The sequence below is a fragment of the Macaca nemestrina genome, chromosome 11, assembly GCF_043159975.1.
Source record: "Macaca nemestrina isolate mMacNem1 chromosome 11, mMacNem.hap1, whole genome shotgun sequence".
NCBI lineage: Eukaryota > Metazoa > Chordata > Mammalia > Primates > Cercopithecidae > Macaca > Macaca nemestrina.
In genome coordinates this window covers 1600890-1672978 of record NC_092135.1, presented here as the reverse complement: position 1 = coordinate 1672978, position 72089 = coordinate 1600890, and the positions used below count along the sequence as shown (strand labels likewise).

General features: G+C 40.8%; 1 long non-coding RNA gene across 1 annotated transcript; it reads right to left on the bottom strand.

The window, feature by feature from the left end:
• Nucleotides 1–23599: 23599 nt before the first annotated feature.
• Nucleotides 23600–48837, bottom strand: LOC139357049 (uncharacterized). The gene is made up of 3 exons (XR_011609643.1): nt 46929–48837; nt 25837–25979; nt 23600–23854 (listed from the first exon to the last, which is right to left on the bottom strand). It is a non-coding gene; the product is annotated as an uncharacterized lncRNA (long non-coding RNA).
• Between the last annotated feature and the right edge of the window lie 23252 nt (nt 48838–72089).

The following is a 72089-nucleotide window of genomic DNA, read 5'->3' as shown; positions in this document are numbered from 1 at the left end:
ATTCACCCACCTAGACCTTACCTACTCACTCACACAGACACCCACTCACCCATCCTCTCATCTACCCATGTAGACACTGATGGACTCTGTCACTTACTAAGCTGCCCCTTCCTCCTTCACCTTCTCACAAAAGGTTACTGACCAGTGACCCTCTGGGATCCATGAGCTTGTGGAGAGGCAGAGGTGAATCAGGCTCAGATGCCAGCTGAGAGGCTCTTCTGGCCCAGTGAGGGACACAGACAGTGGCTGTATCACTGAGTGTACAATGACAGAGAAGAGCAATGTGAGGCAGGAGCAGAGAAGAGAGACATCATCCAGCCTAGGAAGGCAGGAGAGGAGCTTTGAACTCAGAGGCTAGTCTCCAAGTAAGAAAGAAAATCCTGGTAAATGCAGGAGCAGAAGTCTGGAGCTGAGAGGGATGCAGCTTCTCTAGGAAAGTCATGGGGTAGAATAAGGGTGGGGCAGGATGGGTGGCAAGAGATGGTCTGGAGAGACTAGCAGGGGAAGCTCCTACCAACCTGATGATTCTTTAGCCATTAAAGAGAGCTAGGACTCAAGGTGGAGGCAGTGGGAAGTGCTAACATGGCTATAGGTGGGAATGACTCACTGTATATGTGCATTTGAGAAAGGTCTCTTTAGTGAAGCAATGAGGGCTTTGACTTCATCATCTGCTAAAATAAAGTTACAGACTATGGTCTCTCAGATCCTTCCAGTTCTCTAAGTTGAAATGTCTCCAAGGGTACGAGTGGGGAAGGAAGAACAACTGAAGGGTTGTCCTCATTTTGCAGAAGACTGTACTGAGGAAGTATGGGAAGTTAAATGATTCCCTCTGTTCCCACTCCCAATCCCAGAAAGTATCACAGAAGCCAAAGAAAGACTCTTTGCTTCCTGCTCCAAGACAAGCTTGTCTTTGAACCCAGTAAACAAACACCTGGCCTTTGTAGTCTGCACAGGTGTGAACTCTGCCTTAGCCTGGGGCAAAAGCTATGACACAGACAGTCAAATGCCTGCATAGCAGTCTTCACTAGTACCATTGCCCAAGGATGCTGGATATTTTTATGCATAGATAGGATAAACAAAATAGTGGCTATTCACATTTAGTAAGCCAAATTCCCTCACTGAAAGAGGCTCCTGGCAGAAGTGGGCTTTAATTCACTCATTGATCTGGTCCTGTCTGCTAGGCTGGAACACCACTGTGTTGTTGCCTGTTCTTGCCACAGCTTAGACCACTAGAGACTGCAGCGAATCTCTTTCTAGATTAACTTTAGCCAAATCCTCCATTGCAGGAACTTCACTAGATCTGAAGACAGAGGCTTAAATTCCAGATCTGAAGACAGAGACTTAAATTCCAGGCAAAAATGGGATGATTTTCAAGTTGACAAAAGTTTTTCATTCAAAGCCACAACCAGTCCAGCTGCCAGGCCAAGAGGCAGTGGGCTAACCACCCTTCTTAGAGGACTTTCCTCTAACCTCTTCCTGGCCAAGCACAAGGTTTGATGCCCATTCTCCTTTCTCATTCCATAACCATCATGATGATGATGCTCTCCCAGGGTGGACATCTATTCATCATTTAGAAATTTGAGAAAAGTATTAATTACACATAGACCCTCATTCATACACAATTTACACCCACACAAGTCTCATTCCCATTAATGGAAAGTGTGCCAGAGTCTTTCATTCCTCAGCAATTCATTGAATGCCAAATCATGTGGCAAGGTCCCAGGAGAAACACAGCAATAAAACACAGCCACCTTCAAGAGACAGGCCATTGAGATAATAATTAAAATATACTTTGATAAAGCTATAACAGTTGTCAAAGAAAAGATGATAGAGGTTGTGGGGGATGCCTGCCTCAACTTGAGGGTACACAAGGCTTCACTAAGGATTAGTATGTGGACTGGGTTTTTAAAAATGAGGTAGAGAATGGCTAAAGAATACCCTAGGAAATGGAGGAGATTTGTGTAAAGGCTTAGAGGTCTTCAAGGTGTTCTCACACCTGCAATTCATCTCACATGCACAGGTGTAGAGAGAGAGATGGAAAGTGGCGGAAGATGAGATTGGGTTACGAGAGGGGATGTGTGGAAGCCTACAAAGCTACTCCACAGTGAATGGATTGAAGTATAAAGTCTATGGTAGTTCTCTGAAGAGTTTTAACAAATTGAAAGACATAATCAAATTTGCATTTAAAGAAATTCTTGTTACAGAATGGAGACTAAATTGGGAGCAAGCATGACTAAAGAAATATAGATGCAATCTAGCCAAGATATGATGAGGATTTATTAGTAATAAGTACAAAGAATGTATATCGAAGTTGGTAAGGGAGAGGAATTCACAAGGACCAGTTTTCCCATCATATGGGGACAGTGGAGAGTTGCAGAAAGAGTTATCTTTTCCAAGATGCTGGAATGAGCCAACATTCACCAAGACAGGCAAGAGGAGGAACAGGATTTGGGTACAGAATTACAAACTTAGCTTAGGATCAGTTGAGTGTGTGGTATTTCTTGCACACTAATGTAGAGGAGGAGTGTGGAGGGCAGTAGGCTCTATAGGTCTTAGGTTTTAACATTGGAAAGTTCTATTTTTTTGTTATTTAAAGTAAAATTTAATCTTATCGCAAAAGGAATAATTATTGAAGAATATATGCAAAATAGAGAAAAATAATAAAGGACAAATTAAAATTCCAAAATAATTTTCCTAATCACAGATAGACACTATTAATATTTTGGTATTTATTTCTATGCATATGCAAACCACAAATCTTCCTTCAAGCATCTTCAGGTCTATCCACAATCCTCTAATGTTTGACAAGGATGGTTTGATCACTCAGTCCACATGTCATAGGAAACTCAGCATTTTATTTTACAAATAGGCAAAAGCATTGTTAGGTTACATTCAACTTTCACTCCAATCCTCTGCTTCTGCAACATGCTTAATCCCACTCTCTTCCTGCAGTTTCTGTCTTCTTTTTACTTACTAATTCTGTACGTTTCTGTCTTCATTTTTCTTACTTATTCTTATTCATTTTTTAAATTCTCCACAGCATCACTATCCAAAGGCTCTAATATTCAACAAACTTTCTTGAAGCACAGAAAATTACTTAAGGGATCAGGTAATACAGGCAGAAGCCATGGTTTTGTATTAGCCATCCCTGTGATGATATTTCATTAGCAATAGGGAATTTATGTCTTGCTCCTGGTCTGTTCTCTCAGTTGTCCTCAAATCTGGCTCACTGTCATTATCTTGGTTTATTTCTGACTAAATATTATTCTCTTCTGGTCTGTTGCCTGTTCTGGTCCATGATATTCCAGTTTCCGTTGCCTGTTCTTGTCCATGATATTCCAGTTTCTTTATTAGGAAGAGCAATTTATTCCTTTGTCTCCAACCCTAAATAAGGCTTTGCACATAGTGTTAAACACACAAAAAAACCCCACATGTATGCATGGAAACAAACAAACAAAAACATACAAAAGCTTGGCAATTGCTGTTTACTTATATTAGACTTAATTTCTGGGCAACAATGTGAACACATAATTATTTTTCTGTGTATTTTTCCACACTGAATTACATATTCCTTACAATGTAATTTCCAGTAGTTTTATAGCACTCCAGTCTATAACTATGCCAAAGTTAAATTTACTAATAGCTTATTATTAGACATTAGCCTGTTTCCTTTGTTTTTCACTATTCTCAATATTTGAAGACTCTTTCTTGGTAAATCTTTGTCCTGCTTATTCCTGAACTACTTCAAAATGGTCAATAAAGACTACTGAGTATCCTGTCTAGAATAATTTTTGGTGTATCTGTGCCTTTAATTGTTTCTAAACTATTTTATTACTATAAAAATCGTTAATAATGCGAATGATTTTTTTCATAGAAAAACAACTGAATTGTGTCCTGTGTAATGCCATTGGAGTTCTGGCCAATTTAAAAATTCTTTTTAAATTAATTTCAGCTTTCCTGATAGCTTGTAAATGTGAGTCCTTTCCATTCTACTTTGAGTCAGTTGTAATAGCTTATTTATTTCATTAAAGATGAGACAAATACCATCTTTGATATGTATTTATTTTATATTTTTACAAGATTCATGATTTTACTTTTCTTAAAAAAAATTATTTAACATTTCCTAGACATAGATTTGTAGAAGTAAAACTATCTGGATAAATTTTATACATTTTGATATGATTTTTGATATGCGTGACAGATTTTCTTCTCAAAAGATGGTATTGATAAATACTCTCCTCAATAGTATATGATATTATCTGTTTTTACACATTATTAATATAGATTTATTATAATCATTATCATAATTTTAATACTTTAATAAAGTAGAGATGAAATTGTACTGTTGTATTAAGTTACATATTTTCCTTTCAGTAAAGGTGTCTTAAAGAACACTTCATTATCCTACCCTTCTGGTTTCCAGGAGGAAGATTTTTCTGTAAATACTCTTCTTTCCCCCTATTCATTACTCTCCCTGGAAGTAAAAGCAGTTAGTTGGTTGGTAGGTGGCAACATTTAGCTCCGTGTTTCACAATTAGGTGGAGCCAGTGGACCAAACGCTTGGTCTTTTTCTAGCCCATCTTTTCCACTCAGGCCAGGGGGAGTAGTGACTTGGGGAACTGTGATGCCTTCCAGATGTGATCTCCAGTGGGCCTTCTCATGCTCCAGACTGGGTCCAGCATATCTTTTCTAGCTGTGTCTTCTGCCCAGCATATTATAGTAAGCCTGCTGACTCTGTCTTATTTCTCAAGTGATCTAGAACCTGTGTAGGAAATGTGAAGTACCATTTTATTTACTCAGTACTAGTCATTTGTAGATCTTCATGAATGAATTGTCTATGCAGAGCCTTTGCCTGTTTTGGTCTTGAGATGTTCATATTTTTCCTTGTGATTTGCAAGAGATCTTGATATAATAATGATAATAGCCTATAGCTGTCACATGTGTTGACTGTTTTCCATCATTAGTGCAAATACATAAATACATATATGTGTATATGTGTATGTTGTGTATATACACATATAATTACACAATAAATATACATATATACCCATACAACACATATACACATATGTGTCTTTGCTTTTAATTCTTCAGTTATTCATAAAGTCCATGCTTATCCAAAATTTCAAGTTGAAATGAGTTTGTCACGGATTGTATTGGTCGCTGTTTGAATTTCATAGAGAAGCTCCTCAAGTTATTGTGACCTTACTTTTTAGTAGCCTGTGGGTATAAACAGGATGTTAAGAGCTTTGGGTCTGAGGAATGACCGCCCTCATAGAAAGCCCACTACAGAAGCTCCTCCCCTTTGCCTTGCAAGGCTTGGGGCTGGCAGTAACTGGGGTGAGCACTTCCTGAACTTCCTTTGGTTGTGCCTTCTAGAATTCAAGGTGGCTCCACTAGAAGTGGTAAGGGTCAACGACTCCCCCATTTGCCTATCCTTACCTCCAATCCAACACTGCTGGGTGTCAGAGAGTGTTTTGGGAATCATATTGGGATTTTTTTCTTCCATTTACATTCATAGTTTTCTATGAAAACTATTCATGCAGTATTTTGCTGACTGGTCAATATTTCCCTAAATCCAGTCTCATATCATAGCCCTATTGTCTGGAGGAAATTTGGGAATGTAATGACATCCTTTCCTAGTTTTTAGTAATGATACTGATTTTCCCCCTATTTTTATATGTGTTTAGTGAGGCTAATAGCTAAAGACACAGAATAGGTAAATACACATATTGCAGCTATCATCTTTGCTAAAACTTCTTCTATCATAGAGTATAAACTTAGTTGGGAATTGTGAATTTAAATATCTTAGAAATTAACTACCAGGGCAAATATTGACTTTGGTTTTCACAATATGCAGTTGTCCTTCCTTCATCAGACATTCAAGTGGCTGTGGTCATAGCCCCTTGCAGTGTAGTGGAGCCAAAGGCAAGTTCTGGCCAATGAAATGTGAGCATAAGTCACCAGTGCCATTCCTGGGCTAAGGCAGAAAAAGTGGCTCCGGAGAGGTAACTGCCCTCTAGAGTGAACTTTGCATGGAGCAAGCTATAAACTTTTGTTGTGCAAGTCTGACAATCTGGTTGATGTTGGTTACTAGAAAATAGTCTAGCCTATCCTCTTTATCCCATATAAAGAGGTTATTATTGACACTTCTGTATTAGTGTTTCCTGTTTTTCCTTTGCTTTCAAATGAGGGTAAAACAAATAAGAGAATTAGAAACAAAGAGGTGGTCTATACTTGAGAAACTAATATGCAACGACCATTGTACATCACAGGAAGAAACAAGGCAATAGGATTTTTCCAAGAACAGTTTTGGCAACAACCTTTCGCAGAGCTCTGGAACCCAATCCAGACTCCCTTCACGAGGTGAATTCAAAGTGTGCTAAAGCTGTGTTCACGTGATATGATACTGCAACTGCATTAACAATGGTTAAGAGTAGCTAGAAATTGGCAGTCGGAGGACCTAATTTTATCTCGGCATTTGAGGTCTTTGGGGTTTCATTTCAGTTAGTCAGTTTCATGAAATGAGGAGATGATCTCACACCACCAGGAGCCCCTGAGGACAGCTCATTTCACCTTAGCAAAGCCCTTTACTGACTCTTAGGAGGCACTCAGCCTCCGGGATACTCCTTTTCCAAAAGGAATATGTAGCTGTAACACATGCATTTACCTATTCTACATCTAATTTTAGCTATTAGCCTCACCAAACATACATAAAAATAGGGGACAAATCTGTACCATCACCTTTCCCAAAGTCTGCACCATTCCAGAATTTCAGAGCTCACTGCAGACATCGCAATCATAAACCCAGACCAGGAGCCATCATCTGACGTTGGTGCAGGGACGCATGAGGGAGTGAGAAGAGCATTTGTCCAAGAGTCCTGAATAGTGGCTCCACCCCTACTAGTAATCACCTACAGGACTTCGGGAAAATCTTCTTTTTCCCTCCTTGAGCTTAATTTTCTTATTGAAAATCTATCCTAGCCTAAAAACCGTAAGTTTTCTAGATGAACTACTTTGTAATGATGGTTGAATTACTAGTCAACACAAACACCAAAGCTTAACAGCATGCTACTAGTCAGGAGCTCGGCTGCCTATCTGTTTATTTAATTTATATGCACTCAGACCATGCAGTGCAGCCTGAGTAGTGACCTGGAATGCAAATGTACACACAAAGTCAGAGATGGCAGCCCTTTTGTGAAGAGAGGCTGATTGCAGCTGCCCACAGCCAGCCAGCCCCCTCTGTCTGCCTTCTTTCTCTCAGCCCTTTCTTTGCACTCAATATGCTTTGAGCTTCTGTGCTTTACAAGCCTACAGTAATTTATCTTGTGCACAGAAAGAATATAAGATGTGACCTGATTAAATTCAAAATAATTAATGGGAAGCTAACAGAGAAAACCACGATAGTTTAGAGATTTTACGGCCACTGCATCAATAAAACTTCTCCCACATGACCTGCAATTCACTGGTTTCCTTTCCTTCCACTATTTGTTCTGTTTGCAACCATTGTAGGCAGAACAGAGTATTACAGAATCACCGCAATCTGCTCTCTATTTTTAAACTGCAAGGCTGAACATCCTTCTTGCTCTTCTCATTCAATGTGACTGTTCACTCCAATTTCTTTAAATCTGGATGGATTGTTTTATAGTAAGGAATGGCTACAAAATGAATTGATAGGTAACAGAAGGGAGTCTTCAACAGGCTTTTTAGGGTAATGGCATTAAATGGTGGGATGTAGAATTTTCTTGAAAATACCAAAAAGTCATTTTGCAGATTTTCTTCGAAATATTTTTTCAAAATCTTTATCTTAAGAATAAATATTTGAAATAAAGGTTAATCACAGTAAGAGTAACACTGTACCCATCGAGATTGGCATTCTAGAACTTACGCACAGTCACTTGTTCACTGTGACAGAGAAAGACAAACAACATAGGAGAAAGAAGGTTGCAGCGTAGCAAGCTCTCTTGAGATATGCACTCTTGAGAAAACCTGCTTGGCTTTATCCCAGCTCTGTCACCTACTTGCTACAAGCACTGAATCACTTAATTTCTCTATGCTTCAGTTTACACATTTGTAAAAAACATGGTAAATGATAAAAATACGTTCTTCCTGTGGGCTGATATGAGGGTTAAACAAATTGATATATGTAAGTGTGTACATACTTGGCATTCATAGGTGCCATAGGAGTGTCGGCCAGGACAACTTACTTTGAGGAAAGACTCTTCAGAGAGTGTAGTTTGGATCTTGCCCAGTAACTCTGATTGGGAATGATTAGCAAGGGATGTCAGGAATATCTGCAGCCCTTATCAATTCCCATGGCCCAGGGACATACCTTGAGTGCACCTTTCTATTAGAGTTTCAGGAAAGGGAAATAAAAGCCAAATCCACTTGCTGGAATAAGACTCTAATAGCTCAAACTCAGGTGTGAGATCAGGAGGGAGGCTGAGGTCGTGGTGTCCTGAAGAATATGAAGGAGCAATCAAGTGGAGAGGCTGTAACCTGAACTCAGAACCTGGCATGATGTTTCACAGACAAGGAAACCTTAAGATTAAGAACTATTCACTATTTTTCCTTTCTAAACATGAAAATCCCAGCCAGGACCCAGAAGTGTTATGGTGATGTATCTGTACTTCTGTTGGTTTTTGCAGCTAAAGAATCTAGATGTGGGTCAACCGTGCATGCATCCATGAAGCAGCTTCAAACCCACACCATTTTCCCTGTATTACAAGGGACTTTTAGAGGGGGTGCTTGGGGCGCAGGTGCCACCTGCTCTCACCAATGCCATTAATAATATGGTCAAATCCTATGAGAGTCTAGGGAATGCGATCCATGCAGGCCAAGCTGAGAGTGTACACTAATCAGATGAGACCAGTCTGTGATTGGCCCACCATACCTACTTTTTGTATCTTTGTGCCTTGAGTGCACCTTCCTATTAGAGTTTCAGGCAAGGGAAATTAAAGGTGAATCCACTTGCTGTAATAAGACTCTAATAGCTCAAACTTTCATGCTAATTCACTAACAACACCGAAAGTGACAAAAGGATCATAGAGAGCTATGAAGGTAGAGCATACGCTATTCAAGGAGCTGCTTATATTTGCATCTACTGAGAACAAAGCAACTAAGAAAGAGTGAAGTTCTGAGGGACTCCTTTGATTTAGTCATTAGGGCATTGTCCGATTATGAGAGATAGGTATATATTGCTAAGGAGATAGTTCAGACGCAACTGGATTGGCTGGGAGTGAAAAAAATCTCAGTTGTTTCAATATAACACTTACTAGCAAAGAGTGTGGGACAATCCCATCATTTTTCTGATTCTTGACTTTCTCATCTGCAAAACTGGAGATTAATAACCAATGTGAAACTTTCTTTGTATTCTAACATTTCGTAGTACTCAGTATCAAAGTCTTTCTTGAGCCTCAAAATATAAATATAGAATAAGGACATTAGAAAGAATACTCAGAGAGCTGCAGGAAATCAGTGAATAAAGTGCAGATAATGTGACACTTGGAATGATTTACATAACAAGTTAATAGTAAAATTAATTGGGATGGGGTAACTGCACTCAACCAGAAATGAGCAACTGGAAGGGGAATCACATCCATATCCAGTATAAATTCATTGTCAAGAAAGTTTGTGAACTTTATGACTAAATAAACTTGGATTAAAATATTTTATAACAGAAGTGACATCAGCAAGCTGAAAAAATACAAGATTCCAATTCTCACAGACCCATATAAACATTGATTTTTGACAATCAACTGCTGTCAGGAATATCTATATGGGAACCTAGGAATACAATGGAGAGGTTCCAGCATCCTGTTCTCACAAAAATATGATTGCAGATACAGTTAAGAGGGTAAGAAGAACAGTGTCACTTTAACATATTACCCTTCCCCCAAAGCAGCACAGCTCAGTGCCAAGAGAGACCTCATTGGCCCACAATTTATCCCACATGTGAAAGTGAGAGTAATGTGAGATCCTGACTTCCCCAGGCTTGTGAGATACTGCCCAAGAGGCCCACTTCTGCCTCATTCCACCCAAACTACTGAGGGCATCAGCATAACTACACAGTCTAGAGGAGCTAGAAGTAGGGAAAAAGGGTGGGGGCTCACTGAAACTTTCAAGTGGATTTCAAAAACTGGACACAGATACTATTAACTGTCCTGATAACTTTACCAAGAGGCTTGCCCATGACCCCTGTGAGACATGTCCCCTACAGCCCCTGCATAACTGATTGTGTGCCCTTAGCATTCCACAGGTATCCTTGAGATGGTCTGTGAAGGTCTCTGCAGCACAGGTGAGTCCCTGCAGATTATGAACAAGCACTCACAGAAAGACAGCTTGATTTCGGAATATTGGAAGAGGACATACAATCTTAAAAAGAAGAAACAAGAGGTGTGAGACAGGCACATCCATAGAAAAGGCCTGACACGTTCCCCAAATATATAGCTGGGCTGACTAATAAAAGTCTTTCCTAAAATTAGTCAGTAAAGAGTGGAGGAGAAAATTGCTTCTTCAAATGCAAGGACAGTAAGGCAAGACTTCAAAGAACATAAAGTATCAAGAAAACATAACACCATCAAAGGAATAAAATAAAGTTCCAGGGGCTGACTCCAGTGAAATGGCAATTGACAAATTGCCTGATGAAGAATTCAAACTAATCATCTTAAAGAAGCTCAGTGAACTACAAGAAACACAGAGAGAAAACCTAAACAACATTAGTAAAACAATACATGAACAAAAGGAAACATTCAACAAAGAAACAGAAACCATAGAAAAGAACCAAACAGAAATTCTGGAGCTAAATAATATAATGACTAAACTAAAAATTTCAATCGAGAGCTTCAAGAGCAGACTCAATAAAGCAGAATAAAGGATCAGTAGGCTTGAAGACAGGTTATTTGAAATTATTCAGAAGGGAACACCAATTTAAAAAGGAATCAAAAAGAAAAAAACCTATGTGATTTATGGGATACAATCAATAGAAACATTGTGTGCACTATGGAAATCTAAGAAAAAGCAGAGAAAGAGAACAGGGAGGAAGCTTATTTAAAGAAATAATAAAAGAAAATTTCCCAAATCCGGAGAAAGAAATGAACATCCATATCTATGATGCACAAAGGACCTCAATAGGCTCAACATCAAGAGATATTAACCAAAACATATTATATTTAAATTGTCCAAATTTGAAGATAAAAAATTAAAACAGCAAGAAAAAAAAATTGGATTATCACATACACAGGAACTGTCATAAGACTATCAGCAGATTTCACAACAGAAACCTTGCAGACCTGGACACAGTGGTATGATATTCAAAGTGCTATAAAAAAAATACTGCCAAGAAAGAGTATTTTACCTGGCAAAGCTGTCTTTCAGAAATGAAAGAGAAAGAAAGACTATTTCCAAACAACTAAAAGTTGAGGAAGTTTATCACCATTAGACCTGCACCACGAGTAATGCTAAAAGGTGCTCTTCAAGTTGAAAGAGAAGAACCTTGAAGAACACTAAATAGCAACAACACATATGAAATTATAAAACTTACTGATAAAGGTAAGTATATAATTAAATTCAGAATACCTTAACATTGTAATAGTGGTGTGTAAATCATGTTTAATATTAGTATGAAAGAAGACAAAATTATAGAATAATTACTGCTACAATAATACATTGATAAATACACATTACAAAAAGAGGTAAACAGAGATTTGTGTGTGATCAAAGTTAGGTTGACATCAGCTTAAAATAGACTGCTGCAACTATGTTTCATGTAAGCATCATAGTAAGCACACACAAACAAACCTGTAATAGATACACAAAAATTAAAGAGAAAAAAGTTAAACCTAATCATACATAGAAATTAAATGAACTAAAAAAGAGAGCAAGAGAAGGAACAAAAGAAAAACAAACCAGTCTGAAAGCAATTTACAAAATAGCAAAAGTCTTCATCTATCAATAATTTCTTTAAATGTAAATTAATTAAATTATCAAATCAAAAAACATAGTGTGGCTAAATGGATTTATAAAAAGATCCAACTAAATACTACCTACAAGAGACTAGCTTTAAAGACACATATAGGCTGAAAGTGAAGAGACAGAAAAAGATAATGTATGCAAATGATAACCAAAATAGAGCAGGTATGGCTATCCTGTATTAGACAAAATATATGTCAAATCAAAACTGTCAGAAGGGACAGAGAATGTAACTATATAATGATTAGGCAGTAAGTTCTTCAGCAGAAGATAACAATTATAAATATCAATGTACACAACATTGGAGCCACTAGTATACGAAAGGGATAGTAACAAAACTGAAAGGAGTAACACAAAACAATACAATGATAGTAGGGGCTATGGTCTGAGTGTTGGTGTCCTCCGTAAATTAACATGTTATTACTAAATTCTCAATGTGATTGTATTAAGAGGTGGGGCCTTTGAGAAAAGATTAACTCATGAGGGCAGATCGCTCACAGGGTTATTGCCCTTCATGTGAGAGTCCAGTGTTCCCCATTCCTGCCACGGAAGAACACAACAAGAGGCACCATCTATGAAACAGAGAGTGAGCCTTCACCAGACACCAGACTGCTGACACCTTGATCTTGGACTTCCCAGCCTCCAGAATTGTGAGAAATAAATTAATGTTATTTATAAATTACCTGGTCTAAGGTATTTTGTTGTGTCAGTCCTAATGTACCAAGAAAGTAGGAGACTTTAATACCCTACCTTGAACATTACATAGATTATGCAGATCAAAAAATGAATAAAGATATATTTTAACAGTACTATAGACTAAATGGACGTAACAGACATATACAGAACATTTCTTCCAACAGCAACAAAATATACATTCTTCTCAATCACACATGGAACACTCTCTAGGATAGGTCATGTGTTAGGCCACAAAACAAAGTATTAACAAATTTGAGGAAACTGAAATCATAACAAATTTATTTTCTGAACACAATGCTATTAAAATAAAAACCAAGAACGGAAGGAAAATTAGAAAATTTGCAGACATGTAGAAATTAAACAGTGCACTTTTGAATAACCAAGAAAGTCACAGAAGAAATCAAAAGGGAAATTTAAAAATACATCTTTATACAAATGAAATTGAAAAAACAACACATCAAAATTTACAGGATGCAGCAAAATCAGTTTTAAGAAGGAAGTTTATGGCAATAAATGCCTACATGAAGGGAAAAAAAGATCTCAAATAAACAACCTAAATTTACACCTCAAAGTACTTGAGAAAAAAGAATATACCAAGTCCAAAGTTTCCAGAAGGAAGGAAATAATAAAGATTATAGCAGAAATAAATTAAATAGGGAGTTTAAAAATGATAGAAAAGATCATTGAAAGTATTAATGAGTTGTTTTTCTGAAAAGGTAAACAACATTAACAACTGCTTGGCTAGACTAATAAAAAAACACAAGAAGACAAATAAAATTAAAAATGAAAGAGAAGACATTATAACTGTAGTTACAGAGTTACAAAGGAACATGAGACTACTATGAATAATTTTATGCCAACAAGCTGGATATAATAGAGAAAATTGATAAGTTCCTAGAAACATGCAACCTACCAAGACTAAATCTTGAAGAAATAGAAAATATGAACAGAACTACAATGACTAAGGAGATAGAATCAGTAATCAGAAACCTTCCAACAAAGGAAAGCCTTAAAGCAGATGACTTCACTAACGAATTCCACCAAACATTTAAAGAATTAATGCCAGTCCTTCTCAAACTCTCCCAAAATATTGAAGAGGAGAGACCACTTCCAAACTCATTTTACAAGGTCTGCATTACCTTGATAACAAAACCAGACAAAAACACTCGAAGAAAAGAAAATCACAGGCCAATATCCTTGATGAACACAGATGCAAAAATCCTCAACAAAATTGAACAGCATAATAAAAGCATTTTCACCATTATCAAATGAGATTTATCTCTGGGAAAAAAAGGATTCAACATATGCAAATCAATAAATGATTCCCCATTTTAGCAGAATGAAGGAGAAAATTCACAGGATCATCTCAACAGATGTGCAACATCATTTGACAAAATTCAATATCCTTTCATGATAAGAACTCTCAACAAATAAGGTACAGAAGAAATGTTCCTCAACATAATAAAGGCCATATATGTCAAGCCCACAACTAACATTATACTCAATGGTGCTTTTCCTTTAAGATAAAGAAGAAGTCAAGAATTGCCCCCTCTTGTCACTTCTATTAAAAATAGTACCTGAAGTACTAGCAAGAGCAATCAGACAGGAAAAAATAAAATGCATCCAAATCAGAAAAGGAGAAGTAAAACAATCTCTATTTGGATATGACATGATTCTATATGTAGAAAACCCTGAAGGTTGCAAAAAATAAAAAGATGTTAGAACTAATAAATGAGACCAGGAGCGGTGGCTCACGCCTGTAATCCCAGCACTTTGGGAGTCCAAGGCAGGTGAATCACTTGAGGTCAGGAGTTCAAGACAAGCCTGGCTGACATGGTGAAACCCCATCTCTACTAAAAATACAAAAAAAGTTAGCAAAGCATTGTGGTGGGTGCCTGTAATCCCAGCTACTCAGGAGGCTGAGGCAGGAGAATTACTTGGACCTGGGAGACAGAGGTTGCAGCGAGCCAAGTTGCATCACTGCACTCCAGCCTGGGTGACAGAGCGAGACTCCATCTCAAAAAAAAAAAAAAAAAAAAAAGGAACTAATTAATGAATTCAGGAAAGTTACAGGATACAAAATCAAAGTACAAAAATCATTTGCATTTATTTACAACAGTAATGATTTATCTGAAACAAAGGAATCAGGGAAACAATTCCACTTATGATAGCATCAAAATAATAAACTAGGAATAAAATTAAGCAAGAAGGTAAAAGATCTCTACACTGAAAATAATAAAGCATTGATGAAAGAAATTAAAGATGATATACATAAATGGCAAGATATAATGTGTTCATGGACTGGATAAATCAATATTTTAAAAACGGCCATACTACCCAAAGTAATATACAGATTCAACATAATCCTTATCAAAATTCCAATGGTATTCTTTGCAAAAATAGAAAAACAATTATAAAATTCATATTGAATCGCAACAAAAGATCCCAAATAACCAAAGCCATCCTGAAAAGAAAGACGAATTTGGAACCATCACACTGCCTGATTTCAAGTTGTACCACAAAGCTGTAGTAATCAAGACAGCAAGGTACTGGCATAAAAACCAGATGCACAGACCAATGGAACAGAATAGAAAGCTCAGAAATAATCTCAACCATATACAGTCTACTAATTTTCAATGAAGAAACAATGGGGAAAGAATTATCTCTTGAATAAATGGGGTTGGGAAAATTAGATATCTACATGCAAAAGAATAAAATTAGACCCTTATGCCATTTACAAAAAGCAATTCAAAATAGATTAGAGACTTAAATGTAAACCTGAAATAATAAAAATCTTAGAAGAAAACTTAGGAAAAAAGCTCATTGCCATTGTGTTGGCAATGATATTTTGACTAGGATTCTACAAGAACACAGGCAACAAAAGCAAAAATAAACAGATGGGACTACATTAAACTAAAAAGCTTCTGTACAGCAAAAGAAACCAACAAAATGAAAAGGCCCTAAAGATTTGGAGAAAGTATTTGCAAACTGTATATCTGATAAGGGGTTAATATCCCAAATATATAAGAAATGCACACAACTCAATAGCCCCCCCCCAAAAAAAAAATTAATATCCTGATTTAAAAATGGGCAAAGGACCTGAATAGACAGTTTTCTAAAGATATACATGTTGGGAGCAGGCCCCCCAAAATCTGACCATAAACTGGCCCCAAAACTGGCCATAAACAAAATCTCTGCAGCACTGTAACATGTTCATAATGGCCCTAATGCCCATGCTGGAAGGTTGTGGGCTTACCAGAATGAGGGCAATAAACACCTGGCCTGCCCAGGGTGGAAAACCGCTTAAAGGCATTCTTAAGCCACAAACAATAGCATGAGCGATCTGTGCCTTAGGGACATGCTCCTGCTGCAGTTAACTAGCCCAACCTATTTCTTTAATTTGACCCATCCCTTCGTTTCCCATAAGGGATACTTTTAGTTAATGTAATATCTATAGAAACAATGCTAATGACTGACGTGCTAAATACATGGGTAAATCTCTGTTTGGGGCTCTCAGTTCTGAAGGCTGTGAGACCCCTGATTTACCACTTCACACCTCTATATTTCTGCGTGTGTGTTTAATTCCTCTAGCGTCGCTGGGTTAGGGTCTCCCTGACCAAGTTGGTCTCAGCATATACAAATGTCTAATAGATACATAAAAAATGTTCAACATCACCAATCAGTAGGAAAATGCAAATCAAAACCACAATGAGATATTAACATTACTTTTCACACCTGTTACAATGGCATGTGTGAATATATATATAATACACATATAAATGTATATGTAATATACATGTAACATATATTTCTAATAATGTGTGTAGTAATGTAAATTGTTCTGACCATTATGGAAAACAGTATGGATGTTCCTCAAAAGATTAAAAATAGACCTATCATATCCCAGCAACCCCATTTCTGTGCATTTATCCAAAAGCATTGAAATTGAAGAGATATCTGCACGATCATGTTCATCACAGTACTATTCACAATATCCAAAGATTTAAAAATCTAAGCATCCATCTATAGATAAATTGAAAAAGATATGGTATGTATGTACAATGGAATATTAGCCATCCTTTAAAAAGAAGGAAATCCTATTTGCAATACCATGAATGAACCTGGAAGACATTATGCTACATGAAATAAGCCAGACACAGAAAGATAAGCACTGTACAATCTCAAATATATGTGGAATCTAAAATAGTCCAACTCATATAGGCAGAATAGAATGGTGGTTACCAGGGGCTAGGGGAAGGAGATGTGGGTAGATGTTGATGTTGAGAAGCACAAAGTTTCATGTATGCAAGATGAATATGTTCTGGAGATCCAATGCACAGCGTGGTAACTATAGGTAACAATACTGTACTCTCTACTTAACATTTGCTACAAGGGCAGAACCTGAATATTCTCACCATACATACAAAAAAGGTAACTATATAAGGTGTTGGATATACTTATTAGGTTGATTTTGTTGATTATTTAACAATATATTAGCATATGAAATCATCAAGTTGTATGCTGCAAATATAGACGATTTTAAAAATTACGTTTTATTTTTTATTTATTATTTTAAATAAAAGCATAACTAGAAAATCCCTGAGTATTAATTTATTGTCTTTTATAAACTGAGGTGAGGTATAGGCTTGGCCTGGTAAACTCTGAGAGTGGGGAAGACTAAGAGGGTCTGAACCTGAACAGGATCCCACCTCGGGGTGTAACCAGTGATAAGGTCAGAGCTGGCTGCAGCTGCCATGCAGATATCTGACCCTCTAGAGAGCAATGGGAAATCTGAGAGGGGCAGCACGGAGGGACCTCAGGGCCTGCATCAGTGTAATGGGGATCTTGGGCCGGGTGGGAGGGTCACTGATGGGAATGGTGGAAGTATTTATATTCAGAGTTCTGGGAAGGTGCCCCGCCCCCATGAAGGGTCTTTTCCAGCAGTGGTGGGTGCTCCAACCCATGGGTGGCAAGAATATGATCCATTTCAATAAGGCACCACTGAGTGGGAAAGGTCCTCAAATAGGCCGTGAGGCAGGGGTCGGGGTGTCAGGACAGCGACTAAAGGTTAGTGCTGAGTTCAGAAGGAAGAGAAAGGAACCAGCATGTGCTAAGTGTACAGTGCATATCATATTCCTGATATTGCACCCATCTGCCTGCAAACCTTTTCCCAAGGAATCCTCACACAAGCCAGAGAGTATCACTTACAACATAGTTTGCACTTGATGTAACTGGGCTCAGAGAGTTAACACACACCTAGTTCATCACGAAGACTGAGTGAGATCCAAACCCTGCTTGGGCTCTAAAGTCTGTGCCCTTGCACCAGTGCTCCTGAAGTCCCCTCTGCTTGCTGGCCTGCCAGGATGGTTCTGTGACTTTATGAAGGAAGAGCCTACCAAGAGGGACTGGACAATGGGAGTTAGGTAGGCTCCTACCTGCCACCACAGAAATGAGAACACCAACACACAGGCAAATAACCTGCAGGAGCACCAGCCCAGAATTAGCCTTCCCCAGTACAGTATGCTGCAGCTCACATGTGCCTTGTTGGCATAAGGCAGCAGCCAGCTCCTTGGTTCACACCATCTGCCCTGTTCTCTGCTCCTTTTCTTGGTCAACAGCTGGACCTTCAAGTCCTCCAGCTTCTACCAAGTCTTCTCATACAGCTTCTTAGGCTCCTGGACCAAGTCCATGTTTAGTTTCAGGAATAAGAGTAGAACAACCCCATTATCCGGGGTTGGAGGTGGTGACAGATCAATGTGGCTTCCAGTTTATCACATGGGTTCCTGATGGTCTCTGTGGTTTCTGTTTCTTTCCATACTGCCTGCTGCAACCCCAATGACTGCAGGTGCAACATCAGCTGCAGATAAACCTTAATCAGCTTCCACAATGGGATAAGATCAAACCTTCATAATAAGTCCCTTATTTTGTATCACTCCTAGTGGTTTTGCTTCTTGGATTTCATCTGAGAAGTTCTGTTTTCACTGTGCATCTCTGTAGATGACCAGAGGACATCAGGAATAAGAATATTTCATGGTTACTAGAAAGATTATACACACACATACATGTATGCATAATTTATATAAGGGCCTCACTGAATGCCTAGCACAGAGTAGGTCCTCAACAAGAGTAGCTGTCACTAATTGTTTCATTACGAAGCGGGGTCAAGCTCTAGTAGCAATTCCATATGGGCTGAAAGGCTTCATATTTTTTGGAATCTGAATAGGAGATCAAAGACGATCTGCATTGCAATTCCCATGATGAGGAGTTTAATTATGAACAATGGGAAGAAGAATGCATGCGGATTGTTTACAGATAGCTAATGGCCTAATATGCTAAATATAGTTGCAGTTCCCTAACGAAAAGTTCAGTCTCCTCTATGGAAGCAGACTGAAAGCCCTCACTGCTGTGCGATGCGGGTGAGAACAGCTGGAACAAATGTTCTCCTCCTTGCCACTGAATGATAAATCACACCTGTCAATGAATAAAACATTCCGTCTCAGCAATCAAGCAATGGATTTTTAAGAAGCCTTACCATTTATCAGTTAAGCTATCGATTACCTGTGAAAGGTCATTTCATCAGAGGGATAATGAATGGGAGAGCAGAGTTCCAATGTGCAAGGTGAAGTGAGTTTGTAAGTTTGCCTCCAGAAACTTGATAGTATTTAAACTTGCCCCAAAGCATTAAGGAACTTATAATACATGTAACCACCTGCTGTTGGATTTCTGATTACCAATAGCAGGTGTACTAAGCAAAAAACAGACAAATGCTGATTAAAGAAACTGAAGCCAGTTGCCCACCAGCAGCATTACCCAGAACTGTAGGACCCTGACAAAAACAAGACACGACTGTGTGCGTAACAGGAGGCATGATGAGCAGTTTTGAGTTCACACCTGAGGTCCAAACCCTAGGCCGGCCTGGTATCATTTTGTTCAGATTCCTTGTCATTTTCATTTTGTTTTGAGAAACATGATTGTGCTCATTGCATGAGCTGCTCAATTGCTTAAAAAGTGATGTGCCAGTAAATATTTAACGACTAGCTCTCTGAGAAAAAGGAGCTTGTGTGTAGTGTTTGTCCATGTATGGTCTAAATGTAGTGTGGTTTAAATACTCCCACTATGGATGATTTCAAGCTGTCAGTGTAATGCTCTTGCACTCAGAGTTGGGAAGAAAGGCTAGCAATCAGCTCTTATGAGTCAGTATGAGCCAACTCCAGCCCACACAGTGTGAACCGCCATCACACCTTGTCTGTATCGTGCCGGCTTGTGTCCTGGAAGTTGCACCTATCTCCACATTGGAAGATAGATGCCTTGGACGCCTTCCTTTTATGAGCTTCACATTTATACTGTACCTTCTGCCAAGAGACCTTCTGCCAAGTGTCTTCCTCGCAGCAGAAATTTAGAAAACATCAAAAGTAATGAATCGTCTAAGACGGGAAGGTTTGAACTATAAAAACAATGATGTGCAAAATTTACCTAGGTGTTCTGCTCTCAAATAAAGTAATGGTGGTTTTTCCCAGGCCAAAGGAAAAGAAGATTGCTGAACAACCGTTTTTCTCTAGTAAGCATGGAGGGTGCCACATATATGCCTGTTGTTCTGTTTAACAGTGTTCAGCCATTAATTTTGTACTCATGTCATGATGACCTCTCCTAAATTAGCTTAGGCCCAGCTTTCCCACCTCTAGTCTTCACTGGAAATCAACAGCAATCCAGGATTTAGAAATTTTTGACTTTCACCTTTATTGATGTGCTCTAAGTTGGTGTTCTAAATTACCCCCGTCCTAGAGTTGGCATTTTGAGAGAGGAATGAGGTACAAGATGCAGTAACTGAAGAAGTAATGAAGCACAGTAGTCAACAGAGCAGACTGCACAGTCAGAGTTGAGCAAGAACACTGGGCTCACGGTGCATCTGTTCTTGGACAATGACCTCCTCAGTTTTCTCGTCCATGAAATGGAGGTAAGTTAGTAGCTGCATGTAGCAGGTGACATCTGTGCGCTGGCCTGACAGACACTCCCAACTCCTGTTCTCTTTGTTGCAGTTCACCCCACTGTACTCTACCATCTGAGAAAACTAAATGCATGTTTTGCCAAACTTCTTTGCTAAAAAAGGATAACCCTGTAACACAATTGTGGCCATATCGTAGGAGTGAAAGTTTTCTGATCTCTTCTGAGAAATATTTTACTTTGTCTGATGACAGGGACACATGTAACTGGCAACAGCTCCTCCTTTTTGGATGTAAATGTGATGTCTGGGGAAGCAATAGTAGCTGTTGGGTGACCATGGGGTAAGAGGCCCATGGAAAAGGCCATAAGAATCACAGAGACCCATAAAATCACTGCCAGGGAGACTCTATCTCCAGATTTCCTGCGATATAGGATGAACACATTGCCTGACAAATAGAAAGGATGGCAATTTTACATTATCATCAGTCACTATTCGTCTGTCATTACTATTTATTACTGTGCAGGATTCATTCCTTCTGCTTTATCGCTCACAACATGTAGGGCACTGGACTGAGGGCAGCAAGGCTGCTAGATAAAGGCTTACCATTTGATGCCACAGTCCATGCCTTGGAAGAGCTTTCAAGTTTAATAAGGAAACAGATACATGCATGCACAACAATCTGAGGGCATTTAAAGGCAATGATTAACTATATGACCACTTGGTTGAGAGAGGTACTATAGGATTTCTGAAAGAGGTCCATGTAGTTGGAGTGGTCCAGGGAGACTTCATGGGGAGGCTGGTCTTAAGACAGGCCCTGAGGGGCAGTGATGGAGTGGGTTGTAGGCAATGAAAGCACACACTAACTGGGAATCCCCTGTAGAAATGGCCATAGAGCTCTAATAATGTCTGCTTTGGGAGATGCTGTTGGTTCCTGCGTGATCCCTTCAATCACTCCACTCTCCCACCAGCCACTGGGCACCCACCCCCAGCTCCTTTGCCCGTTGGCTGCTAATGGCTCACAGCTGCCCCTTTCTCCAGAGAATCACCCTTAGCTATTAGAAGCTGCCTGATTGGGAGGTTGTGGCCCCTCCCCTATAGACAGCTCACAGCTAATGACTAAGTGATAAAAGTCTGGCTTTTTGCCTAATTGCACTCTACAATACAATTCACACACAAGCACTCCCCATGGGATCAGGCTGAAGTCAGTCTCCAGCTGAGACCACATCTTTGCTTATCTTTGCCCTACCCTGTCTTCCTTCCTTCATCCCCTTTCTACTGAGATCATTTCCTCAATAAATCATGCAAATCTCTGTCTCAGGCTCTGCTTCTAAGGAACTCTGGTCTAGTTCATGATAAAATACTCAAGGAATGTTGAATAAATGACTTATTGAGGCAATAGTGGTTTCACACACTTGTTTGTTTATTCATTTGTTTATTCCTTCTTTCAGTAAACCCATGTTGAGCATCTGGTGTTGGTGCACTACACAGGCATATATGAGGCAAAGCAAAGACATGACCTGTGCCCTCAACAGATATCATCAGATACAGAATACTGTGTATTATGGAGAAACAGGACACGGCTAAATGCACAGGTTTTTGGAAGCACACGGGCCTGCGATGGATATTAGTTTATTGCTATCAATGTTACCCTGAAATAGCTCACTTCTCTAAGCCTCCTTATATCTCTCTGAAATGCAGTAATAAACCATTTAACTGCATGATTAATAGAATTTAAATGAGATAATGGGTAAAACTTTCTCAGCTCATAGTTGAATCTGAAGTGTGCTGAATGTTAGTATTACCACTATAAATGCTAGGATTACAAGTCTTCACCTTGGGACTCAGAGGAAGAATGACCCACGCACAGGAAAGGGACAATGGTGAGAAAAGGTGTGCTTATATTTACATCTGGTTCCACTTTCTAAATTCTCCTTGAAGCTGACACCACTAATGATGTCCTAGATGTTACTGAAATTCAACCTGAATCTCTCTCTATTCCATTGTTACCTACGTGCTAAATTGACCAACACAGAATGTCTTCATATTAAGAAGAAAAAGGAAAGAAGGGAAATGAGAGGGAGCCTAAGAAAAGATAAAAAGAGAGAAAGAAGAGAAAAACATTGTCATCTAACATTGAGTTTATGTCAGACAATTTATCAAAAAATCCCTGTCAGGAATGACCTTTCAGAATTGCCTCTGGAATTACTCCTTTCCAGTGGGAAATGGCAATTCAGCAAGCCCAGTCACAGCTACAGCACATAATAAAATGAGAAACTATCCTAAATAGCTTATTTGCTGTAAAACTACACATTTGGAGCACCCTGTGCTATGTGGTTTCACCTTCATCTTGGGTTCCAAATATCCTGGAAGGGCCCTATTAATAAGGAGACCAAATTATTGGAATCTCTAGCACAGAAATTGGGAGAATTAGTAACTTGGCCTTAACAAGTGCAGTTTTCTCCTCATAACTGCCAAACCAATTTTTAATTTAAATGAATTTTATTCAACAGAAAGTGTTATTTAATAGGGCTTCAAATTGTTATTAATGTGTTGTGTGATGGCTTAGGAAAAACTTCACGATTTGTTTTGTATCAAATATTTACCAAGCACTTCTTTCCTGCCAGCCCCTGTCTTGCAGCAGGCTACTAGCTATGAATATGACCCGATTTCCATCCTTTAGGAACCCACAGTTATGATAGTGATAAGGAACTCAAGTTGTAACTACAACACAGTGTAATAACAGCAATATCTGATAGAAGTTTTTTATGGAACTACACATGAAGGCCTGGTTCAACTGACAAATGTAAATGGTATCAGGAAACTTCTGATAATGACATCCATATGCATTGACACACTCAGGGAGGGCTACAGATCAGAAAAGTCACAGCACCGGTGGGGTCTTCTCTACAGTCCCATGCCCCATATCCTCAGGACAGTGCTCATGACTCTTGTGAGAGTATCTCCTCTCCAGGGGAATCACTCTTTTCCTCCTGGATTTATCAAGTATGTTTTTAATGACATATTTCTCCTTCAGCATGTATCTGTTTCATTATCAATATCTCCTAATTAAATCCCCAGTACCTAGGTCAGCATCTGGCTAGATAGAGACTGCCTTAGTCCATTTATATTGCTATAACAGAATACCTGAAGCTGAGTAATTTATGAGGAAAAGAGGTTTATTTGGCTCATGATTCTGGTGACTGGAAATTCCAAGGCTGAGCAGCTGCATCCAATGAGGGCCTCATGCTGCTTCCGGTCATGGCAGAAAGTAGAAGAGAAGTGGGTGTGTGTGCAAAGACATCACATGGCATGAAAGGAAGCAAGATGGTTTAGGAAGTTAAATTTCCTTCTAAACCAGCTCTCCAGTAATTAATCCAGTCTCGCAAGAGTGAGAACTCAGTCCCACAAGATGGCATTCATCTATTTGTGTGGGATCTGTCCCCATGACTCAGACACCTCTCACCAGGCCCCACCTCCCAACAGTGCTACCTTGGGTATCAAATTTCAACATGAGTTTTGGCAAGCACAAACCACATCCAAACCATAGCAGATGACCAGCAAATCTTTGATGAAGGTGATTGCATTGAAATAGCATTCCTTTGAGTGGTGCTATCCTAGTGGATCCAGTTGCCTTATGGAACTCGAGGATTTAAGCTTTATATTTATGGATATGAATTAGCTGGAACTTATTTCAAAGTGGTGAACTTATTTTACACTGGTGAGGACTTTAAACCAAGTTGTGGGGTCATTACTGATACCCAAATCAACAATTTACTAGGTATGTGAATTGGAGCAAGTTACTTAATCTTTCTGAATCTAAGTGGTCTCACTAGCAAAGTCAGGGAGAATGTAGGTTTCCCATTGGTAAAGTGTTTATGATGATACATACAACAGAATGACGTATGGGAAAGCAGGTGACCCCTGTTAAAGTACCAACTCTCATTGCTTCTCTGTTGCTGTTGTTGAAGTTGAAAGGCTGGTGTTTGAAAGTGGCTTTAGATTCATTGTGCGCAGCACCCAAGGGTTGCTTCAGGACTAATGGGGGAAAGCCTTAGGGAGAAAGATTTCAGCAAAAGAAGTAGGGTTTTAATGGCCAGAGCTGGGTAAGTCTCATGCCCTGCTGGCTCAGGCCAGTACAGCCTACAGAAGACACCCAGTAGTGGGAGGCTACTTGGCCTCTGCCACCTTGGGGTCCGTGAAAATCCACCTTGATTTTTCCACGTCTGAGTATGCCCTCTTTTCTTAGCAGGGGTCGGTGGTGGGGAGGGCAGTGGGCAGCATTTTCTGTTGCCCAAAATATTTTCCCAAGGGGCCAGTTTCCTGAGAGTGTACGTTGGTTTTTGCGAGCTATTGTATTACTTGCAGCAATCACCAAGCACGTTTGCAATCCTTCACGGAATCTGACAAAACAGGGACATCCAGTTTGAGAGTCCCAGAATACTAATTTGTAAACCTGTCAGATTTGTCACAGTGGTGAGGAATGGTGTTAAAATCGCTTTCAACGTCTTAATTAGTGGTAGCTTTTTAGAGAAATGCAATATCTCCAGCTCATTTTTGTTTCTTATTTTTCATTTGTTTTTCAAGAAAAAGATGATTAAAATTTAAATCGTGAGGATCACCAGAAAACAATGTGCAATTTGGAAATGCTGATGCAAATGTGATTGAGGGTAAGGGGGCTTTCAGCTGCTCCAGAATACTAAACAGAAGGCTCATTCCTGTGTCTTGTGTCCTGCACTTACACTTGACTTTCAAGCCTGGGACCGAGAGTCCCTTTGGAGGAACTGTGGAAGCCTGTAGTACAGTAGAGCAGCAAGCAGCTTTGATCTGGTGTGAAAAACTTCATTCTGAGATGCCTGGAAACAGTAGCACTATAATGGTTGCTATTTACTGGGCACTAACTATGCACAAGGCTCTTGGCGTTAGTAGACTACATCTCTTCCGGACTAATTCTACTAACAAACCTATGCGATAAGTATCATTAACATCCAGATGTTACAGACAAAGAAATGGAAGCTATGAGAGGTAATGTGACTCCCCATGATCACACAGCCAGCAGATCTTTCTAATTCTGAAATGTGCACTTGTAATGACTATTTCACCTTACCTTGGAGTAAAGGGTCTGCACATCTTCACCAAGAAACCAGTGATGACAGCTGTGCTCCCTGTATCCTGATGACAGCTGCGCTCCCTGTTTCCTGCACGGTGTGGATAGCCTGTTGCCCACTTACCTCTGCTGCTTGATCCCTTGCCGGGTCCCTGTGCTCCTTGTCCACACGCAGCAGGCAGTGACCTGCAGAGTGTACTCCTTCACACATCCCAGTGTCTGCTGTTACTGTTTTCTCTGCCATCTGATAGTTGCCATTCGCTGCACCTGGTAGATGTTTATTTCCCATCAGAAAGAAGCTCAGAGCCTTCCTGGATTCCCCATATAGATTTGTAGATATCTTTTTAGGACCTCCATAACTCACTCCAACTTAGTCCATTTTAGATATGGTTTTGTTCATTTGTCTAATCTCACAAAATTTGCCACAGAGTTCATTGAGAAGGAAATAAAATCAATTTTCATAGTTGCAGGACCCCTCTCTGAGGCTGGCAGACTGTACCATAGTATATATTTGATGAGGGAGGAGGGGAGGGAAGCCTGAGGGAAACTTTGTCTAAGTTTCTGTCTAGCAGCTGCTTTCTCTGCAGAATAATCTCCAATAAGGGGAAAAACACATGGAGAAAGTAAAACGTTAAAAATGCCAGGAAAGCAGAGACTCTCGTCTCCATGTAGCTTGGTTTAGTTCTTTCCTAGGAATTTAGCATTATGGTTGTGATACCAATCCACGTAGTTGTATATAGTTGTGGTTCTTTGCTCTCATGGCTGTATAATAAAGGAATATATCACCATTTACTTTTTGTAATCCATTCTACTTTAGGTGAATACGTGGGTTTTCTCCAGTTTGCATCGTTATGAGTAATGTGAATAATGCTGCGGTTACCAGTCTTTTACATGTTTTGGGTGCATTGATCTTGGCCGGATACCTAGAGTGGAATTGCTGAGTGTTAGAGCACGTGTCTGCTCAACCTTGGTAGATACTGCCAGTGGTGTTCAAAGGATTGTGCCAGTTTACACTTCCAGCAGCAGAGTATAAGCATTTCAGTTGCTCTGAACTGTGTGAAACATTTTTATTGCCTCTGTGTTTCATTTTGGCTACTCCGGTGGGTGTGTAGAGTTAAATCATTGTTTCAAGTTAGTGAGTGCTGTGTAACAAACGATACCAAAACTTACAGGCTGAAAATCAAAACCATCTTCCTACATTGTGCAATTACGTGGGTCAGCAACCTGATTTCGGTCAGCTAGGGAGTGTCTCTGCTAATCTTTCCGGGGGTCTTTTATGCTGCTTTAGTTATCTAAGGGCTAAATTGGCACTGGATAGTTCACCATGGCCACACTCCCAGGTCTGACATTTGTTATTGATTGCTCACTCTGCCTCCCTGTCCATATGCTCTCTTTTCCTTAAGGAGGCTAACCTGGGCATCTTTGCATGGTGACAGCAACATTCTAAGGGGGCACATGACATCACTTCTTTCACATTCTACTGGCAAAAATAAGTGGCAAGGCCATTCCAGGTTCAAGAGTTTCTAAGGTTTTGTATTTAAATATGTTATATTTGTGGAAATAAATGCTACCTTTTTATGGAAGGAGATGCAAAAACTCCTTGCAAAGGAACACACCTGCAGAGATATAAATTAATATGACCATTTTTGCAAACAATATAACCACTATTATTGTGATATTAATTTGCATTCCCCAGATCATGAATAGATTTTAGCATGTTTCCACAGGTTTATGGCCCTTGCATCTGCTATTCTGTGAGGTGATTAAGTCAGTGAACTCGTTAAAGGTGTTCATGATGTATTTTGGAAAAATACACTTTATTAGATATATCTCTCATACATAATCCCTGCTCTATGTGCTAGTCTTTTCATTCTCCTAACAGTGTCCTCTGCTAAATATATATTCTCAATTTTAATGTCCTCATATTTATCAACTCTTTCTTTAAAAACAGCACTTTTGGGCCGGGCACAGTGGCTCACGCCTGTAATTCCAGCACTTTCGTAGGCCAAGGCAGGCAGATCACAGGGTCAGGAGATCGAGACCATCCTGGCTAAAACGGTGAAACCCATCTCTACTGAAAATACAAAAACAAAATTAGCCGGGCGCGGTGGCGGGCGCCTGTAGTCCCAGCTACTGGGGAGGCCGAGGCAGAAGAATGGCGTGAACCCAGGAGGCAGAGCTTGCAGTGAGCCAAGATGGTGCCACTGCACTCCAGCTTGGGTGACAGAGCAAGACTCCGTCTCAAAAACAAAACAAAACAAAACACAAATAGCACTTTTGGCCAGGCGTGGGGGCTCAAGCCTGTAATCCCAGCACTTTGGGAGGCCAAGGCGGGCAGGTCACCTCAGGTCAGGAGTTCAAGACCAGCCTGGCCAACATGGTGAAACCCCATCTCTACAAAAATACAAAAATTAACCAGACATGGTGGTGGGAGCCTGTAATCCCAGCTGTTCAGGAGGCTGAGGCGGGAGAATCACTTGAACCTGGGAGGCAGAGTTTGCAGTGAGCCAAGATCACACCACTGCCCTCCAGCCTGGGTAACAAAGTGAGACTCCATCTCCAAAAAAAAACAAAAAAGCAGTTTTATTCCCTACTTAAGAAACATTTTCCTACCAGAAATTCATGAAGACAAATTTTATGTTTTATTCTTAAAGTATTGTTTTGCTTTTCATATTTGCATAAACAATCCACCTGAAATTGATTTTTGTGTAAACTTAGAGGTAGGGATCAAAATTCATTACTTTTTCGATATGGTAACCAATTTATTTCATATAATGTACTGAATATAAAAATTTATATACACTACATGAGGGTGCCAACTTTGTCATATAATACATGACTATATTATGTGCCTGTTTCTTGACCCTTTATTTTTTCCATTTTATTTGTCTTTTTATGCACCATCATAAAAAGTGTTATGTATTTTATTTTTATTTAGTCTTGATATCTGATATTGCAGAATAATCTTTCTGGTCATCGAGATTGCCTGTTATTTTTGCACTTTGCATTTTTTTTTAACATTTTAGCATCAGTGAGTCAATTTTTTGAAAAAACTAGCTGGGATTGTGATTGAGATTGCATTGAGTATAACAGTTTGGGGAGAAATAACATCTTTGCAATATGGGATCCTCCTGTCAATGAACATGGTGTATCCCTCCATTTATATTGTTATTCTTTAATTTTTAGTAACTATATGGATAATAGCAACAATACTGTGTAGTCCTCAATGTGAAGGTACTTATTTCATGACATTTACTCTTACTTGATTTTGTAGCTGCATTTTTATTAAGATCTTTGTTGATTCACATGAAGCTGCAAAAAAAAAAAATAATAATACAGAGAGATCCTCCGTACAATTTACCAAGTTCCCTTCGATGATAACATTTTGCAAAAGTATAGTAATATATCAAAACCAGAATACAATCTACTAATCTTATTAATATTTCTCCAGTTTTACTTGTCATCATTTGTTTGGGTGTGTGTATTTAGTTCTGTACAATTTTATCGTAATTATAGGATTTTGTATCCACCACCACAGTCGAGATGCTAAACCATTCCATTGCCTCGAGATTCCTTTGCACGGCTTATTTATCACCAAACACACCTTCGTTATGCTCACCTTGCTGCCTCCCCTAAGCCCTAGCAATAACTTATCTGTTCCTCATTTTTTAAAGGCTGTCACTTCACAAAGCTAAATAAAGGGAATCACACACTATGTAACGTTTTTGATTTAGCATTTTTGTACTCAGAAAAATTTCATGGAGATTCATCCAGTTGTTGGATTTATCAGTAGTCTATTCTTATTGCTGATCAGTATTTAATGGTATACATGTAACACAGTTTGTTTAACCATTGGCCTGTTTAAGAGCATCTTAACTTTCCAGTTCTTGGTGACAACAAATAAAACTGCTATGAACATTCACGTACTGTTTTTGTGTGTGCGTAAGTTTTTATTTCATTTTATTCTCCAGAGAGCTACTGCTGGGTTGTGTGTTAATTGCATGATTTATTTTATAAGATATTGATAAGCCATTTTTTAGTGACTGGACCGTATTACATTCCCAACAAGGATGTATGATGGATTCAGTTTCTCCCCATTCTCACCGATATTTGGCACTGTCACTTTTCTTTTTTTTTTTTTTTTTTTTTTTTTTGAGATGGAGTCTCGCTCCGTTGCCCAGGCTGGAGTGCAGTGGCGCAATCTCGGCTCACTGCAAGCTCCACCTCCCGGGTTCACGCCATTCTCCTGCCTCAGCTTCCGGAGTAACGGGGACTACAGGTGCCTGCCACCATGCGCGGCGAATTGTTTGTATTTTTTAGTAGAGACAGGGATTCACCGTGTTAGCCAGGATGGTCTCGATCTCCTGACATCACGATCCGCCCGCCTCGGCCTCCCACAGTGCTGGGATTACAGGAGTGAGCCACCGCACCTGGCCAGCACGGTCACATTTTTAAAAAGTTACATATTCTGATCAATTTGTAGTGGTGTCTCATTGTGGTTTTAGTTTGAATTGCCTTGGTGGCTGATGGTACTGAACATCATTTTCTGGGCTCATTTGCCAGCTGTAGAACCTCTCTGGTGAAATTTTCGTACATGTATTTTGTTCATTTTCCATGTTTAATCAGTTGAATTCCTTATACAGTCTAGATATTAGTCCTTTGTCAAATGTGTAGTTTGCAAATATATTCAACCAGGCCATAATTTTTCTTTCTATTCTCTTTAGATGAGCTTTTGCAGAACAAAAGTTTTTATTTCTTTTTAATATTAATAATGCCCACCTTACCAAATTTTTCTTTTTTAACCATCTCTAAAAATTGTACTGTTTTATATAGACTAATCTATATGTATGTTTAATGTAAACAACTGATATATCTGGCTTAACTATCATCTTGCTATTTGTTTTTATATTATCTTTTGTATGTTCCTTTTTGTTTATCTTCTTCTAGATTAATCAGCTAGTTTTATTATTCCTTTTTAACTTATTACTTATGCATTGTTTTACTTTTATTTAAGAATTTACCTTAGATATTCTAATTTGCACTCTTTTTTAAAAAAAATTCTTCTAAAAAAAAACAGGACACATGTGCAGAACATGCAGGTTTGTTACATAGGGATGCGTGTGCCATTGTTGTTTGCTGCACCTATTGACCCATCCTCTAAATCCCTCCTCTCACTCTCCCCACCCCCCAACAGGCCCTGGTGTGTGTTGTTCCCCTCCCTGTGTCCATGTGCTCTCAATCCTCAACTCCCACTTATGAGTGAGAACGGGTGGTGTTTGATTTTCTGTTCCTATGTTACTTTGCCAAGGATGATGGCTTCCAGCTTCATCCATGTCCTTGAAAAGGACATTAACTCATTCCTTTTTATGGTTGCATAGTATTCCATGGTGTATATGCACCATATTTTCTTTATCCAGTCTATCATTGATGGGCATTTGAGTTGGTTCCATGTCTTTGCTATTGTAAGTAGTGCTGCAGTAAACATACGTCTGCATGTGCCTTTATAGTAGAATGACTTATATTCCTTTGGGTACATACCCAGTAAAGGGATTGCTGGGTCAAATGGTATTTCTAGTTCTAGATCCTTGAGGAATCACCACATTGTTTTCCACAATGGTTCAAGTAATTTACATTCCCACCAATAGTGTAAAAGCATTCCTCTTTCTCCACAGCCTCACCAGCATCTATTGTTTATTGACTTTTTCATAACTGCCATTCTGACTGGCATGAGATGGTATCTCATTGTGGTTTTGATTTGCATTTCTCTGATGATCAGTGATGCTGAGCTTTTTTTCATATGTTTGTTGGCTGCTAAATGTCTTCTTTTGAGAACTGTCTGTTCATATCATTTGCCCACTTTTTGATGGGGTTGTTTGTTTTTTTCTTGTAAATATGTTCAAGTTCCTTGTAGATTCAGGATATTAGACCTTTGTCAGATGGGTAGATTGCAAAAATTATCTCCCATTCTATAAGTTACCTGTTCACTCTGATGATAGTTTCTTTTGCTGTGCAGAAGCTCTTTAGTTTAATTAGATCCCATTTGTCAATTTTGGCTTTTGCTGCAATTGCTTTTGGCATTTTTGTCATGAAGTCTTTGTCCATGCCTATGTCCTGAATGGTATTGCCTAGGTTTCTCAGACCACAGTGCAATCAAATTAGAACTCAGGATTAAGAAACTCACCCCAAACCACACAAGTTCATGGAAATTGAACAACCTGTTCCTGAATGACTCCTGGGTAAATGGTGAAATTAAGGCAGAAATCAAGAAGTTCTTTGAAACCAATGAGAACAAAGAGACAACATACCAGAATCTCTGGGACACAGCTAAAGCAATGTCAAGAGGGAAATTTACAGCACTCAGTGCCCACATCAGAAATCTAGAAAGGTCTCAAATCGACACCCTAACATCACAATTAAAATAGCTAGAGAGGCAAGAGCAAACCAATCCAAAAGCTAGCAGAAGACAAGAAATAACTGAGATCAGAGAAGAATTGAAGGAGATAGAGACACGAAAAACCCTCCAAAAAAATCAACGAATCCAGGAGCTGGTTTTTTCGGAAAAAAAAATTACAAAATAGATAGACCATTAGCTGGACCAATAAAGAAGAAGAGAAAGGAAAATCAAATGGACACAACAAAAAATGATAAAGGGGATATCATCACTGACATCACAGAAACACAAAGTAATTTGCATTCTTGACTTTTTCTGCATAGAAAAAAATATGGATTTTGTATTTTCTCCAGTAATTCTAAAACCTCAAAACACTCTACTTGCATTTGTCAGGGCCTATTTTTGTGCTATTATTCCCCTGAATTTTAATTCTACATGTATTATAAACTGTATGTCACATTGCTATTATTGTTGGTGCAGAATATGTTCCACCAACATCCATATACATCAATATTTTCTTACATATATACTTCTTTCAATGGCTTTTTTTCCTTGCAATTCTATGTTTCCCTGTGGCGTCATATACTTGTGCTTTAAAAAAATTTTTTTTTCTTTTTTTGATAGAGATCTGTTGGCAAGAAATTATTTCAGTTTTTCACATCATTTTAGAAAAGATTTTCTCATAATGAAACCAATTCATTTTTAGCTATCACTTTACTTCTAGCATGGGTGCAAAATATTGGAATTTAAAAATTAGATTATTTTGAAAAACAAGTTAATCAGTCTAAATGAAAAATTGTGCTTTATTGAGTGAAATGCAAATGTTCCTTCTGCAGATACTTTTAAAAAGACATTATCTTTGGGTGCAGTCTTCTTAAAATAATCACTAACTTTTGAAATAGATATTGATACATCTTCTGCAGACATGTCTTCTAGTTTCTATACTGTCATTAATAACACTTTGGCTCTAATGGTTATTATGTCGGCATTTTGTGCATGCTTGTTAACATTCTCGAAACACTAATTTCTGTGCTGACTTTGTCATCAAACATTTAATGTTTTGAGCTCACTGCTGCTAAAAGTGTTTATTAAAATTTTTTGAAAATATTACCAAACAATATTATTAATAAGTATATTTACAGGATGAAAAGGAAAAGCATCCAGACCACTCTTAGAGCCTCAATGGAAAGGCTCTTCGGTGCCTAATTTTTTTTTTATCATTATTTTTCAGATGCATTCAAGCACAGATCCTACTGACGGGCAACCCGAAGGTTTATGCACCTTGAGGACTGCTGAACACTATGACACAACTAGCTGGTGCATCTAAGAGACTGGCTGGGGCAGCAGCTTTGAATACTTCTCCAGCTACCACAGAGACTGCAAGACATCCATTCAGGCACAACTTATTTTATCAGCAAACCTTCTGCAAGCCATTCCCAAAAAGAGAAATGAGCTGTGGCCTGGAAAGGGTGAGAATAAAGGGGCACAGGTTGCTGCTGGTGGTTTCAGTTTTAATCGTGTTCTGCACTGGAAAACTCTGTTTACTACATCTACTTTTCTTTTCTTTTTTGAGACAGAGTCTCACTCTGTTGCCCAGGCTGAAGTATAGTGGTGCAATATCGGCTCGCTGCAACCTCTGCCTCCTGAGTTCAAGCAATTTCTGCCTCAGCCTTCCAAGTAGCTGAGATTACAGGTACCTGCCACCATGCCTGGCTATTTTGTGTGTGTGTGTGTGTGTGTTTTTAGTAGAGATGGGGTTTTACCATCTTGTCCAAGCTGGTCTTGAACTCCTGAGCATAAGCTTTTTATATATATTACTAGATGAAATCATGGAAGAACAGGAATGACAAGGTTCAGGTCTAACAAACCCAGTCTGAGTTATTTTAATGCAACTATTCATAATAAAAGTTACTAAAATATAACGTCTGTTAAAATATAAATTTTAACCAAATGGAATGCCAAGATAAGAGTTATAAAGATTTGTTGTTAACAAGGACTCATAGAACAGGATCAACAGAATGGGAAAAATACCTGGAGAAAAGGATCCAGGTATCAGTAAAGAGTTCATACCCACCGTGGTCAGGTTATCAGCAAGTACCAGTAGATACCAAGTGGAAGGCAGTCAAAGTCTCCATTTATACCCAAATGTCTGGCATGCAGTTTGCTACATGTAACTACTACGTTAACTGTACAATCATTATCTTTTTATTAAGTTCAGTCATTCTCAGTGATCATTCTAATCCGAGAACCTATTTATCCAGCTACTATTATAAGAAGGCACCTAGATAGGACTGACATCTGGAAAGGTTAACATCAGATGAGGAGCACTGTCTGTGGAGTGTCAAAATTTCAGGGTCTGCCACATTTTCGCAGTAGCAAAGAGAATGAAACAGGACATTAAATGTGTGGTAACAGGTCAGAGTTTTCATTCCTTTAAGAACAGAATACTTGAATAAAACAGAGGATGAGTGTGACGTTGGAAAGCTACATTGACACATGACGAGTCCTCACACGGCAGGTGAAGGATTAGAACACTTATCCTTAGGTGCAGTGAGCCGTCGAAAGCTTGTCAGCAAGAAGCAGAACTGTGGGAGTAAGACTGGAAGAAGATTAGTGTGGTAGAGACATGGAGGCGGAACGGAGGGAAGCCTGAAGGCAGGGCCACATATCAAAGCAGCAACAATTGTCCAAGGATGAGGCAACAAGACTAAGGGACTGTTTTTTCTCTGAAATTTGATTTACTTTGGATGTTTAAATTTTACCATTGACTGGAAGTTTTGTGACAAAATAAAAATTTGCATGGTGGGGCTCACCTGGCATAAACAGGTGGGGCTTCAGAAGTTCTCGTAAGTGTCTGTACCTCTGCCCTCGGACCATCATCCCTTTCAGTGGTGAAGGCTTTGGGTCTGTTACCCTGTGAGGTTTCCCTGTGAGGTTGAAACCTGTATCAAGTGTTGACAGTGCTTGCCGTGTTGGGTGGACTTCCTCCTGAGTGAGTTCTTTCACTTGGAAAAAAAGGAATTTGTTTCATTGGGAATGGTTCAATCTAAAACGAGGATTGAGAGTAAGGCTCCAAGCCTTGGAAAGGAGAAGAAAGGAATATTATATTTTGAACACTAATCTTATGGCAGCTTCAACATCTTATTTAATTCCTCAATATTAGAACAGAGATATTATGACGCCCATCAGCTGTTAAAGAAATTAACATCTGGCTTAAATTATGCAAGGTGGTAAAGCTAGTCATTGGTGGAGGGAAGATTCTAAGCAAGATGTGGTTAGCGATGGAGTTCATGGGGTTTCCATGAACAGCAACAGGAGTAAAGTAATAAAAGAGAATCCTGTAGTCGGGATAGGGATTACACATTTGACTATATAAGGCTTTTCCTTTCACTTAGGTACAACCTAGATCAATTAATTAAATGTTACCAGAATATGTACAGCAAACCAATTTACAGCAAGGCCAAGTTAGATCAAGAATGAAGCAATGTGACATTTAGGGGTGAGGTAGTACCAGTGTCCCTGTATATGTGACCTGTGATCAATTGCTGCTTTTACTGCCCTGATACTTCTCATTATGGTCTGAGGAAATTGTTAGTTTTCCTCTTTCAAAAGAAGTCATGGGACTCAGTATCAGTCTTGTCAAGCATAATGGAGGCCGTTTGATGTTGGACATAATGATGAGGATCAAGGTAAGATGCCACAGGTGGGACCCTGAGTGGGAGCCACTGAGCTTCACCAATGCACAACTCTGCTGAGAGCAGCAGTGCAAGAGGCTCTTCCCCTCTCCCCAGCTTGGTCACACTGCACCCAGATCATCATATAGTCTCTGGTTCCATTAGTGCTAATAGCCCTGCAATGCCTGACTTCAATACTGGTCACACCATCTCTGACCTTTGAAACTTATAGTCAGTCACTGAGTTTCCCAGTTGACACTAATGCTTCCCACAAACCCTGGCTAACTTAAGGTTATCCCAGCCATTCTTTGCTCTTGGCTGTCTCCAGTAGGATGTTCACTGAAGTTACAGTCCTTGGGAACCCACAGTTGGGCATTGGAAAGGTGGGGAAAGAGGGTTAGTTGTTCTGTCCTCCTTCATCTTCAACTAAACAAGAAGGTGCCTATAAAAGGACATAGCTGAAACCCCACAATGTTGGTGAACAGTCTGGAGACCTGGTGGCCTGGAGCCCACACCAGAGAGGAGGACTGGTTGTTAGCATTCTGAGCCCTGGGACTGTTGAGACTCTGAATAATGGGAGGGGAGTTCAGACAGAGCTGAGCCCTGTTAATAATCCATCTCCACGCCAGCGGGAGCACGGCGCTCAGTGATTAGCGAACCTCTACTTCCACAATGCAGCAAATGCAGTTTTAATTGAAGCCATGCTTTTCCTTACAATTCATTCATTGTGTCCTTCAGTGATTAATTAATTAATTATTCTGTAATCCCTCCACACATACTGGGCAATTTTCCAACCTTTTAGTTATAAGGAAAATATAATAAAATTACAATCAGATATCACTACACATCTACCAGAATGACTGGAGTTAAAATACCAACTGTTGGCATAGTTACAAAGTGAAGAATTCATTCACTGCTGGTTAGAATGCAAATTGATAGAGTCACTTTGGAAAACTGTTTGGCACTGTGCACTAGAGCTAAGCATATGCACACCATATGGCACAGAAATTCACCCAACAGACATGGGTACTTACATGTCCTGAAAGATATGTTCAGACATGTTCTTAAAGACATTATGTGGAAGAGACCCCAAAGAGGAAGCAATCCTGATAAGATGGATGAATAAATTATGGTATTTTTATACAATGGAATACTATTCACCAATGAAAATGAACAAAATAAAACTATACTCTAAAATATGGGTGAATTTCATAAGCAACATTTTCTGAAAGCAGACAGACACAAAAGAGTAAATAACTACTTATTCCATTTATACAGGTTTTAAGATTAGGAAAACTAATATGTGGTGTTTGAAGTTGGGACAGTGTTTACCTCTGGGAGGATGGGGGATGTAGCAGGGAGCATGTAGGGGCTTCTGAAGTGTGGTGATTTTATGCTTTCTGTATTTCTTACATGGGTGTATTCTCTTTGTCATAAGTCATTGAAGACTTATGACTTGTGCAATTTTTGTAGATACTGCACTTCAATTTCAAAATGTTTATAAAAAGAAAGAAAATGAAACATTGAATGATGGATAGGAAATGTTGTGCTATTCAAGTGAGATCAATAGTGTTGGGCATGTGGTCTTAGACATCTCAGAAAAGAGGTCTCCTAGGACAGACTTGGGTGTCCTTACCACAGAGATTCAAAGGCCCAGGAAGCTTTTCTTGCCTGAGTCCTAGAGCCTTTCTAAAGGTTGTAAATAGCCTTCATATAGATCCCCCCTCCCCAAAAATGTCTTCTGCATGGTTGCCAACTATTGGAACACAAAGGCCTATGTATGCCTTAAGTATTGATGTGAGTGGGGCAGGGGGCATTCTGCAACACCTACTTATGGAATCATTGGATGTCTTCCTCTTCATTTGTGGTTTTCAGATGTTTGAGATACGTTGTGCCCACGCACACTTTTTTCTTTGGTTGGTTGGTTGGTTGGTTGGGTTTGGTTTGATTTTTTGTATTTATTTATTTATTTATTTAGAGACTGAGTCTCACTCTGTCACACAGTCTGGAGTGTAGTAGCGCGATCTCGGCTCACTGTAATCTCTGCCTCCCGGGTTCAAGTGATTCTCCTGCCTCAGTTATTTGCCCTGTGACTTCAGTTCTCTGATCGGCTCAAGAAAACTCATTAATTTGCAGTTTGTCCAACTTTTTCTTGTGGTGAGGGTACGAGTGATAGGCTTTCCTCTATATCTTAGAGCTGAAACCTTTTGAGGCTTAATGCACTATATATGTATATATATATATGTATTTCTTTTTGAGACGGAGTTTCACTCTTGTTGCCCAGGCTGGAGTGCAATGGCACGATCTCAGCTCACCACAACCTCCGCCTCCCGGGTTCAAGTGATTCTCCTGTCTCAGCCTCCCGAGTAGCTGGGATTACAGGTTTCCACCACCATGCCTGGCTAATTTTGTATTTTTAGTAGAGATGGGGTTTCTCCATGTTGGTCAGGCTGGTATCGAACTCTCAACCTCAGTTGATCCGCCTGCCTTGGTCTCCCGAAGTGTTGGGATTACAGACGTGAGCCACCGTGCCTGATCAATATTTTTTTTTAATAACAGAGCCTGTGATGTTCTTGGTTCATGGTATGACTACTATTTTTGTTTGTATCCTGTCCATTTTAGATATTAGATTCTGAGACTCTTGATCCTTTTCAAGTCTTCTATTTTAGCAGACAGTCAACCTGTTTAAGTTTAGTGTGCAGGTTCTGGAGGATCTCTCATGTTCTGCTGACTTCTCCATTCCGGGCGGGTGAGGTCAGCTGCTGTTGGAGGCCAGGAGAAGGGTGAGGTTGGGGAGGGCCTGGCCTGCCAGGCTCTGCTGGAAATCCTCTTGTGCACTGATCAGCCACTACTGCTACTGAGTATGAGTTTTGCGACCAGTCCCCTCTGGGTTTTCCCTTTACTGATCCCTTGGTTTGAGAGATCAGCTTTCCTTGCTTTTTTTTCCTACCTTTTTTCATCCATGGATGGTGACTGTGGGTTGTAGAACTCTCTGGAAAGAACCAGTATGGCGTGGATAGGAGATAAAATTAAAACTCAGCAGACCCATTGCAATGTTTTTCTTCAGATCCTTAGATTCTACCCAATCCACCTTCCTGTTTCCACTATTGAGTTTCCTTTTAATTTCCTGTTGAATTAATCCCAGTATATTTGTCTTTAGAGGGGAGGAACAGGGCCTATGCCATCTTGCCTACCAACTGGAGCACAACCATCGTTTCTTCCCAGATGTTGGTCTGGCTGACTTCGGTTTCCACATCACATAGAGAGACAATAAACAGCCTCGTAAAGGCTTTCCCACCAACCCCCACAATGGGGTAACATCTAATCTCTAAATGAATACCTCACTTTATATAACTCATGATAGTTCTGCTTTTTAATTTAAACCCTGACTGAGACTAAAATAGATTTTGAAGGTCAGAAAAAAATTAAGAGCCTGAAATATACAACAAAATACTAATTTTTAAAACCTAAAGGTAATGCATATCCTAAATAATTAGAATATATTGATTATCCTAATATTTAAATGTCAAACATCCATGTCTTTATAAAACCCTGAAGTTTCAAATGATCCTCTTATTTTATGGTTCAAAAAGAAAATGTACAAATGTCCTACTCTGGTGTGTGATGTTGAGAATGGGGAGGCAGTGCACGTATGGGTCAATAGATGTATGGGAACTCTGTACCTTTTTTGCTTTTTGCTGTGAGCCTAAAACTGCTTTAAAAGTAAAGTTCAGGCTGGGCGCGGTGGTTCATGCCTGTAATCTTAGCACTTTGGGAGGCCAAGGCAGACAGATTGCCTGAGCTCAGGAGTTCAAGACCAGCCTGGACAACATGGTGAAACCTGGTCTCTACTAAAATACAAAAAATTAGCCAGGTGTGGCAGTGTGCACCTGTAGTCTCAGCTACTTGGGAGGCTGAGGCAGGAGATTTGCTTGAACCTGGGAGGTGGAGTTTGCAGTGAGCCAAGATCATGCCACTGCACTCCAGCCAGGGCGATTCCGTCTCAAAAAAAAAAAAAAAAAAAAAAAAAATCCATTTAAAAAAGAAAAACATATAAATGTATCCTATGCTATGCAAACCATTCCATGGAACAGAAATCTTAGAAAACGTCCACCATATTTTAATAACACCATACAATAACTCAGATATTAAAACTTAAAACATTATATTTAAAAAATTCTACAGATCAATATATATAAATAGAGAAAGGTGGTGGTGGCAAATATGAATGTACTAAATGCCACTAAATTGTTCACTTTAAAATGGTAAATTTTTTGTTAGATGGATTTTGCCTTAATTTAAAAAACATTTAAGCCGGGTGTGGCGGGTCACGCCTATAATCCCAGCACTTTGGGAGGGTGAGGCAGATCACGAGGTCAAGAGATTGAGACCATCCTGGCTAACACGGTGAAACCCTGTCTCTACTAAAAATACAAAAAAAAAAAAAAAAAAAAAAAAAAAAAGCTAGCTGGACATGGAGGCAAGCGCCTGTAGTCTCAGCTAGTTGGGAGGCTGAGGCAGGTGAATGGCGTGAACCTGGGAGGTGGAGCTCACAGTGAGCCAAGATTACACCACTGCACTCCAGGCTGGGCAACAGAGCAAGACTCTGTCTCAAAAAATAAAAATAAAAAATAGAAGATATTTAAAAATTGAAAGACAGCTGGAGGACTAAAACTAATAGAGACACTTAAAACTATTCTATTAGCCGTACTGCTCCATAGAAACAGAACTAATAAGATATGTGTGCATATGTATGTGTGTGCATCCGTGTGTGTGTGTACAGAAAGACAGTGGGAGATTTATTTTAAAGAATATTTGTGGGGCTTTATCTCCTTATTCAATGCTTCCAGGGAATTTTGCTTGGGTGTAGGTCCCCAGGCCTTTTGAGGGACATGTCCACATCGGGTAGTGGGGCAGAGGGAGGAAGAGCATTGCCCTGACACTGCCCCAGCTACTGAGCCAGGGCACTGGGGGCTTCGGTTCTGCAGATGGTGAAGGCAAAATTCTGGCTGCTATTACGCTGCTCATAGATCCCATTCTTTCCAAGAGTTTGAAGCCCACTTGAGCATCCATGATCTTCAGTTGCAACATTTTGAAAAACCCCAAGAAGTCACTATGGACTGAGTAGCGACTGGGGCTAAGTGGAAGGCCTGTAATAAACCCAAAACAGAACCATTTTTACCTTCTTCAAGAAGAGACGGTTACAGGGAATATGGATGGGGAAGAACAGAAATAATGGTGCACTCCGTCAGTGTGGGATTTGCAAAGCAATTCCTCTTTCAGTGGAGGACTTCTGTTTCTTCATGGGAAATTAATAACCATGTCAATCTTCAGCTCAATTATAGTCAACAAATATTACCTGCATTCCTATTATGTGCCTGATGCAATGCCAGGTGTGGAGGATTCATATGAAGTGTGCAATTCCCACTGTGCTTATGGTTGACTGCTTAGCCAAATGGACGAGCATACAAGCAAAGACTTTGACAGTACACATGATTTCACAGAAAGGCAAACCATTTTTGTGGGATCAATAAAAACAGCATTTGGTGACTAATTACAGATTCCTAACTAAAGTGTCTTATTAAATTGTGGCTTTCTTCCCCGACATAAACAGAGGTGGCTGTCCAGGGCCTTGGTGCAAGCTCTAGGAAGCCACTTTCATTCCTTCTGCTTTACCATCTTGGTGTGTATCTTCCTTCCTCAAGGTCACATGATGGCTGCTGGAGCTCAGGCCTTTTGTCTAAGTTCCAGAGAGAAGGAAAGGGAAGGTAAAGGAGCAAAAGGAAGACCCTGCCCATTTTCCAGAGGCTCCACCCAATGACGTCCCTTACATCTCATTGGCCTGTCTTACTGCAATGGTGTGTGGGAAATGTAGTCTTTTATTTGAGCACTTTGACACTCTGAATACATCAGGTATTTATTACTAAGTGTATCAGTTGGTCTTCAACCACAGGATCAGAACCACTATGAGTTATATAGAGTGAGGGAGTAATGAACAGGTTTGGGTCACTTATAATTTTAGAAGATGGTTAAGCAGTCTATGTAAGCCTTTATCTTCATGGCTGATATTGGTTCTGAGCCTGAAGTCAGCCTGGCCATTTAGTTAGGAAGAAGACTGGAAGTGACATGAGGGTTTGCAAGGACAAACTGGAAGCTATTAGCATGACTGGATCCCATAAGGATACACGGGAATCTGCGAGGACAAACTGGACCCCACAACTGTCTCTCACAGTCTTCGCCCTTAATGGCATGGGCGACCTGCAGGAAAAGCTGGTGCCATTTGCAAAGAAGTGATGTATGCACTACCCAGAACTTGGAGCAGCTGAAAGAGGCAGTCTGTTAGAACTACAGGAGCCAGGAGGCAGCAAGGCGAGCCAGCAGGGGAGAGACAAGAGTCTCCAGCCCAGCAGCGTCTGGTGCCCTACATGGTACTTCAGAGTCTATGCAGAGCCTACTGCTTCACCTCTGCCTCCCAAATATTATACAAACTCTTTCCTTTTCTGGTCAACCCTTACCCAAAACCATACAAGAGGGAATTCAGGGAATGGTAGTTCCAATTTAGCTAAGTTGATATAGTTCAGAACCATAGTCTCCAGGTAGAGGGGCATGGTGCCAGCAGAGCCATGTCTCCCATGGAAGGAGAGCAGTCAGTCAGAACTGGGCTGAGGAGGATGATGTGTTTTCTAAGTGCACGGGAAACTTCTCAGATAAGAATAGCATATGTGCCAAAGAGGAAAAAAACACAGCGTGGTGTTCCACAGGCACTTCCAAATTGCTGGAGCATGAGACAAAAATGGGGTTGGAGGCATGGGAGGAGAGGAAGCTGAGGATCACAGAACTATATTCACCTCCGTTTTATGTACATAACCTTGTAATATCATGGAAAACATTAAAACTCCTAACACCCCTGTGTTTGCCAGGGCCTTGGTCCCTTGCCAAGCATATGGGACTCCATAAATCAGTTAGAACTGTGTCCGGATGAGTAACAGAAATTCAAATGACAGTAGCTTAAATAGAAAAGGTGTTATTTGTCACATATTACAAAACGTCTGGGAAAACAGGGCAGGTGTGATAGCTGAGCATGACATCAGGCCTTTTCAACACATGTGCTCTGTTCTCCCTTCTGAGTGTTTCAGATTGGGTTCACTGGAAACAGATGTGAGACCAGGCATTTCTTTAAGAGGGTTTACTGGGGAGAGCTTTCAGGAGACACACCAGTTAGGGACATGAGGAAGGCCGTTCCGGGCAGCGGGAGACGCTGAACAGCAAAGCAGTAGCAACTCATGCCTCAGTCAATCCCTAGAAGGCTCTGGAGCTGGGATGACCTTCAGAGTCATCTCAAAGGCAGGCCCTCCATATCCCACATCAGCCCATCATTGCCTGGGCTCTGGTGGCTCCCTTAGGCCAAGGGCAACCTTAAGAAGCAACACAGTTGTGTCTTCAGCTACCACTCTCAACATATGGGAGACAGGTATTGGCAGAGCCCTCTGGAATCTACTACAGTTGACGAGGTTTAATCCTTACGCATGTCACTTCATGCTACAAGGTAGATGCTATGCCTCATGGGCTCATATCCCCTCCTAGGCAGGTTCTAGAGGTGCAAATGGGCAGAGAAACTCCTTCCCAACAAGGCTGGGCCTTTCCACTCATGAAGCTGTGTCCTTCTGAGGGATTTCTGCCAACACTTTATGTGCTTGAACTTTAACCATTATCAACTCTACCATTAGGGAAGTTGGGAGTTTAATGCTAAGGATACTACTAAGGACTCTGAAACATCTGCGTTCCATAGTAAAAGAAGGAGGGAATGGGTATTTGGAAGACAGAGAACAGGTCTGACATCCTGCAGATGATGACTTTAAAAGGAGTTAAGTAGACTTGGTCTCTGCCCACCTTATGTTCAATCTCAACTGGCAAAGGTTCAAGGAAAATAAAACAATGCCACACTATTAGTGCAGAGGAATACTGGAACACAGCTTTGGAAAATAATTAGGAATGGATGCTAGAGAAACTCTAGCACATGTAGGTATAAAGGAGATGAGCATGTGGATATGTGTTTCACCATCATTTATAACACACATCTACAAAGTCTAAATGTCAAATGGAGAGACATGGATGAGTAAAATGCAATCATTCATATAATTTATTCATTCACTCACAAGTGTTTTTTGAGATTCTATTAAATGTCAGCCTTCATGCCTCCTTTTCAGGGCCCTGAAAATTGGCCATAAAGACCTGGCTCATCCATGGTACCCTGTCGCTGGTCCGGTCACTTCTTTCTGAGGCTGCTTTTGCTCAACTAGACTCCTATTTGTTTCTTTCTTAGAGCTGCAGCAAAACTTTGATTTGACTGAATGCATCATGTCCCATTTATTGGAAATCACTGTTAATGTCATATTTTACAAGAGATCATATAGGAGGCAAACAGAGCAGTGTGGTCCCTAAAGTCTTGGCTTCCCAATCACAGCTTGCAGGACCCTACAGCTAACTACATCTGGGTCAGGCAGAGCATGTCCAACCGATTACCGTTAAGTATTATTAGACACTTTAAGTGAGGCCAATTTTTACATCCGTGAGAATAATCGCGGGGTTGTTTACCTCTGAACAGAAAATGGGAAAGAACTGATGGCATGATTGACTCAGATTCCACCAGAATTACTTTATCAATTTTATTATTTATGTTCTTAATTCAAAATCATTTGTCTTTAAATGACTATTCTTGTGGATTCAAAATCATATAATCAATCTAATTATATGTTTGATTTTAAGTCATAGAGACACATTTATCCTATTATCTGTTTATGAATATTTTGACACTAACATATTCTGTATAATCTAGAAGTATTCACATTTATGATGTGTAGTACATCTAAATTCTATTCACCCATGCTGAGTTTTTATCAAATGCAGGTCACTAACCACCACATGCTGTCCCATGGCTGGAGAAAATGAGCAAGGCTATGAGGTGACCTCCCACCGGAGAATGGAGAAAATAGCCCACACCCCAAAAGCTGCACACACACACACACACACACTCCACAGTGCTGTGAGACTTTAGTTATTTCTTCAGAAAACAAGCCAAGAAAATGGAGAAGACCAGGTGTCTGAGTCGGCTGAAGTACCTGCCTCTTGCCCTGAAGAAAGAAACTCAACCTCACTCAAACCCTCTGTACTTTTGTTTTAGAAACAAATCTAGCAACTAGCAGGCTCTGGTCCACACTTCACTTCCACCTGGCGGCTCTCCCAACTCACCCTGGGGGAACAGATCCCGCACGCCCTCGGGGGAATTGTTTCCTCCTTAGGAATGTGAGCCAGTGGGCCCCAAAGGGCCTCACGGATTCAGCCCAGCTTTCCAGCTCCTGAGCCCAGGCCTGGAACTGCCAGTGTGCCTTCTCCACAGGGTCTTCCAGGTTAGTGCAGCCCCACCTCCACTGCAGCAGTCTCTCTCTGGGGTGTCCCCACTTCTGACGCCTGCAAGCCCTGATGCAGGACAGGTGCTGTGCTGGTACAGGCAGTAGGCGCCCCTTGCATGAGATAAAGGCCAGGCTCTGGTCATGTTATGAACCACTCCAGCCATCCTACCTGCCATTGCAAGGACCCTCCCCACAGGCCTTTGGAGGAGCAGCCTTTGCCAGAATCTCCCTAACTCTGCGCAGCTGTGGGGCTGGGGGGTCGAGCCTCTGCAGTGCTTCCTCCTGGCCTCGGAGGACACCCTACATTACTCACCCCTACCCTGCACCCCTTCCTGTGTCAGGCCCTTGCTGCAGTGTCTTCCCCTCTGGCGCAGCTCTCAGTGGATGCTCCAGTCCACCTCCACCCTGTCCCTGAGCTCAGTGTGTCCCCATCATTGGCCACCCTGGAGTGACCCCACCTGCCAACCAGCTGCTCCTTCCTTTTGAGCGGTGAAGCCAGCTGGACTTCCTGGGTCAAGTGTGGACTTGCGAACTTTTCTGTCTAGCTGAAGGATTGTAAATGCACCAATCAACACCCTGTAAAATGGACCAATCAGCACTCTGTAAGATGGACCAATCAGTGCTCTGTAAAATGGACCAATCAGTGCTCTATAAAATGGACCAATCAGTGCTCTGTAAAATGGACCAATCAGCAGGATGTGGGCGGGATCAAATAAGAGCATAAAAGCTGGTCACCGGAAAAAGCAACCGCAACCCGCTGGGGTCCCTTCACTTCCGGTGGAGTCTTTGTACTTTCCATTTTCACAATAAACCTTGGTGCTGCTCACTGTTTGGGTCTGCACTCGCTTTATGAGCTGTAACACTCGCAGGAAACGTGGTGGCTTCACTCCTTAAGTTAATGCAGCGCGGCCATTAACCCACCGGAAGGAAGAAACTTGGGACACATCTGAGGCTCTGAAGGAGCAAACTCGGGAGGCGCCATCTTTAAGAGCTGTAACCCTCACCGCGAAGGTCCGCGGCAGGAGACAAAGAACCCACCGGACACATTTTCACCCTTCCGCAGGGATCTGGGCTGCTGTGAGGCCCCCGGAGGAATACTGCCCCAGAATGCTAGTGCCATGGCTTCCACGGATTGCTCCACTGCCCTTGCTTCCTCCCGCTCAGACCTGAGTAAACCTGAGTTGAGCGTCATGGGGCTCTCAGAACCTCCTTTCCTTCCTGGAAACCTCTCCTGCTGTCCATGAGCCCCGCCATCGCAATCATAAAGCTCATGTGATCATTTGGGATCTCTGGGAAGCAGCTTCTAAGTTGGGCATTATTGGGGCGGGTGTTTAATGAGGAGCGTCACCAGCATCAGTGCCTGTGAAGGGAAGGGAGGAGGTTGAGCTAGGAGGTAGCACCAAGGACAGCCTCTGTCACCTGCTCTGGGGGTCCTCAGGCTAGCATGGCATTTGGGGTTCTCCTCAGTTGGGCTCGGGAGGCCAGGCCTCTGCTCCTGCCTGATGAGTCCTGGTTGTGTGGGGAGCCGTGAGCCAATGGCTCTTTGCACCTGTGGTGCTGAAATGACAGTGGGCCTGACGGCTGCAGCCTTCAGTCCCTAGAGCAGCCAACTCTCCATGGAAGGGGCCTGCCAGACCCGGGCCCTCCACCAGGTTTGTTTCTCTTTAGAGTTTCTCTTTTGGGTTTGCTTTTAATTCCAGCCTGGCATACAAGCCCTCTGCGACCTGCTCTAGCGACTAACCTGTCATTCTGCCTGAGCGTCCTCTTGCTGCCTTCTCTCTATTCAGGTCTTACTCACTCAGACTTTGAGAGCCAAGCCAGAGCTCACCCTTGTACAGATGGTTTGCTGAAGGGCCTGGCAGGTGGGGTCACTCTGCCCTCCGTAAAAATGCCTGGACAGAGGGCCAGAGACCACCCCGACCATCCCTTTCCACCAGTGACGGCATAAAAGACAACCTCTGCGGACCTTGACCACCTCTGCGGACCTTCCCAAACAGAAAGACCAAGGCCTTGTAACTGGGGTTTGCTGAAGGAAAAATAGTCATAAGCACTGGAAATAGTAGCTTTTAAATGTTGTCACTGAGGTGGGCTCCTGTGCAGGACAAGGAGCAGGACCAGCCATCTTGGTCTTGTTCAGAGCCACAGGGAGACGTGGCTTCCTTATGGAGAGAGGAGTGGATTCTTTATGGAGAGAGGAGTGGATTCCTTATGGAGAGAGGAGTGGATTCTTTATGGAGAAGGAGCAGAGAGAGACAGGACAGGGGCTCAGGAATGGCTCCCACACAGCTCACTGGGAGGCTTGCTCTGAGTCCCAGCCTCCTGCCCAGGAGATTTGGGCACTTGGGGTTGCTGGGGTGAGTTGGTACCAAAGGTACCTGACTGTGTACACTTGTGGAATAGATAATACAATCAGGGATGGCTGCAGTGCTTAAAGGAAGAGTAATGTCATCACAGCCATGTGGGTGTGAGTGTGTGTGCCATGCACACCCACCCAGAGAGTCCAAGAGCAAAGGCATGACTTCGTTGGACAAGCATGAAACTGCAAATCAGTGCTTCTGTTACGATATTGCCTCATGAATAATCAGGACATTCTCCTAACCTCAGGGTGTGATTTGAAACTGGGAGTGTGGCCATATGGCATCATTATGCAGCAATACCACCATCAACCATGGCTCCAGGAATAGATTTCCTAAAGAGGTCAGCCTTGTGAAAATTTCTGTTTTGTTTGGGTTGGTTTCTAAATCCTGCTAAGCAGAACAGTGAGCTAGGGCCATAGGACAAGAATTCCTTGGCACAGTCAGCTTGGATTAGGAATTGCACTTGGTTAATCATGAATCTTGGCATCTTCTCACTGTGGCAGCCTTTCTCCACCATTTCAACTCTATTTTTAAATGCTAGTTGCTCTCCCACTTTTACTTCATTAGTGGGGAATCTCACATGCATTAATGGATACAGCAATTAATACCCAACTGCCTGATCTGAGGTGTGCAGGCTGTGTGACCTGAACATCCTTGGTTGCATACTCTGTCCTATAAGTGTTCATGGGCCTGGCACACGTGGCACCCACAGACATTCTCAAACGTCCCTCAGTAAGAGAGTCCAGGGCTATGAAGCAGGCATTGCAGTGGAGAGTGTCCACTACTGAATGATGTTCAGCCCATACAGGCCACTGATGTACTAGAACTCGATTCATGGTATTGTGTAAGCTCACTTTTCACGGCCATGAAGAAATGGGAGCCTGCGTTTCTCACACTGGAGTCTCTGTGTCTGTCTCATTTGTATCCTGTGAAGATTCCAGCATGAGGCAGACACACGACTTCCGACTATAGGGAGGTGATGTGTGAGCACTTTCTTCCTCACTTTCTTATTGGCACAGTCCAATCCTCAGAGCCACTCTCAGGAACAGTGGAGTCCTCTAGTACATGAGAGACCTCCTCCCACTCCTCATCCACTCACTGAGCATTAGCGAGACGGACTGTGTGGTCTTCAGAAGACACTGGACTCCAACGCTTTAGCAACACTACCTCCTAGACTTCTCAGCAAGTAATAAAATCTACTTCTGTCCCACCCCGTTCCTTCCACTCCACAATGCTACACACTGCCCCATTCTATTGCATTTTATTTCACTCCACTTGCTCCGTTATGTTACAGTCAAGTATTACTACCGTGCCTTGGGAAGCACAGAAGCAAAATATGCAGTGCAGCCAACCTTTCTTTTTCCCTAGATCGACTTTATTGTGATATGGTTTACATAGAATAAAAGCAGCAGATTTTAAGTATGTAATTTGATGAATTTGATAAATGGATGCCCCTGTCTAATCCACATCCTGATTAAGATATATGACTTTTCATAAACCTAGAAGATTATTTTATGCTCTTTTGCCGGCAATTCCCCCCACCTCAGTCAACCATGAATCTAATTTCTTTCGTCATAGCTTAGTTTTGCCAGCTCCAGAGCATCACGTAAATAACATTCTATAATATGGACTATTTCACTAAACATAACATTGTTGAGATATGCTGCTGCATAGCTCCATAGCTCATTGTCATTTTGAGTTGTGTGTTACTGTATGGATATACACGACGTTATATACAAATATTCACTGAAACAGGTACACATGTGTATAAATATACCACATTTGCTTATATATTCACGTGCTAGTGGACAAATTAATGATCGGACTTTGGGCTATTCTTTTTAATGTGGAAAAATTAAATGCATGAAATGGTGAGAAAATAGCACAACAGTTTATTTCTAATAAGTAACTAAATATATAATTTACAGTGCAAATGCAGAATAAAAATACTAGTGTAGTGTGTTGGAAAGAATATGAGATTTCGAGTGGAAAAAAGTTTGTTTTAACTTCTGCAATTACCTAGGTACCTGGGAAATCTCACGATATTTTTAATGTTGGCTTTTTTCCATATAAAAAGAAGCTATCATCTTCCGGGAAGATAAAGTGAGTATAATTTTGCTTATTCTTCTTGCTAAGAATAACTGAAATCACTGGACATTGTATACCAAACCAACATAAAAAGGTTCTGAAAAGTGAAGAGAATGAAGCACACCAGGAAGGGACTTTGGGACCCAAGGAACAACACAGTAATGAGTTCCCTGGGTTTCCTTTTGCATTATACATCCCTCTCTTGGAGCTGAAGAAGCTAGCAACCCAGAAAAGCAAACAAATGCCGATTTAAAAAACTACAAACGCCAGGCATGGTGGCTCATGCCTGTAATCCCAGCACTTTGGGAGGCCGAGGTGGGTAGATCACCTGAGGTCAGTCGTTTGAGACCAGTGTGTCCAACATGGCGAAACCCCATCTCTACTAAAAATACAAAAAATTAACTGGGCATGGTGCCACATTTCTGTAGACCCAACTACTCCAGAGGCTAAGGCAGGAGAATCACTTGAATCCGGGAGGCGGAGGTTGCAGTGAGCCAAGATCGCGCCATTGCACTCCAGCCTGAGCAAAACACACACACACACACACACACACACACACACACACAATACCCTGCTTTCTCTACTCAAAGCACCAGAAATGGGGTCATTCAAGAAAGACAGAAACCTTTTACACAATAACCACTGCATGCAAGTCAAACATGAAAGAAAAGCTCAGGCTAGCAAAGGCCAAGTGCAGGCTAGATGTCTACCCTGGCCAGTCTGTAACAAGACAGCCAACGCCCCTTTCTGGTACCATGTGTGTCAGACAAGACCAAGTAAGAACATTATTGCCCACTCCCCTTCCTGCCATGGTGTTAGTGGAGACCACAGGGAGAGACTGGTTTTATGCCCTCAACGAGCAGCAAGGACGTTGCCTCCCTGCCCTAGACGGATAGTGTCAGAGGAAGCCTAGTGGAAGCTCAGGACTTTCATAACACCACACAGGTAACAAACCACCTACTTCCATGGTGCCAGTGGATGCCAGGTGGGGAGCTGGGTCATTGCTACTTCTCCCAGTTAAGGATATACCAGGGGAGTCCTAGAGGCAAGCCAGCACCCCACACCCACCCAACAGCAACCACGAGCCTCCTGAACTCAAGTAGCTGTAAAGGCCAAGTGGAGAACCTTGATTTCCACTTCCACCTAGCGGTAATGGCATCAACAGCAGAATGGAAGGAACAGAGAAAAGAATCCATGAACTAGAAGACAGAAAAGTAGAGATTACTTACTTAGAAGAGAGAAAATAGATTGTAAAAAATTAAAAGCCTAAAAAATTTGTGGTACTATCACAAACATGTAATCCTATCACAAGAATTACAGAAGAGGAGAAAGAGGATGAGGCTGAAAATGCGTACTTGAAGAAATACTGGATGAAAACCTCCCAAATATGGAAAAAGAGAAATAAACTACAAATTCATGAGGATAAGTGACTCTAACAGACTCAAAGAAATCCACACCAAGGTAAATCATACTTAAAGTTTTAAAAACTAAAGCAAAGAAAAAATCTTTAAAATAGAGAGAGAAAAATGACAACTAACCTATAAAAGAGAAACAAGCACTCATGCATACAGGTGCAAAAATCTGTCTAAAAATGTAGAATTCATCAATCAATAAAAAGAAGTATACACTGTGTCCAAGTGTGGGATGCAAACCTGGTACAGTATTTGAAAATCAGTCAATGCAATTCATCATATTAACATGTTAGAGAATAAAAACTATATCATCATAGCAATTGATACAGAAAATCATTTGACAGAATTTTACAATCATTCATGATAAAAACTCTCAGAAAATAGGAATAGAAGAAAATTTTTTCAACTTGATAAACAGTGTGTACAAATAACCTGTAGCTAACATGGTACTTAATGGTGAGAGACTGAATGCTTTCCCCCTTAAGTTAGGCAAGGATGTTGTCAACTCTCATAACAATCAACTTACTGCTGTAAGTTCTAGTCAGTGCTATAAAGCAATAATGAATAAAAATAAAAGGCCACCTGATTGCAAAGAAATAAATAAAATTATTTCTACATGAGTTGCCATGATTGTCTACATATAAAATCCCAAGAAGTCTGCAAAAATCTTGTCAAATTAATAAGTAATTTCAGCAAAGTTGCATTATACATCACCATATAAAATTAATTTAGCATAGATATTAGTAATGGAAACATGGAGACATTTTAAATAAAATATTTAAATCACTGAAAAACATGAGAAAATTTGGTATAAATTTAACAAATCATGCATAGGACTTGAATGTTGAAAAATGGAAAATGTTGATGAAAGAAATCAGTGAAGATCTAAATAAATGGAGAACCACAGTATGATCATGGATTGGACGACTTAAAATAGTGAGGGTGTCATTATCCCCAAACCAATATACTAGTTAAAGATAATTTCTATGAAAACCCCAGTAAGATTTTTTTCTGTAGATATGGGCAAGATTATTCTAAAATTTATACTGAGAGACAAAAAGACTAAAACAGCTTAAGGAATTTTTAAAAAATAAGAATAAAGTGGAAGAAATAAGTCTTCCCAATGTTAAGACCCCTTCTATAGGTACAGTATCAAGACTGTGCCATCCTGAAGCAGGGATAGGCCCATAGATCATCCTATGAGGCATACATGATTAAGAGATGTGTTGCTTAATTGTCAAATGTTTGCAGAATTTTGGACTAAGTTTCAGTTATTTGTTTCTAGTTTAATTCTATTGTGATCTGAGAACATAGTTTGTAAGCTTTCTCTTCTTTTAAATGTGTTAAGGTAGGGTAAAAGACGTGGAATAAAGTGCAGCTTGGTGGATATTTCATGTGAGCTTAAAAAGAATGTGCATTCTGCTGTTGCTATGGAATATTTTATAAATGTCACTTATATAATGTTGATTAATACCGCTGTTTGGATTCCAACATTTTTTTTACATAAGTGCAAAAGGAACTCAAAAAGGAAAAACAGACTTTTCAACAAATGTAGCTAGAGCAATGGAACATCATGTAGACAAAGAAAAATGAAGCGTGACCCAAACCTTACACTTTGTATAAAAATTAAAAGTGCACCGTGGACGTAAATATAAAATTTTAACTTATAAAAAGTTTAGAAAAAAACACAGAAAGTCTTGCAACCTATATGTATGACTAAGCCAAGGAGTCTTTTACTTGGTGCCAAAAGTACAGTTCATAGAAGGAAAGAATGATAAATGAGACTTCATCAAAATTAAATATTTTGCTTTTTGGAAGACTCTGTTAAGAAAAAAGGACAAGCTACGGCTGGGTTAAAATAGAGTCAAACACGTATCTGGCAAAAGGACTAATATCTAGGATGTATACAAAACTTATGAGACTCAACTTTAAGGAAATAAATGATCCAATTATTAACACATGGGCAAAAGATTAAAAGAGATACTTTACCAGAGGATATACAGATAGCAAATAAGCATAAGAAAATATATTTTTCATCATTAGTCATCATGAAAAAAAAATTAAAGCCACACTGAGATATCACTGCACACCTCTCAGAATTTCTAAAATATAAAAAGATGGCAATGCCAAACATTGGCAAGAATTAAGAGAAACTGTATTACCGATATGTTGTTTGTATGAATGTAAAATGGTACAGTTACTTGAAAACTGTTTAGCAGTTTCTTAAATGGCTAAATGAGCAACTACCTTATGATCCAACAAATGGATTCATGAGCATTTATTCCAGAGAAATGAAGACTTATGATTACTAACAACCTGCACCAAGACTTATTGCAACTTTATTTGCTGTAACTCCCAAACAGAAACAACCCAGATGTCATTCTTGATGGGAATGGTTAAACTGTAATATATCCATACTATGATATAATACTTAGCACTGAAAAGGAGTAGACTATTAAAACACTCAACAACCTAAGGAAATCTTCAAAGAATTATGCGGAGAGGAAGAAGCCAATCTCAAAGGTTATATACTATACGATTCCATTTATACCCTGTGTGTATATCATACATGCTATCTGATTCCGTTTATATCCTTGAAATGCCAAAGTAATAAAAATGGAGAACAGTTTAGGGATTAATGAGTGAGTGGGGGCAGGAGAAATGTGGGTGTGGCTATTAAGAGGCAGCACTGGCGGTCTTTGTAGAGATACAATGTTCTGTACCTTGACTGTATCAATGCGGATGTCCTGGTTGTTATATCTTACTATAGAATTGTGAGATGTTTTATGAAACTGGGTAAAGAGCATACAAGAGCTCCATATTACTAACAACAATAAATCTATAATCATCTTCAAATAAAAAGTTTAATAAAAATTAAAGAAGCTATTCACACCTACCTTCTCATTCACACAGTTCTATGATCTAAACAAACTCACACAGATTAAAATATACTTTCTTTATTATTTTATTTGTAATTGATATATTAATATGTGACAACATTTAATATTTTTATATATATGGCTCATATATTGTGGTATGACCATATCAAGCTAAGTATAAAAATATGCTTTCCTAATTTATATTCCTTTCTTAGTGTTTAATGGCAAATTCAGTTCATTACCATTTTGGCTACTTGCTGATTACACAAACAGAACTGTTTAAGGCCATTCTTACATCACATTCTTACATCAACAGAGGTGTGAAGTTTGCTTTTTGCCTAAAATTAAATACCAAAATATACCACATATTCTAGTAACACTACAGTTGTTAGGCTAAAACTTGCTCAAGAAATTTAAAGGTTTTATATAAACTGTATATTTCCATGTAAATATCAACTAAGTTCATCTAATACAATTCATCAAACATTTTTTAATTGCCCACTGTTTGCCAGAAACTCATGATATAATGGCAAATGACATGTGTTCTGTGTACTCAAGACACAATATTGTGGGAAGAGAATTAGGCATACAACACAGACACTTGGAGGAGTTACAAAAATGTACAGAGAGAGATTATCAGCTTCCCGAGAAGGGGTAGGGGAGACTTTAGTAAAGCGGGCCTATCTGGGTTGCATCATTAAGAATGACTTAGAAATGTTCTCTGTGAACACAGAGGGGAACTGAATTTTAGGAGAAATGGATGTCTCTTGGAAATTTACAAAAGCGTGAAGCAGCATATCAGTGATGATGACAGTGACAGCAATAGTAGTGGCAGTGGTGGTGGCAATGGTAATGGTAGAGATGACAGTGAGGGTCACCAGTGATGGTGGTGGTGGCAGTACTGGTTTTGGTGGCAATGTTGTGGGTGCTGTTGATGGTGGTGGCAGTTGGTGAAGGCAAGATTGTGGGTCGTGGCAACCTTGGTGGTGGTGGTGGTGGTGAAGGCAACATTGGTGTTTGCAGTACTGTCGTGATAGTGTCAGAGTCTGTGATAGTATCAGTGGTGATTGTGGTGGTGATGGTGGCAGTGGTGAAAATAAGGCAGATGGAAGTAGTGACAGGGATGGCAGTGATGTTGGCAGTAGCAGTGGTGGCGGTTGCAATGGCAGTGTTGTAGTCAGTAGCAGTGTTAGTGGCGGTGGCCATGTTGGTGGTAGTGAGTTTTGTTGGAGGTGTTGATAATGGTGTTGGAGATAATAGAACAGTGTTGCTGTGGTTCCTGTTTGTGGTGGTGTTAGTAGAATTCATGGTGATATTGGTGTTTGTTAATAGTATGGTTGGTTTTGGCAGTGGTGGAGGTGGTTGTGGTGACAATGTTGACAGTGGTGGTAGTGATGGTGGTTGTAGCAATGTTGTTGCTGGTTCTGGTGCTGGTGGTAGTAGTGGTAATGTTGACATTGTTGCTGGTGGTGATGGCAATGTTGATGTTGATGGTGGTGTTGTCAGTGGCAATGTTGTTAGTAATGGTGGCAGTGGCAGCAATATTGGTGGTGGTGGTGGTTGTGGTGGTGGCAATGCTGATGTTGTGGTGGTGGTGGTAGCAATGTTGATGTGGTTGTTGGTGGTGGTAGTGGCAATCCTGATGTTAATGGTGGTGATGGTGGTGGTAGTGTTGTTGCTGGTGTTGTTGCTGTTGGTAGTGGTGGTGGCAGTGTTGTTAGTGATGGTGAAAATGGTGGTGGTAGTCGTGGTAGGAATGGAGATGTCCATAAACTGGGAAATAACTTAGGACCAGATTGACATTCTCTATTATGGTTACAGAATGGAGGTTGTGGACAGCCAGGGGCTAACAGGTATCTTCCTAGGAAATGTCTTTAAAAAGACAGAATCGAAAGTGTATATAGTGGAGGGGGAGTGGAATAGCGAAGGTCAACAGTTTCTTACAATTTCCACAATATTCTCTATAAGAGTGATTGTATTTCTGAAGGCTTATCCAACTTTAAAATCTTGCTGCTATCTATCTCCATTTCTCCCCTTAAGTCAGGATGTGACCTTCAGCAAATGATTTAAGCTCATTGCCTACATGTTCTCATTCCTCAAATTAAAGCATCAGCCTCACTAATAATTCTCTTAGAAAGGATGACTACTCTTGTGCTCGAAGGAGACAAAAAGGCACACACTTTCATTATCAAGATAAAATACAAAGGGACTTCTCTTTTGGAAAATCAGGCTGATGAGAACTGTGGTCTGAAGGTCCCAAGGCTGCCGCAAAGAGGAGGAACCGGGTGTCTGTGGGCAGAAGGAAGAAAAGACAGTGCAATGTTTGGAAGTCCCTTACTATTTAAGGATTAAAAGTGGGAGAGAAAAAGAGCAAACAGATTCAGAGTGGTGTTATTAAGAGATCTTGGGAAGAAGAGAAAGCTAAAATTGCCTATTATTTAAAAACAGAAAGGACAAAGGAAGAAGTAACTGAAGAGAGTGATTATCTGCATCAAGACTCTGCTCTTTTCAAATTGCTTTCGCAAGCACCGTTATTCCTGAAAATGCCTTGCAAGTGGGATAGGTACGTAGAGAATCTAAATTCAGGAACCTGAAGAAACTTGTCCAGTGGTACAGAGCTAGTTGATGGTAGAGCTGAAGTGAAAAGTCTTGGCACATTGGAAAGAGCACAGACAGGGGTTGTTAGAGTTCTGAGGACACACTCCTGACTACCTACCTTTCAATTTCTTCACCAGAGAAGCTCACTTCTGAAGCAAGGGCAGGGCCCACCACAGACTTCTCTTCCTCGTACACTCAGAGAGTGGCATGAGGATGAAGCCTCCCCAGGAAGGAGGGGTCTCACCTCCCAGCCTGCCCTAGAAGGCTGCAGTAGTGGTAGCGGGGAAGAGAGGCCAGGCCTCCAGACATCCAAGCAGAGAAGGCTGAGGGGGAAAAGAAGAAGTGGGATGAACTGGTGTCTTCACCACTCCTTGCAGTGCAGCCAAGACTTGTCTGAAGACAAATGTTTTTCAAGTAACAGAGTGGCAATAAATAACCACTTAATTTTTCTTTTGTCATTAGCTTTTTTTCCTCCTTAACTTCAGAAGAACATTTTAGAAAACTCATATCTTCTGCGGTGATGAAACAATTAGATAACTGTTCATTGTTCCTTCCTGTTAATTTTTGGTTTAACACTATTTAAACTTAAAATGACATGTTCATATGAGTTCATTTTTATTTAAATATTATCCATCTAATTTTTTCATTGAGTGATATATGGAGTGATGTTTAATAAATTTTAATTAAAATTAATGCTGGACCAGGGCACTTGGATTAATAATTTTTTTTTTTTTTACGTCTCCATGTTGCTGCAGTTTTTAACCAAACAATAAAGTCATCAATATTTAAAACAAAACAAAACAGTAAGATAATCACTAAAATAATAAGGTAAGACAGGAATGTAGCAAATTACAAGAAAGCAAGCATGGATTTTATTTAAAGGTCAATTTACCAAAAGTAAAAAAAGGAACAAGGGGGAAAATAAATAGAATGGATTTCAAATGGCAACTATGGAATGAGGTGGAGAAAATATATCTAATCATGTCCATTATAAAATGAAGTTTACTAAATTGCCTTTAAAAAGACATAGGAATTTGTATTTAATTTCAAAATCAAACAAAGTGAAAAAATAAGAGGAAGTTTGTAAGAAAGTGATAAAGATTTATCGACAAGTAGAAACAAAGGAGCAGTGGTTCAATATTACCATCAGACAATGTGCTAAGGGCCATAGCCACCAAGAAGATGTGAGTCATTGATTTTACTACCTCATAATGAAATGTAAAACATGTAAATAATAAACAAACTATTGGAGAGTACAGGTTCTGGAAAAACGGAGTAGATGTACTTATCCTTATTCCTTCAATGAGATATAACCAAAAATCCTGGAGCCTGTACAATACAAACCTAAGAATACTCTAAAAGGTAGAAAGTAGAAGGACAGTTGACTGGGACCTCAGGATGCAAAGAGTAGCGGGATGGTAGCAGTGGAGCTGGGCGGAGAAACTGGACTCCTCCCCAAACTGCAGTAACAAGAAGCAGTTTGTTCCCCCAGTGGAGCTGTATCATTAGAGGCCTGCTGAAACAAAAGGCTTAGATAAGATCCAGCATCTTATAACATAATACCAAAAATGCCAGGTTATAGTTGAAAATCACTTGTCATACCAAGAAACTGAAAGTTCTTTAAGAGGCAATCAATAGACAACCACAGTGAAAACACACAAATGTTAGAATTATCTGACCAAAATTTTAAAGCAATCATCATAAAAAAGACTTCTGCGAGCAACTGAAAACACACTTGAAACAAATTAAAAATTAAAAATCATCTGAAAAAATAGCCTCAGCAAACAGATGATATAAAGAAGAACCAAATTAAACTTTTAGAACTGAAATGTGCAGTAACTAAAATATAACCTCATGGAGATAAGCATAGCAGCAGAATTCAGATGACAGGGGAAACTCGGAGATAGAGCAATAGGAATTACCCAGTCTGAACAAACACCTAAAAACATCGTGTATGAAATAAACAGAGCCTCTTCATCCTGGGATGAAAACCTAGGACCCGTGGGGTTATAAAGTAAAATACCTAATATTTGTATCATTGGAGGTCCAGAAAAAAAGAAAAAGAAGAAAATGGAGCTGAAAAAGTATTTGAATAAATAATGGCTGAAATTTTCCTAAATTTGACAACATATAAGATCCAAAAATCACAGCACACTTCAGAAAGTATAAACCCAAAGAAATCCATACCATGACATATTGTAGTAAAACTTTCTTAATGTGTACAGAGAGGGACACTGCCTAACAATGAAGATTAATCCACCAAGAAGACATAGCAATCCTCAAAGTGTATACGCACCAAACAACAAAGCTTAAAAATATGCAAAGTAAAAACTGAGAAACAAAAGGAGAAAGAATCAAATCCACAATGAACTGGATACTTCAACATCTGTCTCTCAACAATTGATAGACCAACCTGACAGAAAATCAGTGCATATATAGAACTCAATAACAACATTAACCAAAAGGAACTTACGAACATTTATAGAATACTCCACCCAACAAAATCAGAGTATACTTTATTTTCAATAGTCTACTCATCATAGAACAAATATAGACGGTATAATGGGTCACAGTAAAAAACCTTTACAAATTAAAAAATTGAAATCATATGGAGTTTTCTGACGATCAATGTAGAAACCAATAATAGAACAGTAACAGAATAATGTCAAATAATTAGAAACTAAACAACACACTTCTAAATAATGTATGTCTCAAAGAGGAAGTATCAAAGGCAAACAAAAATACATGGACATAAAACAAAAGACAAGATATAAAAATTGGGAAATCACAATGGATGCAATGCTCGTGGGAAATTTATAGTGCCAAATATTTACATGTTTTATACACTAGTCCAAGGCTTGAAGTGGCCTGATAAATGGCCAGGCCACCAGCTGCAGCCCACGAATCTGGTAGGTTCAGAGTTCTCCACATGCGGCAGGAATGTGGACTTAACTGCAGCAATTTCCACTGCAGCACGGGAGCAAAGGCTAGCAGTGGTGCACACAGACAATCAATCAATACCAATGATCAAATCCATACCAACTCCGAGGTGGGAGCTATGAAGATAGAGGTTTGTAGGGCCCCAAACGTGCCTGCCCATACTCCAGTTTGGGGAAGGGTTCTGGTATTGGCGACTCAAAACCAGAGAGCTGTTTCCTCTTGTCTTGGGGCCAGGGTTGTATTGACCACAGTTACCTGTGCACCAATATCTAAAGGGCTCAAGAAGTGCAACTTTCCCATTTCCCCATTAATTCTAACCTCGACATAGGATCTCCTGTCTCCCCAGGAGACACAGGAACCTTGGCTTGATCGACACCTTGTCTTGTTCATTTCTGAAAGTGAAGAAGTTTGGGCAAAAGCAGGTGGGCACTCTGACCTACCCCGAAGGCCACAGGATGGGCAGAAGGGACAGACCCTGCATCAATCACGGGGGCTGCCAAAGGCCAGTTCTGAACTCACCTGTCAGGATTTGAGCACACGCTTTCTGGGGTGGCAAAGGGTGTGGGGAGCCAGTGGGCAGAGGCCAGGGTGTGGACAGCTGTTTTTCAGTCAGGACTGTCAGGGTGGTGCAAGGCGGTCGCTCAGAAGGCCATGGTGGCAGTGCTTGTGTTTTGTTTTCCTGGCAGAGGCTGCTGTCAGCACGCTGTGAAGAAGGGTTTGCAGTGGTGCATCCCACGTCATGCACTCTTCCCTGCTAACTTTAGGAGGATTGCCTCTGGAGGGGACTAACTCTAATGGGCAGCTGAGCAAAGTGACCAAAGGGCTCCATACTCTATTTCTTGTGAAATTTTAACAACTTGCTGCATTAAAAGGTGTTTATAGGTTCCAAGACCTGCTTAGAGTGCCTCAGCTTATAAGAGCCTCCAATTATCTTGGGTCCCATTGTCAGAGTGCCATAACTCTGGCTGGCAGCTGTTTCCCTAACCTTCTCTGAACCCCTCTATTGGATCCCTGATCTGGCCCACTAGGGGAGATTACCCGGGGAACTGGGGCTAAAAGACCTACCCCTCCATCTCAGAGCCAAAAGGCTTATATAAACAATCTGCTGGCATCCTCCAAAAATGCCATGGCTTCTGCTAGGATGGCATGAGACCCTAAGACCCACTGGCCTGGCTGGCAAAGTGCCCCAGGGGATCCTCTAGCACCTTCCAAGACCCACTGGCAAAACAACCTGTGGGACTCTCAAACTTTTGCAAAGGATCAACCCTCTAGAGTACCCCGTGTTCTCTACTAGAGCCTCCCAAAGCTGCCCATGGAATCCTCAGGCTTTCTGCTCTTCCAGAATGGCATTGTGTTGTGCTTAACTGACTACTCTGCTTAATGTGCCACTTTGTCAGGGGCTGAGCTGAACTGGAGAGAGCTGAGAAGCCAGGTGTCAGAGCAGCCAATTAGGACAACGCACAAGTAAAATTAACAGCCAAGTGTTCAAGCATGCATGGTGACAGTGTAAGCAACAGACGAAACTGGAGAAAGCACAGCTACCGCCTGTTCTATTGTCCCCAAAGGAAAGTTGCCAGTCGAGGGTGGCATCAGTTTTCTATCAGACATGAGGACTATCTCCCTGCCACGGGATATCCCAAACAAAAGGCTCCTGCATTTTACAGGCCTGGAGGTCTGGAGAAGAAAGAGGTGGAAGACCTAGGAGTGGTAAAGAACTTAGTACTGTCTCAGAGGAGAGAATAAGTGTCCTCAAGGTGCACCCTTCCTTCCCTCATAAGGAAATCTCAGCAGAAGCCCCAGAATCAGAGGCGTCTGAGTAGAAGCACCCAGGTTAGGAATGTACATCTGTGTAAGGGCAGTGCCAGCCAGGGACTCCTTGGCTGCAACTCCCTTCAGGGACTGCAGTGCACTGGCGTGCTCCAGCTCTGGTGTGGGGAGGACAGGTAAAGCCTGGTAATGGCCTGTGGTCAGGCCTGAAAAGTCACGCACAGATCGTTTAACCAGGAGCTGGACTCCTCACGAGAAAAAAGGAATGTAAACCAAAACAAGGAGAAATAACAAAGATAAGAGCAAATCAATTAAAATTAAAATTAAAACAGGAAAAAACATGGAAATCAATGAATTAAAGTGCTAATTATTTGAAAAGATCACTAAAATTGACAAGCCTATAGCAACTGAGACAATGATAAACAGAGAAAAGATACAAATTACCAATATCAGGAATGAAGCAGGTGATAGCTCTATAAACCCTGCACACTTCAAAATGAAAATAATGGAACACTATGATCCGTTTGCACATATAAATCTGAAAATGTAGATGAAATTGAATGATTCCTCAACGTCACATCAAACTATCACAATTCACCCAATAAAATAAACAGCTCTATAACTGTCAAGACAATCGAATGTATAATTAAAATAGTTTTCAGAAAAAAATCTATATGGTTTTATAAAACAAAATATACCAAATAGTCAAAGAATTAACACCAAATCTACATAAATCTTTTCTAGAAAATAAGAGATATCACTTTACAATGCATGCTATGTAGCCAGTAGTACACTGGTAACGAAACCAGACAAAGATTAGGGAAAAAAAAAAAAAAGACAGAGGAAAATACATACCAATATTTCATTTGAATTTATGTGCAAAAATCTTCAAAAAAATAATAGAAAACCCAATGAAACAAAGTGAAAGAAAATATAACACACCGTGACCAAGTAAGTTGAATTTCAGGGATGCAAGGCTGATTCAGCATTCAAAAATCAAACACTGTGATCCCCCAAATCCACAAGCTAAAAGGAGAGCCATCCTATAATCATATCGATCCACGCACAGGAGGATTTTACAAAATCTAACATCCATTCATGATTGCAGCAACTCTCAGCAAACTAGGAATAGAGGGGAATATCCTCAACTTGATGAAGACAATCTACAAAAGAACTACAACTTGCATCATGTTTCATGGTGAAGATTAAAGGCACTTTCCATGTTAAGTTGAGAACAAGCCAAGGATCTCTGCTATCAATCAATGAATTGAAGTGTTAGTTCTCACTGCTGCCACTCAACATAATACTGGGAGTTCTCGCCAGCACAATATGGCAGGAAAAGGAAACAGAAGCCATGCAGTTTGGAAAGGAAAAAAAATTAAACTTTCCTATTTGCAGATGACCTGATGGTCTAACAGAAAATCCCGGGCCAGGCGCGGTGGCTCAAGCCTGTAATCCCAGCACTTTGGGAGGCCCAGGTGGGTGGATCACGAGGTCAGGAGATCGAGACCATCCTGGCTAACACGATGAAACCCCGTCTCTACTAAAAATACAAAAAACTAGCCGGGCGAGGTGGTGACCCCTGTAGTCCCAGCTACTCGGGAGGCTGAGGCAGGAGAATGGCGGGAACCCGGGAGGCGGAGCTTTCAGTGAGCTGAGATCCGGCCACTGCACTCCAGCCCAGGCTACAGAGCAAGACTCCGTCTCAAAAAAAAAAAAAAAAGAAAGAAAAGAAAATCCCAACAATTCTACAAACTCCTGGAACTAATAAGGGAGTTCGGTAAGTTTATAAGACACAAAGTCAAAAATATCAAAATCAACTATAGTTTTATATACTGACGACGAACAGGCTGAAACAAGTTAAAAATATAATACGGTTTATAATTGCTCAATAAAATAAATATTTAGGTATAAGTGTATCAAAACATATAGAGGACTTACATCCTGAAAAGTATAAAATACTGATGAAACTAATCACATAAGATTAAAAGAAATGAAGAGATATCTGTGTTCATATTAATTGAACTTTATTAAAACTTCTTCTTCAAACAACCCTGCTAAGAGGATGAAAAGACCAGTTACCAACTAAGTGAAAATATTTGCAAGCCACATATGTAGCAAAGGACTCAGATCAAGGTTGTAAGAAGAAACTCAACATTAAACAATCCAGTCAGAAAATAGGCAAAAGATATGTAGAGACGCTTCACCTAAGGGGATATTCAGATGACAAATGAGCACCTGAAGCGATGTCCAACATCACTAGTCATTAAGGAAATGCAAATGAAGACCACAGTGGTATACCAGTATACATCCCTTAGAACAGCTGAAATAAAAACTAGTGGCAATACTCAATACTGCTGAGGCTGTGAAGGAACGGTATTTCTCACATATTTGTTTGAAATGTGAATTGGTATAGTCGTTCTGGAAAAAAGTTTACAGTCCGGCAATATCTTTGTAAACTAAACCTACTCATTGCTGAATTAAAGAGGTTAAATCAAAATTAACAAAAAATGACACTCTTACAATTTCCTAGAAAGAAAATCACATTCACACTAGCAGAAAGGATTACAAGCTATGTGAAATACAAACCTCCCACTCAATGTACAAGACACTTCTGAAAACAAAAAATTGTGCCAAAAATAGGAAAATAGGAAAATATTTGAACAAACAAAAACCACAGTTTCTGACTGCGAAAGGTCTACATTACAGTCACTGGCTCCTCTCAACCTACACACCCATTCCCAATCAGAACCCAAAGACACACGTTTAGTTCCAAATAATGGAGTGAGACCATGCATTTATGTCTCCCCCCACCCCTCCATTTCACGTAAATGATAGTAAAGCAACAAGAAGATATGCGAAGGCACTGGCAGAAGACAGAATTTAAACTCAACAAGACAGGAGGTAGAAGAGGTTCACAGGTGAAGCAGTGTTACTTAGCTGCAGTTGGAAGCTGAGGAAGTAACAGGCCACTGCAGAGCGCCAGCTGGCCTTGCTCAACCATGAGGCGTCCTGGATTTACAGGCTGTAAGTTAATGGAGGATTGGAGAGATCTGTTGCTGCGAAGTGGACCATTAAGTTCTGTCTATGCAGAAATGGATCCCCATTCCCACACCATTGTTACAGGAGTTCTTGTCCTGCGTCCGGGAAGACTGAGGTAGCCAGATAAGTGAAGGGTGAAGAATGTGAGTTTTAATGTTAGAAGGGCTCAAGGAAGTGGCAGTTCCTCTCTGTAGGCAGATAGTCCAATCCAGCGTTCAGCATCCTAACAGAGACCTCCCTAGAAACGGTCTTTCAACCATCTCTGCAGGAAAGGTATTCCCACCTCTGAAGCTCTCTCAAGTTCGCAGCAGAAAAGGTACCGCTCTGCAGCTCGTCGTGCCACCCCGATCTTCCAGTCCCGTCCTCTCTCCACCCTCTTGCTGTCCTCTGCCCTGCTCTGGCAGGGCCCAGGGCTTTTATGGAACACAAAGGGGCGGAAGTGTGTGCTGATTGGTCTATGGGCAGCCATGGGCGGGCCAGAAGAGGCACTACGAGTTCCCTCTCCAGTCCGCGGAACTGGAAGCCCAGCCCCCAGCCTTCCGCCCTTCCCCCGCTGAGGGTGGGGCCTTATTGGGAACCCCGCCCGCTTTCCGCCCTGGAATCAATCCTCCTCCTGCTGTCGTCCATGGCCCTGCGGCTTGGCTCCAACCCTGCTCGGAGATAGGAGTGGGTGCTGGGCCTGAGAGAGACCACGCAATGGGAGCAGACATCCCTGAGCCTCCAGGGCCGGCAGCTGGAGTTGGGAAGGGGGGTCCTTCCTGGGGCGCCCGAGGGTGCAGGCTGCAGAGGACGCCTCCAGTCCTGCGCCTGGGAGGGCGACCGCAGCTGCACCGCCATCTCGGAAGGGGCAAGGCTCCCGTTCGTCCCCGACTCCTGCCTGCTTCCTGGAGCCAGAGGCTCGGATCTGCAGCGGCAGGCTCCACGGCTGCAGCTGCACCTGGGAGGGCAGATCCTGCCTATTCCCAGCTCCCTCAAGAGCACAGGGAGGCTCAGATCCACATCTGTAGGTTGGGTGGCTGTAGCCCCGCCCAGGAGCGCTCTGGCTGGCTCCGTAGAGCAGGAGGCCCGGTCTGCAGCTGTGGTTTGGGCACCTGCAGCTGCCCGGGAACTCTCGTCCCACCTCAGAAGGGGCCGGCTCCCACCAGCTCCGTGGAGTGTGCTGCCCCAGAGGCACTTCCATGCTGCAGCTTGGCATGACAGCGTTATCCACAAAGCAACACGGACACGCCGGAGTCTCAGCAGTCAGACTCATTCTCTGCAGGCAGAAAGGCAGAGAGTTCTAAAAGATTTGAACCTGAAGGAGAACTGGAGTGCCTGATGCAGTCATTAGAAGACTGCAAACAAGCATTAAATCTCCTGGCCCTGCCTTCTCCTCCACTCCTAAGACTGGCTGGGACCTCACCAGCTCATTCCTACGTAAAAGCCTCTAGTAGACAATATCTAGCCATGGGCACTCACCCAGGCTTCTCATGGCACCCCTCTTAAACATCAATTGAAGCATAATGACCAAGGAAACCAGATATTTAAGGAAAGACTACTGATGGACTCCAAGGCTAGAACTGCGGTTGCACATAGAAGACATTGGATAAATATTTCCTGAATGAATGACTGGCCACAAGATAAATAACGAAGACTCACAATGGAGGGAACAGATAATTCCGGAAATGAAAAATATGTTAACATCTTAAAAAAAAAAAATGGCTGGGGGCGGTGGCTCACGCCTGTAATCCCAGCACTTTGGGAGGCCAAGGCAGGCCGATCACGAGGTCAGGAGATCGAGACCATCGTGGTTAACACGGTGAAACCCCGTCTGTACTAAAAATAAAAAAAATTAGCCGGGCGAGGTGGCGGCACCTGTAGTCCCAGCTACTCGGGAAGCTGAGGCAGGAGAATGGCGTAAACCTGGGAGGCGGAGCTTGCAGTGAGCCGAGATCCAGCCACTGCACTCCAGCCTGGGCGACAGAGCGAGATTCCGTCTCCAAAAAAAAAAAAAAAAAAACACTCTTGTATCCTCGATGAAATTTAAAACTGTAATGTCTCATAAAACAGAAACAGGCTACTTAAAGAAAAAGACAGACAGTGGTGGGAGGAGCTCTTAAAAATTAAAAAAATACGATCTTCCATCCCCCCCAAAAAGGGAGTTTAAAGATAAAATGAAGGAGAGTGAGCAAAATATTGAACAAATGACAAGGAGACAAAATGCATTACAAAGGCCAAATTGAGGAGTCACTATGGGCACATAGTCCATTTTTTCTGGTGGTGGTCTTGAGCGGTTGAGGAGTGTGCTCAACGGCAAGGCCCTATCCACATTCTGGAGAGGGCACGTGCATGCACACACACAACACACATGCACTGCACACACACACACATGCACATGTGCACACACATGTTCCTGCACACACATACGGCCTGCACACACATGCACTGCACTGGCAACACCCCCATCTGGCTTCTTTCTTTTGCCCTCACTGTTGACCACCAGATTCCTACACTCCCGTGATCTCAAATGCACCCTGGTGTGGTCTCCCGGTAACTCGGCCGCAGCACATGCACACCAATTGTGTATGTGGAGATGTTACCAGTGGCCAGTGAGCACATGGAGATGTGCCCAGCACACAGCTGCTCCTGCTTCACGTGATTCAAAAATTAATTACAGATGTAATTAATTTAGATGAGGTCATTCTGGGGTAGGGTAGTCCCTAGTCCTGTTGGCTTAGATGTCTTTACAGAAAGGGGGGATTTTGGACCCAGGGACACATACAGGAGAAAATTATGTAGAGTGCAGTTGTGCTGCCACAGGCCAAGCAGCTACCAGAAGCTTAGGAGGAGGTCTGATCAAATGTGACAAAATGTGACAAAAATGGTCCATCACTGATTTAAGAAGCTGGATGTCTGCAGTCAGTTTTTAGTTAAAATGTAGGTGATCTTATTCAACCCCCAAAACAGCATTCCTAATGCACTTCCACCTTCCCTTAAACATCTTTGTATTTAGTCCAAGCCCAGGATCACTCAAGGTCCAAGGGACAGCTGCCAAGTTTCTGGATTTCCATGTGGAAAAAAACGTATTTTGACCCTTTGACCATTATCAGAAATTAATTTGAAATATATTATAGTGCTACATGTGAGAGTTAAAGTGATAAATTTCTAGAGGAAGAAATTTTTTCAATGTCTTCATAGTCTTGGGGAAGGAGAAGATTTCTTAGAAAAGATGCAAAAACATTCTAACCAAAAATTAAAATCAAATAAAGCTGACTTCATCAAAATTCAAAATTGTGCTTATCAAATACATTAAGCAAGTGAAAAGACATGTTTACACTGAGAGAAAATATTTGTAATAAATGCAGCTAATAAAAGAGTATATAAAAATCACATAAATCAATGAAAACACAAAACTGAATTAAAAATTAGAAAAGTATTTGAACAGATACTTCACAAAAGAACATGTCCATAGGACCAATGAATGTACGATTAGGTGATTGCATTCATTAATCATCAGGAAAATGCAAATGACCAAAATAAAAAATATGGACAGTCTAAATGTTATCAAGAATGGAGCTTTGGGGATTGTACAAGGACTTTGGAAAATGATAGTTTCTAACAAAAACCAGTTCTTACCCTGTGTCACAGCAACTCTACTTCTAGCTATACTCCTGTAGTAGTCTCCTAGGGCTGCCATGACAAAGTACCACAGACCGGGAGGCTTAAACAGTCTGTGGCTTAAACAGTCCTGGAGGCCACACGTTGGAGATCAAGGTGACGTTGAGGCTATCCTCCTTCTGAAGGAATGTGGAAAGGATCATCCTGACCTCCTCCTAAGCTTCTGGTAGTTCCTTGGCCTGTGGCAGGACAACTACAATCTAAATAATATTCTGTTTTATGTGTGTCTCTGTCCAAACACCCCCCTTTCTATAAGGACATTCAATCCAGTAGGATTAGGGACTACCCTACTCCAGTAAATTAAATACATCTGTACAGCCCCTATTCCCAAATAAGGTTACATTCTGAGATAGTAGGGGTTTGGACTTCAAAATATGAACACTTTGGGAGACACAATTCAAGCTGTAACAGTACTCAACAGAAATGAGTGTGTATTGTCCACCAAAAGTCACAAGCCAAAATGTTAATGGCTATTTAATTCATAGTAGTCAAAACTGAAAATAAACCAAATGCACAACCAAGAGAGAATGGGTCAACAACACGTCATATATCCATACATTGGAGTATGTATTCATACAATGGAGTACCACACGGCAATGAAAGCAAAGCAAAGTGATTGCTATGCTCAACAATGCGGATAATGCTCAGAAACATTGAGCCAAATAAGCAGACACAATAGTGTATGCACACTGATTCCCTTTATATAAAGTTTATATTAACTATGAATGCTTATATCCAGAATCCATGAGGATAGAAGTCAGAGGAGTGATGAACTATTGTGGTGAAGGTGGGAGTGAGGGAGTAGGTATTGACCAGGAGGGGTGTGATAAAATTTCCTAGGGAGATGAAATGTTTCATGTCTTCATTTGAGGACTGATCACTCAGGAATACATGTAAAATTGATCAAGATGTACAATATGTACAAGATATAAAATATGTGTGTTTTACTGTGTATATTATGTCTAGGAAAGACTATAAGAAAAATAATAAAAATATACTGGTGATTAGTAGGTTTCAATACAAAGCCTTTGCCTTTTCTGTACAATTTCATTAAAATGTTGACAAAAAAAGGGTTCATTAGAAGGATGCTTAATAAAATCTACCCTGCAGGGGCTGATTGATCCATAGCCTCCAGGTCTAGCCAGCATAAGGCCAGGGACACATTCTCTTATGTGCTCATGCTGCAGCCTCTGAACAAATAAAACCTAGTGATGATTGGTTAGCTGTATCATCTCTCAAGGGTCCACTTTCATCTGAAGCTTATGTACACTACATGAGTAGGGTTCTCTAGAGAAGCAGAACCTACATATCTATATCTATTGATATAGATATAGGGGTGTGTGCATACATATATATATGTAGTATATGTGTGTGTGTATGTGTATATATATACACATTTCACATACATGCATACATACATACATATATATAAGGAAATTTATTGTAGGAATTTGCTCTTGTGGTTACGGAAGCTGAGAAATTCCATGGTCTGCCATCTGCAAGCTGAATAACTAGATAAGCTGGTGGTATAATTTAGTCCACACCAGAAGGCCTGAGAATCAGGGCTCAACAGTTCAAGTCTTCTTCTGAGTCCACAAACTGGAGAAACAGAAGTTTTGATCCCCCAGGACAGGAGCAGGTGGATGTCCTAAATCAAGAAAAGAGAGAGCAAATTCGCCCTTCCTCCTTTTTGTTCTATCCTAGCCCTCAATACGTTGAAAGGTGTTAACCCACCCTGGGGAGGACAGATCTCCTTTACTGACTCTGCTGATTCAAATGTGAATCTCTTTGAGTAACACCTTCACAGATTTACCCAGAAATAACATTTTACCAGCTGTCTGGGTATTCCGTGACCCAGTCAAGTAGACGCATAAAATTAACCATCACTGTGAGCAAAGACAGGAGGGAGACAGAGGAAACTGGAGAGAAAGATCGACGTGGATATCCGTGTGTGGATGCACAGGAGAGAGTCCATTCTCCGGGCAGGAGGCAAGTCCTCCTGCTAAGGCAGCTGACATCTGTCAGTTTTTCAGGAAAGCACATGTTAGGACTCTGGCTTGAGTCAGGACCATCCACAGTATTAACAGAAGAGTGAAATAACGGACCTTAATATTGAAAATACTTGAATTTCTCTCCTGCAATTTATTACTCTTCTCTGGTTTCTGTTTGAGAAAATAAAGAGTATGGCTATCCATTTTCTAAAGAGTACATTCATGGCACACAGAATCATTTTTCATAAAGGATTAAGAGAAATAGTATCACATACCCAGAAAATCTGATTGTTTGAGATGCGTATGTGATTTTCTACGTGAATAGGGCACAGCTACATTCTGAAGAGGGATTGTGGAGGCCCCTTAGATAAGCCAGTCAGTAGGAGATGCAACCTCAGGTCCCCATCCCGCGGGAGACAAAGGGGCTATTTAGAAGCCATCTGGTTCAACGTTGGCTGTAAAGCAGGTTCTTTCTCCAGGGGTGCTATGCAGCGCACGTGCCTCTGATTGAGGATGAGCCTGCAGCCACCCTGACTGGTGAGTCCTGGTTCAGTCGTCATGATGTTAGAGGACCCTCCATCCCTCAGAGCCAAAGTCACCCAGCCCTGGGTCCTAGTTAAGCCCCCTGATGCTAGTGCCTCTTTGTTGTGATGATGCTGGTTCCACCCTTCGCCTCTCCTCACCCCAGACACATTCTCCAGCCCCCTCTTCCTGCTCTGCATCTCCAGAGGCTGATACACAGACACTGTGTCACCTGGGCTTCTCGCCCACTGGTTCCAAGTGGATTCAGCCACGGACAGCAGCAGCAGGAGACTGGTGGGCAGGAGGAGAAAGAGCTCCAAGTATCTTTCCTCCTCACTCCCCGTCCGGCTGCTGCATCTTGGATAGTAGCCCTGTACTTCCCTTTGCTTGCAGCAGCCTGTCCTCCACATGTTCAACCCTCCCTGTGGAAAAATTGACACTCATCAGGATCCTAGAGAGTCCTGGGCCCCTGAGCATTCCATTAAGCCACCCTCTCATGCCTCCTGGCTAGTAGCAACCCAATTCTCCCCTACTTCTCCGGCTACCTGGAGATTCACTTCTTCATAATATCTTTACTCTCCCAGTTTAAAGATAAGTCAATGATTTACCACTGAAACAAGAAATACAATACAAGTTGAGTTATTCAGATTTCACTTTTTCTCCAGCTAATATACCACCAGGCCCCGTTAAAAAAAAAATCTGAACCCTTTGCTTGTTCACTACCTGTTTCCCCTCATTTTCCCTCATTTAAGGATAGGCTCCACAGGATAAGGATTGTTTATTTCATTCTCCACTGTGTCTCCAGGGCCTAGAACAACAATGTATAGCACAAAGTAAACACTCGACACATATTTGTAGAATAAATAGATGAATGAATAAGTGAATAAGAGTATAAATGAATAAGACAGCATCAAATATTTTAGGTCTATTCTGCTAGTGACACAGGAAATAACTCCACTCCCTTTTACTAAAAGTACCGTTACATGAAAAACTAATTAAAATGCAAGGCAGAAATAATAAATGTAGAAGCAATGAGGGAAATAGAAAATCACCATCAGAACAGCACAGTAATAATTGCTCCGGGCAATTGATGCGTGCGAAAATTAGTGGGTGGAACTTCGAGGAGAAACAGGAATTTGCATAGCCTCAAAGTATTTTCTGCAAAATATTTAATTACTGTGCTGGCTTTAACATATGTTCAGAAGTCCTTTGATACTACTCCTTCTAGAAGATGTAGCTTAATTCCCTTCCCATTGAGTGTGGGCTGACTGTAGTGAATTGCTACTAATCGAGTGCGGTTTCTTGGCCTCAGCACAGTTCTCTGTTGCAGGGATGCCCTTTGCAGGGTAAGATGACAGCAGCATCTTCAGCCTCTACCTGCTAGATCCCAAGAGCAACCTCACTCTCATCTGTGACAACCAAGCATGTCTCCCCTGAATATCCTCTGGGGAACAAACCACCCTTCATTGAGAGCCACTGAAATAAAGGTTGGAAAGGGAAACAGAGTAACTTTCAAGCAGAAAATCCAAGGCCAGTCATGGTGGCTCATGCCTGTAATCTCAGCACACGGAAGGGCGAGGCAAGAGAATCACTTGAGTATAGGAGTTCAAGACCAGCCTGAGTGAGACATCATCTTTATTAAAGAAGGT